This window comes from Salvia hispanica, chromosome 5, assembly GCF_029641045.1.
Source record: "Salvia hispanica isolate PSC_SH4W2 chromosome 5, Shi_PSC_v1, whole genome shotgun sequence".
Classification (NCBI taxonomy): domain Eukaryota; kingdom Viridiplantae; phylum Streptophyta; class Magnoliopsida; order Lamiales; family Lamiaceae; genus Salvia; species Salvia hispanica.
Window position 1 is genome coordinate 3194739 of NC_142696.1, and position 70832 is coordinate 3265570.

The 70832-nt window shown below is 35.8% G+C and overlaps 7 protein-coding genes across 9 annotated transcripts in view; 3 read left to right on the forward strand and 4 right to left on the reverse strand.

The window, feature by feature from the left end:
- Nucleotides 1-2955: 2955 nt before the first annotated feature.
- On the reverse strand, nt 2956-4264 carry LOC125190983 (NAC transcription factor 56-like). The gene is made up of 3 exons (XM_048088425.2): nt 4064-4264; nt 3629-3936; nt 2956-3554 (listed from the first exon to the last, which is right to left on the reverse strand). Exons 1-3 carry the CDS (start codon nt 4245-4247, stop codon nt 3216-3218), a joined length of 831 nt encoding a protein of 276 aa, XP_047944382.1. The 5' UTR covers nt 4248-4264; the 3' UTR covers nt 2956-3215.
- Nucleotides 4265-7162: 2898 nt separating this feature from the next.
- On the reverse strand, nt 7163-8069 carry LOC125190005 (putative 2' cyclic ADP-D-ribose synthase BdTIR). Its single transcript, XM_048087206.2, has 2 exons — nt 7543-8069; nt 7163-7462 (listed from the first exon to the last, which is right to left on the reverse strand). The coding sequence occupies exons 1-2, from the start codon at nt 8025-8027 to the stop codon at nt 7351-7353; spliced, it is 597 nt and encodes a 198-aa protein (XP_047943163.1). The 5' UTR covers nt 8028-8069; the 3' UTR covers nt 7163-7350.
- Nucleotides 8070-17644: 9575 nt separating this feature from the next.
- Nucleotides 17645-22094, forward strand: LOC125188700 (COP1-interacting protein 7-like). Its single transcript, XM_048085706.2, has 9 exons — nt 17645-17912; nt 18004-18180; nt 18507-18625; nt 18821-18870; nt 18951-19000; nt 19083-19235; nt 19542-19765; nt 19862-21486; nt 21564-22094. The coding sequence occupies exons 1-9, from the start codon at nt 17854-17856 to the stop codon at nt 21747-21749; spliced, it is 2643 nt and encodes an 880-aa protein (XP_047941663.1). The 5' UTR covers nt 17645-17853; the 3' UTR covers nt 21750-22094.
- An 877-nt stretch (nt 22095-22971) lies between these two features.
- LOC125198690 (uncharacterized) lies at nt 22972-26479 on the forward strand. Its single transcript, XM_089058429.1, has 9 exons — nt 22972-23373; nt 23658-23855; nt 23927-24013; nt 24109-24232; nt 24315-25368; nt 25449-25614; nt 25680-25844; nt 25914-26066; nt 26152-26479. The coding sequence occupies exons 1-9, from the start codon at nt 23119-23121 to the stop codon at nt 26323-26325; spliced, it is 2376 nt and encodes a 791-aa protein (XP_088914555.1). The 5' UTR covers nt 22972-23118; the 3' UTR covers nt 26326-26479.
- Nucleotides 26480-35550: 9071 nt separating this feature from the next.
- On the forward strand, nt 35551-53171 carry LOC125188579 (protein MOR1-like). Of its 3 annotated transcripts, none has more exons than XM_089058790.1 (54): nt 35551-35888; nt 36058-36163; nt 36266-36389; nt 37620-37699; nt 37790-37967; nt 38057-38121; nt 38574-38656; nt 39022-39107; nt 39198-39311; nt 39432-39551; nt 39877-39979; nt 40502-40638; nt 40984-41049; nt 41133-41250; nt 41343-41380; nt 41674-41745; nt 41868-41975; nt 42096-42201; nt 43214-43326; nt 43425-43512; nt 43722-43822; nt 44369-44476; nt 44598-44703; nt 44838-44917; nt 44995-45141; nt 45230-45305; nt 45390-45514; nt 45725-45835; nt 45918-46067; nt 46154-46228; nt 46314-46395; nt 46503-46624; nt 46694-46795; nt 46918-46992; nt 47310-47405; nt 47485-47586; nt 47905-48006; nt 48171-48353; nt 48456-48567; nt 48954-49030; nt 49110-49189; nt 49791-49853; nt 49943-50066; nt 50372-50494; nt 50583-50660; nt 50785-50943; nt 51036-51194; nt 51354-51451; nt 51575-51731; nt 51827-51943; nt 52050-52145; nt 52248-52319; nt 52383-52680; nt 52763-53171. In XM_089058790.1, the coding sequence occupies exons 1-54, from the start codon at nt 35729-35731 to the stop codon at nt 52990-52992; spliced, it is 6051 nt and encodes a 2016-aa protein (XP_088914916.1). In that variant the 5' UTR covers nt 35551-35728; the 3' UTR covers nt 52993-53171. The 3 variants fall into 3 exon arrangements, with proteins under 3 accessions (XP_088914916.1, XP_088914918.1, XP_088914917.1); XM_089058791.1 differs by having other exon boundaries at nt 35877-35978; XM_089058792.1 differs by lacking the exon at nt 52763-53171 and having other exon boundaries at nt 52248-52308; nt 52383-52597.
- A 731-nt stretch (nt 53172-53902) lies between these two features.
- LOC125187490 (uncharacterized) lies at nt 53903-54963 on the reverse strand. The gene has a single exon (XM_048084087.2). It carries the CDS (start codon nt 54857-54859, stop codon nt 54131-54133), a length of 729 nt encoding a protein of 242 aa, XP_047940044.1. The 5' UTR covers nt 54860-54963; the 3' UTR covers nt 53903-54130.
- Nucleotides 54964-65089: 10126 nt separating this feature from the next.
- LOC125190001 (uncharacterized) overlaps nt 65090-70832 on the reverse strand; it is a 6051-nt gene continuing 308 nt past the window's right edge. Inside the window, exons 1-18 of the mRNA XM_089057845.1 lie at nt 70794-70832; nt 70019-70135; nt 69772-69897; nt 69622-69684; nt 68751-68858; nt 68205-68282; nt 67972-68064; nt 67728-67814; nt 67217-67318; nt 66980-67099; nt 66826-66888; nt 66558-66709; nt 66361-66442; nt 66203-66261; nt 66071-66116; nt 65720-65811; nt 65568-65637; nt 65090-65480 (exon numbers count right to left, since the gene is read on the reverse strand). The exon at nt 70794-70832 is cut by the window's right edge and continues 308 nt beyond it. Coding sequence (XP_088913971.1) covers nt 65409-65480; nt 65568-65637; nt 65720-65811; nt 66071-66116; nt 66203-66261; nt 66361-66442; nt 66558-66709; nt 66826-66888; nt 66980-67099; nt 67217-67318; nt 67728-67814; nt 67972-68064; nt 68205-68282; nt 68751-68858; nt 69622-69684; nt 69772-69897; nt 70019-70135; nt 70794-70832 — 1569 coding nt within the window. The 3' untranslated portion in view covers nt 65090-65408. The remainder of the gene's footprint in view (nt 65481-65567; nt 65638-65719; nt 65812-66070; nt 66117-66202; nt 66262-66360; nt 66443-66557; nt 66710-66825; nt 66889-66979; nt 67100-67216; nt 67319-67727; nt 67815-67971; nt 68065-68204; nt 68283-68750; nt 68859-69621; nt 69685-69771; nt 69898-70018; nt 70136-70793) is intronic.

Here is a 70832-nt window from a genome sequence, read left to right on the forward strand (position 1 = left end):
ATATTGGGCCTATAAACCTTTAGTTTCATATTATAGGGTCAAGCCCGCATTTGAAAAATGGTAATCACGTCACGTGTAATAGACTTTTGTTCGTGTTATACTACTATTCACTGAATCAATATGCTGATAAATCCGTAGATATGTATGCAATATTTTATAATTCGGGAATAGAAACTCACAGAAATTGCAATCCATCTAGAAAAATATTTTTTCTCATAAAATTGGAGTCAGTTGGCCATGTGTAGTAACAGAGATGTGGATGCTTGTTATAAGTTACTAGTACTACTACTATCTTTTTTTTCTATAAAAAAAAGTTAGAAATTTTTATAAAGAAAGGGTTTAGATCAAATTATTATAAAAATGCATATCATTTTGTATTCCAAATCAAAACGAAATATTTTATTATATCCAAGTATATACACTTAGGGCATGATTGGTAGAGGGTAGAATCCCATAAAAGGCTGGAAAATGCACTGTGCGAGTTCCTTCTCCAATGTTTGGTAGCTTTTGATTTTTTTAGACGACCCGGTAAAAAAATGTCGGATCTTTCAGGAATTGAGATTAGTTTCAGAGATTGAGGCATTTCACTATCAGAGATAATTCATGGTATAAGTTTTTCTCCGCTTCTCCGATAGGATTTGGATCATTATACCAAATTTGCCCTCTCACTTTTCCACATCTACCAGCATATACCCACGACAATCCGACCAGGAGGAGGAGGCACTCATTCGGGGCGACGAATTCAAAATGGACAGATCCATATGAGGGCAGCGAAATCAACTCGGCAAAAGGGGTTTAGCACGGCAGAGCACGTCTTGCATCGGAGCGGCGCGTAGGGGAGGATTTGCAAATCCATGTGGGGGCGGATCGACTGGATTGAGGCTGCGATTGGGATCACGCACTTGGACGCCTCCGCCTTTGATCGCGGCCAATTCAGGCACGTCATCCGGACTCCCTCGATTCCCTCTGGTTCGGTTTGAGCTAGCTCCGGCGCGGCCATTGATGAAGCAATTGGGGTGCTGTTAGGTTGGGGAATGCAAGATCGGAGGGGATTCCGGTGGTTAAGGGAAATTGGGGGTTTTCTGGATGAGGGTTTTTGCAGTTGGGAGGACCCAAAGGCGATAGAGAAGGGGGCGAAGAGAGGGAGGAGAGGCAGAGAAGGGGGATGAAGGAGGGGGGGGTGTAAAGGGAGGGAGTGAGAGGCAGAGAAGGGGGGCAAGGGAGAAAGGACGACGGAGGGCAAGGGAGTCATTTCTCTTGAAAAAGGAAGGCCATATATGGCATCACAATGTTTAATTTTAGTATCCAGTATAATGACTTAGGGCTACCAAACAATAGATTAAGCCAAAAACGATTGCTACCAAACGTCATTAAAAACAAGATTAACTATCTAAAATTCTTGTAAATCAGTTATATGAGAAATTGATAAAAGCCCTAAATTGCTACCAATCATGCCCTTAAAACTAGAGGTGTCAATAAATTCGAAGGAGTGGATTATACGAAATATTAGCTCTGAAGTTTTGATGGGCAGTGGAGTAAGGTGGCGGACGGTGTTTGGAATAGGTTGTTGGCAGTTGTGGAAGAGAAGATGTAACTTTATTTTTAAAGGAGATAGGGAAAGCCCGATTGGAACTATCAGTAAGATCATTAATTTGGTTAAGATAGTGGAGTCAGCTAGGATAATGGATAATTTGGATGCGGCAGTGGCTAAATTGCCTGTTATGGTCAGTTGGAGACCTCCAAATATAGATTTTCTTAAGTTAAATACAGATGCATTTTTGAAAGGGGGAGCTGGACTTGCTTTTGGGGGAGGTCTTATCCGTGATGAGCTAGGAGCATGGAGGGCTGGGTTTGTAGCTAATGTTGGGGTTTGTTCAATTTTGACGGAAGAGATTTGGTGTCTCTTCCATGGAGTCCAGTTGGCAAAAAATTTGGGCATTCGGAAGCTAGTAGTGGAAAGTGATAGTGCTGTTGGAGTTGCCATGATTATGGGACATTTTGAGATAACTGTTAACTGCCAGAATATTGTGCAGAGGTTGCGTGACTTATTACAAGATTTTGAGTCGGTGGTAGTTCAACATGTGCATAGAGAAGGCAATTTTGCTGCAGACTTCCTCTCCCATTATGCGTATAGCGCTCATAAAGGAGTTTATGTTCTTGATGGCCCTCCACCGGGAATGAATGTTTGGCTACTACATGATAGATTAGGTGTTTCTTATTTGCGATAGTTTTTTCAGTTTTCTGGGATGTTCCCAGCTTTCTTTACCAAAAAAAAAAAACTGGAGGCGTCAATCAAGCCAATGCCACGGATTTTGGGCCAGCCTACTCGAATTGCATGTTAATCTAGCGTAGGCTAATCAGAATAAAATTTTATTGGATTAGAAATTATAACTCTAACTGTTAATCTAGAATCAGAATAAAATTTTATTGGATTAGAAATTATAACTCTAACTGTTAATCTAGCGTAGGCTAATCAGAATAAAATTTTATTGGATTAGAAATTATAACTCTGACACTCAACATTAGGTTTCAAACTAACCCAACATAATAATCGAGCTGCATTAAGATTCCTAATTGAGCTACTATATATATGTTGTGAATCTAGTCTGATTGTTCTAAAAGATTATTATCAGAATAAATGTAAACCTTTGTATTCAAACTATTAAAGTAAGCCTAAGGGCTAAAGTCGAGGCCCAATTACACCCCTCCATTACGATTTACGTATACGCAACAAATAGATTAGTAAAGGAATGGGCAACGCCACCTTTTACCCACATCCTCACAAAAGTGGCCTAAATTCTAATTTAATTAGCATCATAACAATACGCTATCTTCACTAATTATGACAATATTCGATAAGCTTTTCCATTTCGGTCATGACTAATTACTAATTACATTAATCCAGCTAAACCACGTTTCCTTTTCACACACTTTTGAATAGTGAATACCATAAACAATTTGAATGAATGGATGGTTTAATTTAGAAACATTGGTAATTCGATGCCTTCAATTTGCAATTAAAGTGATAACACAAAATCTCACGGATCTTTTCAGATAACAATTTTATCACGCACTGAATGAATGTGATTCAAATTCAATGTTTCTAAAATATCAAGAGAAACAATAAATAATTACTATAACATAGTATAGTAATTTAACATGCCCAAAAAATGCTCATATACATAAACGTTACCGGAAATGAACATTGATTCGATTTATTGAAATCGTGAGGGGGGGAGTTGGTATGATTGCTGCAATGCGGCATCATCCTCATCAACGGAACTTTGTTGGAATATTGTTTGTGGATATTGCTGATTCAGCAGCGAAATATATGAAATATTTCGTGGATCACTCGAGCTGCTGCTAGCGTTGTTCAAGGTGTCGTCGTGCACTTGCCACTCCTTTGCTGGAAACATCATCGGGCTTCCATGGAAGAAATTCGAAAAATCAGAGGGTTTTTCCTGGACTGGTAGCGGTGAGTGCAGCATGCCGTCTTCCGCAGACGAAGCCGGCCCGTTCTTCTTAAAAATCCGGCATAGAACCCAATCATCCAGCTACATGTCACATTCACATTCAATTCATGACTTTATTATAATCAGTAATTCTATTTAATAATTTAATTACCCACCCGCGAAGAGGATTTTTTAGAGAGATTTATCCCCGGCGGTTTAGCGGCGGTGGAATTATCTCCGACGAGGCGGTATTCGTGCATGATCCAATTAGTTTTGACGCCCTTGGGCGGTTTGCCGCCGTAGAAAACCAAGGCCTTCTTCACGCCGATCTTCTGTGTGCCGTTATCGGTGAGGATCGGCTTGTCAGTGCCGGTGGCTTTCCAGTATCCTGACGTGGCCGCTCGATTCGGACGCTCGCCGTTGGGGTACTTTCTCTCTCTAGGGCTGAAGAAGTACCATTCCTGATCACCGAAGCTTGCTTTACCTGAAATATTAAACATAATCGATGAATTTGTATTTGAATTTGATTCGGAATGGATTGAATTGTGTGATGAACTGCTCGGATTCAGATACGAAATCGATGATCGGGGAGGAGAGGGAGGGGTTGTTACTTGGGAGTTCCCAGGGGTCATATTTGTAGAGATCGACCTCGGCGATGATCGCGGCGGGGAGAGGGGCGTCGGCGGCCTTCTTCTTGAGGTAGTAAACCAGGAGCTCTTCGTCGGTGGGGTGGAAGCGGAAGCCCGGTGGCATCTGCGGGTGGTGGTTGCCGCCGCTGGAGCTGGTGCCCTCCATGGATCGTAGAGTAAATTCAATTTTTGGGGGAAAATGGTTAATTTAAGTGTGAGAGGGAACCTGGGAGCGGGATTGGGTGGAGCTATGGAGCAGGTGCTTGGTGTAGATTGGCCACTGAGGAGTTGACACGTGTAGGTGGGGGGGGACCACATCTGTGGACATTTGATTCTTATTTCGGCGGTTATAGGCGGAGGCGGAGGCGTTGGCCGCGCCGCAATACTGCCGCGGTAGGAATGTTGTGGCGGTTTCATGTCTACATCTATGACGATAATCTCATTCCACAATAAGCAAATTTCTTTACACTAATTATTATTATTATTATTAAATTAATTTGTTTGAGTAGGTGTCATCTTTATTTGATTTTTTCTATTTCTATTGGAATACCATCTTTAAAAATTAATGAAACTTGGTTAATAAATATGGGAACTTGACCATCATGACAAACTATTGAATACGATACAAATGCTGATATGTAGATACACTGAATTCAACAAGTCGATATTATTAAATGAATGAACTTTTACATGCCATTATTAGATGATTATCAAAGCCATGTAGAAAGTTACTCGCTCCGTCCCTCTTTAACAGTCTCATTGACTTTTCTGTCATCTTTTTGTGAAAATGATAAAAAATACTTAAAGTGGAGAAATGGTACTCTATATTATTCTCTCTCTTACTTTACCATTTCTCCACTTTAAGTATTTTTTATCATTTTCACAAAAAGAGGACAGAAAAGTCAATGAGACTGTTAAAGCGGGACGGAGGGAGTATTACAACTTCTTAACCTTTTTTTATTTAAAATGAAACTTTAAGTGATCAATAAGAAGAAGAAGGGGGGCTACATGTATATATGGTCTACTCAAAATTAAACCATGCATTTATATAATTGCAAGAACATATTTAGGAAACATTTTTTAAAAATAATTTACATTGGTGAATATATTTATGTGTGAAAGAGATAATAGGCATTAGCCAAACAAATTGATGCTGTGTAGCTTTCGCATATGGGTTTGTTTGCTCTGATTTAGAATTGTGGTGAATGTATTTGTGCCCTAAAAGGGATATAGTCCAACATTTTCCTAATTTACTGTCCAACAAATCGCTCTTTTATGTCAAAACTGCATCTGCCATTGCCCTAAATTCTTAATCAAATTTCTCATTTTGTGATTAATTCCTAAATGCCAGATCACACACTTATCATCTACTTGCATAAATAACATGTATTCATTAAATAGATAATTATAACTATAGCAAAACAACAGAAAACCATAAATGTAAATGCGATTTTATGTTTGCTTTCGCTTTTATTTTCTATTCAAAATTATGTAAATGCAACTTTGTTTTCTAAATTATCCCACAAACGTTATGAAATTAATTTAAATTTAATTAAAGGATTGTTTATTGCGGATTGAGATGTTGTTTTATTTAATGTGTTGGTGAAAAAATTAATAAATAAATAAATAAAGAACGTGTTTAGGCCACTTCAAATTTCCAAATTAGGGCGATTCAGATTCCACTTTATTAATAGAAGCAATTTGATTGTTTTTCGGATTCATTCGATTTAGGGTGGAACCACCGGAATGTTGTGTCTCTACTTTTATTGATCTAAGGCAATTGGGGGAATTCTGTTAATTAATCTATATTAATTGAAGAGATTTAGAATTAATGATATATAGTTTGGGCTGAATTAATTACATTAGCTGAATTTTTATTATATGGGTCACGGGCCACGGCCTACCAATCCCACTCCTTTCTCACTCAAAAAATATGAATAAACATGATGAGTTAGAGTTTGTTTTTGTGTTAAATCTTATAAACTATACACTAATTCTCTCAGATGCTAACTAAATATCAAAATATTGTTAGTGTAATGAATCTTTTCGATGTAGCAAAATCATATTTGCAAATAATGAGAAAAATGTTAGAATGATTTTGCTCACTGAAGTTTATCAATTATATATATACAGTGTTAAGATATGGATGTTGAAGGTTTGAGATGGCTGATAGAGTTCTTTTAGTTGGAGTATTACATAAGAACTTTATTCATGTTTATCTTGTAGATTATTGCCATTTTATTAGGAGTCTTATTATGATTTATCTTTAGGATTTGATTTTGTTAGGAATTTTGGCTATTTAACTCCCTCAGTTGAGAGGGAATGAGTCCAAACAAGCACTCACTTTGTTGCGAGGTAGATGTTGGCATGGAATTTTAGGAGATACTATTGTTATGTGTGTTAAAATATATATTAATGTGAGGAAATTTTTTTACCAACATTTAAATAGTACTCCACTGATTGAGTCAGACTACCAATCCAAGGAGATTTAAATTGGCCTCATCTTAAGAGTCCTGTCTAAATAAATCAGAACAATTTGATTAAAGTTTTTAAGAAATATTAATCAATAACACCATCGTGGTTATTAATAATGAATTACCATTCAAATTCAGATTACATGTATAATATATATATGATGAAGTCAACATAGATTTCCTTTTATGCATGACATGCTTCAATCTTAAAGAGTCGTTTTCTATATTCGATCGAAATTTATCAAGACTTTTCCTATGTACTAATAGTACGAGAGACCAACTATATGTTAATCGGTGACTTAGTTACGTATATTGAAAAGAACATGTTTATTAATGTTACTACCAAGATATGTAGTGATTTCAGAAGAATTAAAAATAGAAGAGAAATGTAATGACCCAATTATCTTTGTCATCCAACATTAAAATCTTATCTCTCTCACTTATTTGAAAGTTGTTACATCCCATGACACGTAGTGCTACTAATTAAGAGTATAAGGGTTTGGAATTTTGGATCATGGTCGCAATTGAACAATTGGTATTACAAGAAGTGAAATTTCAATACAAATAATCAATGAATCACAAACACAAAATGATTACAACTTACTGCATTTACAGTCAACTTTATTTGCAGAAAAAATGAACAATGAACGAATGTGTTAGGAAGCCCTCCAAATAAACCTCATTAAAAAAGAGGCAATATGAAGGACTCGTTGCTCCTCACAAAGAATTTAATTAAAGAATTCAAATTATTAATTTCACCAGCACCATTAATCTTTTCAAATCACCCAAGATTAATTAGTTCAATTCAAGTTTTTTTTTCTGCCTCTTAATTTCCTCCTCTTCCTCCAATTCGATCAAGTTCTCGATCACCACATCCGTCGCCTGAGCAAAAAACTCCGGCCAATCCCTGCACATATATATTTAAATGTTTTCCAATTAATATGCAGTCGACGATCCTAACAATAAAAAATATTGGAGTGCACTTACCCTCGCAAGGTGTCAAAAGTTAACCCGACGGTGTTTTTGGCCTCCTCGAGGGCGGCGCGGAAGCGCATTATTTCCTCGGGCGGGAGGGAGCCGTCGTCCTTGACGCGGAGCTCGGAGGGCTTGACGTCGCAGAAGACGGGGATGATCCGCTTGCCGAGCTGGGTCATGAGGCTGAGCTCGTGGAGGCAGAAGTAGGAGTCGCAGTACATGGGCGAGAAGACGGCGATCCCGAGCTTGCACTCCCGGATGGCGGCGTCGATGTGGTCGAAGAGGCGGTCCCCGGGCTTCATGTTCTTGCTGTCCAGGAAGGGGCGGAGGCCGATGCTGCGGAGGTGGTGGTACAGCAGCCCCGCCACGTTGCGCTTCGTGTCCACGCCGCGGTGGTTGATGAACACGTCGCACGGTGGGGCCCGCTGCTGCCGGAGGACCCGGTGCCGGCTGTGGTGGCCGATGCTGCTCATCAGGGCGGAGGCTGGACGTTGCATGTTTGGAAAATTGGGGTTTTGTAGTTTAGCTGTTTTTTTTTGTGTGTGAGTAATGAAAAGGGATATGAGATGTTGTAGTGAATTAATTGTGGGGTATTGATTGATGAGGTTTATATAGATAGGGGGTGGCATTGATTTGTATTGGTGGTTTGATTTTGAATGGGAGAAAAATGTGGAGAAAAATGTCTACTAATCCGAATATTGGACTGTTTGATTGAAAAATAGGTAGTGGGTTCGAGATTTTGACAAGAGGAAAAAAAGAGTAAAAGGGTTGAACGAATTGACTCTTTTAGGCTGGTCTTTATGGTTTAGCTTTACCAAGGATGTGTAATCCTTCAAATACGCTTATTCCATTTTTTATTCATTTTCATTAAGGGAAAACAATTTAAAGTGTGCTTATTTATTTTCAATTTGGAACTATTGAAAAGCGTCCTAAAATACTAGTGGTACTATTATTTTCGTGCTATTCAAAACAAACTAAATGGATTTTATATTTAGTTCTTTTATGAAGTAAGAATATCACGTATACCGTATAATACGCTTCATACAAGTTCTTGGGTGAACGATTTTGAAATTTATCCTGACGAAAAATGCCCGATCAGATTATTTTTTTCATTTAGCTCATAAAAAATTTAAACAAAAAATTAGTATAAATTTATTAAGTTTTTTAGTACTACTATAAGTTTTACCTTAAAACTAACTATCTCTTAAATCGTATACAGAGTACTATTATATATGTAGAGAACTGATATGTCGTCTATCACTGTTAACATTTTTCGTAAACACTGCTTATTTTTATTGAATCAATGATTTTCGGTGTCAATTTTTGCTATAGTTGGAATCGTGATAGCAGTTGCGATTCTCCTTGTCGAAAAAACGATTAACCGCTAATTCAGTTATAGATCGGATCGATTGTTTCGATCAACATTAACATTAATGACATATTCGGTATGTTAACCCCCCCACCCACATATCATATAAATTGCGGCTATGATCAACAAATTTCCAAATTAAATAAAGATCAAAAGCTGAATATGACATGTTCTCCTTTTAACTTTACGAAACGAAATCAATTGATAGAATTGGGTAATTTTAAAGTGTAGATGATCATATTCACAATTTCTTTGTTATAAGAGAAAAATAAAGTAAAAATTACTAAATAATCTAATATATAGTTACCGACTTACCGTACATATTCACAAAATGCTTAATTAGGAAAGCGATATACTGAACTAGAATTTGGGCAAAACAAAAGACGGTCTAGTTTTTTGTCACAATAAAACAAAATAATTAAGAGAACTAAAATTCACACAAGGAATACGAGAAAGAGACGGTAGTACAGCTCCAAATGTAATAGATTTTCAAAGTAATTTCGCCTTCAAAGAATAAAATATTTAGTAGTATTAAAATGTGCAGTTGACTGTTTCCAATATGAAGATCGTCGTTGGCTTCTATTCAGAGATTCATGGAAATGCGATTTCCTAATTAGGTTTGAACTAAACCCCATCGGACAAAGACTTCTAAAATGTTTGCTTGTCAAATAAATCAAGAACACAAGAATTTTATAAGGTTCGATTTGTCGGGAAAGAAAATATAAAAATTTTGGTGATCATGCAATTTTTAATTCATTAATTATTCATTATTAGAGATTCATGAGTATTTTAATTAGAGTTTAGTAACTGAAGTAATTAATACAATTAAATTTATCAATTCCGAGTTAAAGAATTGATTCATCCATGTATGCATAAAATAGGCAAATTTTGCCGATGAATTTTGTATTATATTAATACAACTATACATATGTATATAGCTACTTTTCTAGTTTGAAATTCAACTTAATTTGAGGAAAATAAAGGACAATGTAATTTTGTAGGAAAATGTAGGAGGACTTGAGAGGTCAATCGTATGAATATAATATAGTCGCTCTCGCACGAACAACTCAAGTTACTTTCACTTGTGAATTGTGATTAATCCAATCAGTCATTTTCTTTAACCCCACACTTGTTTGTCTTTTAAATTCTACCACATTAATTCGTTCTTCAAGTTGCATATTGTAAAGCAATATTGGTCTTAATTCTTAATTGTGGGCCAACTCACAATTACAGCAAAAGCTCCAAATTCAAATATACGAGAGTTAATTATGGTAGGAAATTTTGATTCATTTATTTCATTTACTTTTTCAAAATAATATCTTGAAATGTGGTTGATAGCTAAAATCAAAACTCCATTAATTTCACATATAGCTAGAATAGACACTGAATTTCACTGTGATACCGATCTTGAAAAACTCAATAGTTTCAAACTCTCATATCACTTGCTAGAACATACATTTGTTATATGCATGTATACACCCACCTCCCTCATTGGTAGTCCATTTTGATTTCGACACGTGTTTTAAAAATATAAAAAAAAGTGTGTTAAAAAGTTAGTGGAACGTGAGTACTAAATTTATATGAAGTGGAGTATTATTTTATAATAAAATGTGAATATAATGAGTTACTGGAATGTAGAGCCTACTTATTATTTATGGCAAAAAAAGTAAATGTGAATAATTAATGGGTGATGAACGAAAATAACAAAAGTTGACAATTAATGAATGGGGTGCATGGGGAAGGAGGGAGTATCTAATAGCATGGAATCAAGTAACTAGTTCACCCGTTAATATATTTTTTTCAATGTGATATACTCCATAGTATAGTACTTTGTCCGTCCACCATTAGAAGTTTCATTTGAGTCCGACATAGATTTTAAAAATATGGAGAAAAGTAAAAGGAAAAAGGTAGTGGAAAGTGATACCCATTTTGTATACTCCCTCCGTCCCACAAGTATGCATTCTTTTCTTTTAGTCCGTCCCATAAAAGTATGCACTCTTTCCTTTAATTACATATAATTCTTTTGATCTCTCTTTTATTTTACTAATTGTGCATTAAAACTCCTGCCTAATCAAAAGTGTATAAGTGACTAGAATAGGTTAGTGGAGAGTGAGATCTACCTACCATTTATTGGTGAAAGTGACGTTGTAATAGTAATATACTACTAAAGTTTTGTGGACGTATAGATTTAGATAAATATTATCTCCGACACTTGGCCAATAAATAGATAGTCGATCACTTTCAAATTATCAGATGGATTATAGTAGTAATACGATTGTTATAAAGTGTTAAAAGGTGGCAGTCAAATGCGTTTATGTACGGTTAATTAAACATATAGTAGTAAGAATTTAAAGAGAAATTATAGACTATGACATGAATTCAAGATTCAGTAACATGCTTTCGACCGTACGATTAAGACATACGCGGATATAAAGTTATAAACTTCAACCAATTAAGTCGTTTTTATCTCTCGTCTTTAGTGGTCTTATTCTCTGTTTTTCATTCCATTTGTAATTATCACTTATTCAAAATTTTCCTTGTCTGTTCTCCACGGTTTATTATGTTTGTAAAAGTTAAGTTCCCACTTCCATTGCCAAGCCTAAAATAATGAAGAACAAAAAGGAAAGAAATTTCCCATTTTGAATTTTCGTCACGCTGAGTAGACTGCATCAATATTGATCTGGTCCTCGTAGATTTTATTAATGCTGCACAAGATAAAATTGTGTTTGGGGATAATTTTCTTGTTATAATTTGTCGTCTAATCAGCCGTGAAATACATAAACTATTGAACATAAAAAGTGATGTATTGGATAGCTAGGAATTAGGATCGTTCTCGTTAATTTACATAGATTTTTACATTATTCCATGAAGTTTATTTGGTGGTAGCATTGGAATTTGGACCAATTCAGCTGTTCTTAGCCGCCCACAACATTCAATTCATTTATTTGAATGTAAAACGTGCATGAAATCCAAACTCAAGATACTTAACTCATAAACTCAATATAAATCTTCTATTTATAAACTCTACCACAGTTTCCAATTACTAATTATGTACATCTATATTTACACAAGAGGTATGGAAATATAAACTCTCCTGGAGCCTTTTATTTGTTTGATTTGATTAATATATACTTCTACCCAATGAATTATTATCGTGACTCAGGAACAAGGATACAATTGTACCCAAAGACTAACGTTTTAACTTTTAATGTTGAATTTAGGAGTACTTTCAATATTAATCGGGCCAATCCATTCGGGTTTTAGCTAACTCGCTTGGATTGTTGGGCTATTCAAGTATAAGCCATTGTGGTTATAATTTTTTGAATTATAAACTTTCAATCCTAAACCAAAACTTTCGAGCTTTGGGCTAACCCGTAACCCGTCGTGCCAATTGAACTCGAAAATAATTTATTTTTTGTAACTAACATATATTTATTGATTATTTTATATTTTTGTATTAAACAATTACATATTAAAATAAGTGTTATTTCAACTCGAAAAGAGAGAGGAAAATACTTATATTTGTTGTTTTTAAAATAATTATCATTTTAAAAAAAAAATTATATGGTAAGTGTAAAAATAAAATAGAATAAACATTAAATAATGAATCAAAATATTTTTAAGTAGATTTGGAAAATAATTATTAGACTAATTTTTAAAATTTTGGAAAAATTAAATAATGAAAATTATCTCATTCCGGGCCAACCCTATGGGCTTGGCCGCTTGGGTTAATTTTGGTCCAACCCTATCGGGTTGGGGCGTTTAAGGTTATTCGGATTGTGATTTTTGGATTATAAACTTTGCAATTCTAACCCTACAAAATTGTTGGACTATTTGACTCAATCCGTAAGTTTCGAATTGAACTGACATTCCTATTATATAATTGTAGTTGGTCTGGTGGTGAAAGTTTGATTTTTCTTCGGGCAGCTTTATAAGCGTCGCATATTTTATGTTTTAATTTGTGTACTAACTCTTTAGTAGTAATTTGATTTATGGCTATATTATTTATATGTATATTATTTTTATCTCGATGATATTCTTAATTTATATGTATTTAATTTGATAATTATATTCTGCTTAGTAGTCATTATATCTTTTATCTTAATTATATGCCTAATTCTTTGGTAGTTTTTTTTGTTTTGATTGGTATTTATTTTATTTTATTTATCTTTTTTATATTCCTTATATTTTGATAATTATATTCGTAATGCTTTATAGTAGCCATTTTATTGTTTTGAATTTGTGGTTATATTATAATCATTTTTTACACACGAACTGTTAGTATTTTATATTTAAAAATGTGTTACTTTAAAATTGACAATGTTGTTAGATAATATCTTTAACTTTATGTTATGCAATTATTTGTTATATAACTCAGTACCCCAAATCTTCCTAGATATAAGCTAAGAGCGTCTCCAATGGCGGATGTCGCGGTAGGACGTCGCTGACGTCCGCCGTAGTGAACGGGAAGGGCGCCCGCGCCCGTCTCATATGTCCGTCCCATGGCCTCGCTCGTCACCCTCACGTCCGACCGGACGTCCGCCACTGTGGCGACGGTCGGACGTCCGAGTTTTTAAATATTTTTTATTTTATTTTATTTTTAAAAAAAAACTCTATAAATAGGACTAATTGAACTTCATTTCATTCACACCACTTGTGTTGACAAGTTTCTCTCTCTAAATCTACAAATTTCATTTCTACTACAATGGAGTACAATAGGAACTCCCCCACCACGAGCGGAGGAAACACACTCACGATTCCCACCGGAACGGAGGGAAACTTTGCGGGGATGAATCCCCAAATGTTCTACAATATGTACCAGTGGATGAGTCAGATGGGTGGGATGATGCCAGGGGCAGCGGGGATGGGCGGTATGCCGCCAAATATGGCGGGGATGGGTGGGATGATGCCAGGGGCAGCGGGGATGGGCGGTATGCCACCAAATAGGGCGGGAGTGGATGGGATGATGCCCGGGGCAGTGAGGATGGGCGGTACGCCGCCAAATATGGCGGTGGGTGGGTCGATGCAGCACAGGAGCCCGAGGACGCCTAGGGAATCTGTCTATCGCCCATATATAGATATATAGATTTGTTGGTCGATGATTCCCCTGGTACTGTTTCGGAGACTCAGTACGCCGGCATCGAGACTTTCTCTTTTGAGGAGCTGAGAGCGGAGTTGGGGCTATCGCCAATCCATGAGACTCCCGATGAGGCGGAGCCTGCTGCAAGAGGCAGGAGCAAAGGCAAGGGCAAGGCCAGAGGCGGGGTAGGGGCAAGGGCAAAGTCCCGAGCTCTTCCTCGCACACGGGAGCAGAGGAGGAGGAGGGTGAGGATGAGCCAGAGGGAGGACGATCTGGACCGTGTGGGAAAATGCCGCGCTTGCGAAGGCCTGGATCGGTGTAGTAGAGGATCCCTATGTCGGGCCGAATCAGTATGTTGACCGATTGTGGCTTCGCATTAGTGAGGCCTACCTCATATGCAAACCGTCTGGGGCGAAGCCTCGCACTTCCGAGCAATGCCGGAAACAGTGGCTTCGGTTGAGGCCTAAGCTCAGTCGTTTTGCCGCCCTCTACCAAAACAACATGCGCATGGCAACCAGCGGCATGTCTGAGGATGATGTGAAGAAATGAGTCATGGCTCAGTACCCCGACAAAGAATTGAAGTTCAAAGAGTTTGACCAATGGGAGGCCTTTCTCGTGGTCAGGGAATCGCAAAAGTTTTGTGCGGGTGTCGACTCGAGTTGGAAGCGGACGAAGATCAACTCTTCCTGTGAGTACAGCAGCAGTGCCGGTTCGCACGAGCTCCCCGAAGCCGGGGAAGTGGCCCTGCTATCACGATCAGACTCTCGCCGTCGTCGTCGCCCGATGGGGCAAAAGGCTGCGCAGCGGATGGCAAGGGGAAGCGGCAGCGGCAGCGGGTCCTGCGAGGTCGAATCGGAGGCCCCAGAAGGCCCAGTTAACGACCGTCTCGCCCGCGCGCAGCTAACGAAGACCCTGATGCAGAGCACGAGTAAGTGGTTTAGCACTCACGATCCTGTGTACAAAAGGTTGTGCAAGGATGTGGTCGATGCATGTCGGTGCGATTTAGGAATGCCACCCATTGATGATTATGGCGTCGAGATTGGGGGCGGGGACGTCGGAGGCGGCAGCGGTACGGGCGACGGGGACGAGGACGAGGAGGAGTGAGAGCCGAGGGTTGCATTTCTCGACTTTTTATGATTATGTAATTTTTAGGTATTATGTAATTTTTTTTAATTGTGTAATTTTTTTAAGTATTATGTAATTTTTTTAACGAAGTATTCGAATTTTCCCGTATTCCATGTTGACATTTTAATTCCGTAAATTTTAAGTCCGTAAATTGAATAATTGCGGGAAGTCCTAGTGGGAGTGCATGGGAAGTCCTAATGATGTGGCAGTAAAATGGGAAGGGCTAGTGATGACGTGGCAGGAAGTTTTTGTGAGAAGTTCTAGTGGAAGGGGCGCCACCGGAGACGCTCTAATTTTGATGAGTGGTGACTTATTGCTGTAAATATTGACGAGATATACTATCTATATCTTTATAGTAAAAAATGGAATTTCAAAAGTTGTCAAGTATACTTGTAACACAAACTTCAGTAACATCTGAAAAGAAGTGATGATTGAACAATGAACTTATATCCCTCTTTATTTTGGTTCCTCTCTTCCTTTCCAAGCAAGTAAAAAATGTAGTTGTAAAATATTATTGATGTCAAACTTGTTGCCTTTTTTTCTCTTCAATTTTTCCATCAGTGAAAAATGCCATAAGAATGGGGGAAGAGTTTCAATGAAAATTAGCTAGTGGAAACGATGAGGCAATTTTCTCGCAATCTAATAATACTCCATGTATAGTGCATTTTACGCAACATTCAAATACATCGACTAAATCGTAGTCTCACCAATTTTCTGAATGATTAAATTAATAAAATTGCTAGGTTGACCGTTTCCTTCATGCTTTTTGTTTTAATTAAGAAGCTACTATCCATTTCTTGTTTTTTTATTGTAAATTTTAAAAAGAATATTGAAAAACCATGTGCAAGCTGGAATCAACATTGTGTAGGCCACGACGGTGCAATAAGACAAGCTTTCGTTTAATAAAATGCCCACTCTCTAAACTTTTTTCATTAATATTAATAATTTAAAATTGATACTGTATAATCAGTACACTTATTTTGTTGGGTTGGCTCTAAATTTCAATTTTTGAGAAAAGATAAATGATATTGAAATATTAACGTAACATTATTATCTATTAATTACTTACTATAATTAAAAAAAAAAAGAGGACTTTTCATATTCCAAATCTAGAATGTAGAATCACTCTCTTCATGTTTGATTAATGAAATGCTGATCTCTATTTTTAAAAAAAACCTAATCACTCTTTTATTGAATGTGTGATGTTTTCCAAAACCATAAAAAGAACAATATTTTCCCAAAAACAAGATCGATCATGATGGTCTAACCAAAATTAGCCTTCACTTCTAACTACCATTTAGCTGTTTATAATTAATTAATTATACCGAACAACACTATAACAAATTTCGTATTAATTAATTTCGTTAATGTACAAACAAGTTGCTTTGTGAACTACCTCCTGTTCCAAACTAAATCGAAAATCGAAAATGAAAATAGAAACAATGTCCAAATCATATCTTAAAAAGAATTAAAAGAGGGACATAAAGTCAAAAAACTATGATTTCCAAAAATATTAAATGTCATATCAATAATGACAAGCCAACCAACTTGTTTAAGTAGGAAAGAAAATATCCAGCAAATTTATTCGGCAACTTAGTAAATTTAATTTTCACGGCCTCATGATAAATAATGAAATCATATTTTTCAAAGATGTATTAACAAAATGAATAAGTGTAGTACATTCATTGAATCATTAATCATGGTTTAGAAACATTTAGACTATTCAAAATGGTGAAACTATAAAAGAATAATACTAGTAATAAGTACTTATTAAAAGAAAGAAGATACCAAACCTATACGCTTGACCCATAGTATTATTTAATTGCTATAATTATTTTTAAATTCCACTACTAATCATGTCATCTTTCATGCTATGTACGTACCACCTAATTATAACCCTATTGGACAACTGGTTAATGATCAGATATTATAATATCCACAGATAAATTGAATATTTTTGTATCCATTACCAATTTATGATCAATGTTCTAAAAAGAGAACAATTTTAACTCAAGTAAACAATACTCCCTCCGTCCTAGTCTCCTAGATAATTTGAGACACTTTATCCAGCATGGGTTTTAAGAAATCTAATAGAAAATAAATTTAAAAAGTTGGTGGGATATGGGTCCTACTTTTAAAGTATTAATTTTATAATAAAATATGAGTAGGAATAAGTTACTGGAATATGAGGTCCACTATCAAAAATAGTAAAAGTGAAGTGAGACAAATTATATGGGACGGACGAAAATGGAATATTGGGACGAATTATCTGGGACGGAGGGAGTAATTATGTAATTACGGAGTATTGTTTTTATTTTATTTTATTTTCCTATTGTAGAAAATGCACTTATATATACAAATTTAGTAAAAATATTTTGGAAGTGGGCAAAGAATAAATATTTGAGCAGTAATTGCAAAATAATGGAGGGAAGGTGGGGACATATGCTTGTGGGCCCAACTTCCAAATATCACCTAATCTACTCACAGAAAATTTTCCATTCACTCAACCATCTTTTATTCTCTCTCTCTCTCACACACACACACACACACACACACACACACACACACACACAAGAGTTCTCACACTTTGGCATGTGCACTGCTCCATCACTTCTTGCTGGATCTCTCTAATGTCCAGTTAAGATTTCAAAAAAAGATTTTTGAATGTCACGTTCAAGAACATGAGCTTGCAGTTCAATACACCCCAACTTTAGAGCTCAATCTCTCTCTCTCCTCACTCTGTGGGAGCATGGATTCCAACACCATCCTCGATCATGCTCTCTTCCAACTAACCCCAACAAGAACAAGGTAAAATTCTCTCACTCTCTACTCAATTCTGGCCAATTAGATGTTACTAATTAGAAATTCGGTTGTGTGGGTTCGTTGGATTGGAAAAAAGATGCGATCTTGTTGTGTTTTCCGGGAAGAAGAGCGAGAAATTGGCATCTGGGCTTTTGGAACCCTTCGTTGCTCACTTGAAATATGCGAAGGATCAGATTCCAAAAGGGGGTTATTCGATAACTCTTCGCCCCCCACGCGATGATGCCTCGTGGTTCACTAAGGCCACGTTTCAAAGGTAATTTTGTACTAATAATTGAGCTTAGAAATGTATTTGGATTAGCATTTTGGTGTGAAATTGATGAGAATTGTAGCATTATTGACACACTTATTTCTTCCATATTGCTTGATCCGTGTACTGTTTTGCTGTGGAATCTTTATGAACTTGTCTTGGCGATTAGATATACAATTACTGATAATCTTGGAGGTATATCCATATAAGAGTGTGCCGTTGAGAGAGAATAAATATTTGGATATACATTGTACGTTGGTGAAGTTTTAAATTTACAGCTATGGATCAAAGATGATGTTTTTCTCATTATTTTTACCAATTTGTAACTGCAGATTTGTACGTTTTGTGAGCACGCCCGAGATTCTTGAGAGAATTGTACATATAGAGCGAGAAATTTTGCAGATTGATAGTTCAACTCAATCTAATGAAAATCCTACGGCGGACGAGGAAGGTATATAGGCATACCCTATTAATGAGAATGTCATATGTAGTAGGGACATATATAGTGGATTTTGTCTCTTAGACTATACTTGGTAGTATATGATTTATCTCTCCAGTTAACATACATGATATATTGAAAATGTTGATAAGTTTAGAGTATGTAAATCAACTCCTAGTTTACTTATCAAACACATTGTGTTATTAGGGAACATATCAGCAGATGGAAACCTGAAGAAATCAACTAATTCTTCTAAGGTATTTAAACTTAAACTTAGAGGTAGATGTTCATTTTTAAAGTGTTCACCCAACTCAATTTGTTTATCGTGGCTGTTTAGTTATCCTCCGAAGAAGAAGATCATGGGGCTGAACTGAGAGAACACTCTAGGTAGTTGATTCTCACTCATGAAACTCTGTGGATTACACTTGTAGCTCCAGAAACTAAGTCGTTTACTTGTTCTTCTGAGAAGGGCTCGTCTTCAACGTCTTATGGATACTCGAAAAGCATTACTTCTGAAAGAGCAAGCCATGGCTTATGTCCGTGCAGTTGTGGCTGGATATGAAATGGAGGACATTGATGATCTTATATGCTTTGCTGATACATTTGGAGCCTCACGGCTAAGGTAACAACTGCTACTTCTTCCCTGTTTCTGCATTAGTAAGCAATGAACAAACATTATCTCACCTTTGCTTAATTATTTGATTCGGTATGCCCAGAATCTTCATACATCATTTAGTGAGGTAGCCATAAGTAACAACTGATACAATGTTGATTGGGTCATGCAATGTTAATGTCGTATCAACCTTTCCAGTTATAATTGATAGAATTTAAGTGGGGAAAACAACTAGTGCTACTATTTTCTAGTACTAATTTTAATGGCTTCATAAAGATCTTTCTGTACCTTAGTAATCAATTTATTCTCTTGTAGGGAGGCATGCACCGATTTCAAGGAGCTATACAATAGGAAACATTCAGATGATCGATGGATGGATGAATTAGCAGCAGTGCAAGCATCAGCTATGACTGACCTCCCATATCTGGCAACGTCTGGAGTTATGCTCACAGGTGAAAATTTCCAGGGCAATGGATTCTCTGTGCCACTTGAGAGAACCGGCTCCTCCGACCCTCTATCTGACACAGATAAGAGCAAAGGTATGTTTTGCATTGCTGTGAGGATGTTGGGTCTGGGGTATGACTCCTCGTGCATAGAGTTTAGCGCATCTAATCTATGAGTTTGCTCGGTTGCAGAAAATGGTTCTACTGGACAGAATATGCAACATGTGCCATGGATGAATCAGATTCCTCCATATATGTACAACTTTCAAGGCCCAATGCAGCAAATGCCAGCGTACCAAGGTTATCCTTACCCAGGCATGCCGCAATATTATCCAGGGAATATGGGATGGCCATCTCCAGGTGGCCCTAATTCAATGAAGAATCATAGATCATCTCGGAGGAAGGAGAAATCTTTTAATGCAAATGATGCAGATAACTCTGAGGAAGATGAAAGTACTGCTTCTGGTGATTCAGATGCTGGGACTGACTCAAATGAGGAACAAGAACAAGATAAGAAGCCTTCGTCAAGGGGGCTGAAGCAGGGGAAGAAGAACAAGAAGAAATCTTCCAAAACGGTTGTTATCCGTAACATAAACTACATAACTTCCCAGAGGCGCAATGGAGAAGATAATGAGTACTCTGAAGAGTCTTCGGGAGAAGCACTGTCACTTGATGATGTCTCCATCAGAAAAGGGGTTGATGATGCAATTGCATCGCTAGAGAAACATGCCCACCCTAAAGCACGTAAAAGCAGAGGAAAACACGAACTTGAGAACGATGCTGATGTTTCTGAAGGAGGGAAGTCTGCTGATCCTTGGGGTGCTTTTCAGAATCTTCTCCTTAGTAATGAAGACTCGAAGCCCAGTGAAACAATGAATCATCACGCTAGAGATCCCATGGATGAACAATTTATGATGAACAGTTCCAATGGTGGTGGTCTTTCACACAACACTAGCGATTCATTTCACTTGGAATCTGAGAAAGTAAAGAGACAGCCTTCAACTAGTGATGATTCTGTTCTTGTGATTCATAGAGAGGGAAAGAATGGTGGCAACACTCACACTATGGATTTTGCAAATGGTGAAGAAATGCGAACGGCTATGAAGAAAACTGTTTCTGAAAATGAGAATGCATTGTTTACACAACAATCCAGAGGATCAGGAACCACACTGGGAGCTTTACAAGACTTCTCCTCAGAATCAACCACTATTAGGAACAGAAGAGAGGAAGACTGGTTCATTGTCAACTCACAAACACAAAGGCAATCAGAATTTGTCAATCATGACTCCCTCTCCTACGCAAGCGACATGGTCAAGAAAGAAGCAGAGAGAGGAGCTTCTGTGGTTGATGATTCCTTCATCATAGAGTCAAGATCAAGAGTTGACGATCAGTATGTCTCTAACTGGAGAACAGACATCATCATGGATGGTGAGATGGACATCACCCCCCAGATAGAAAACGGAAATCCAGCCATTTCTAGCTCTGCTGAGCCTGATGATCTCTGTATGATGCTTGTAAGGGAGTCACAAGAATCTGGTGCATCCTGGACACCGGACATGGATTATGAAGTCGAAATATCTTACAACGAAGCTGATAAAAAATCTTCCCTTGCCAAGCTGAATGGTGAAGCTGCAGAGGAAGTTGTTGCCAATGGTAAACAAGCCAATGGCAAGAAAAATGCAGGTCCGACAGCTAAGATTCCCGGGAGATCTCGTGTTTTGGGGGGATCTCCCGCTGGAAAACCAGATCCTTATTCCAAAACTAAGAAGATATCTTCAGCAAGTAGGCTACTGACTCAAAAGAGCAAGCTGCAGAGGGTATAGTCATTACATATTTGCATAAAGATCAACTTCTTTATCCTACTTTTTTGCCTGATGCTTATGATCTCATACAGGAAGAAGAGGAGCGCAAGAGATTGGAAGATGCGGTGATCCAACGCCAGAAGAGAATCGCTGAAAGGTCAGCTATCAGTGGTTCGTCTTCTGCAGCATCCAAGAAACCTCCTGTTGGAAGCAAATCAGCTCCTCCTAAGCTCGACAGGATCAGATCTTCGTGTGCAGCCCGTGCTCCAAAAAGTTAAGTCAGCCTAAAACTCACCGCAATCTGATTCTGCGATCATCGTGAAGACCTACATATGAAAATACAATCTATCTGAGCAAAGCGGAGTAGACTTTTTCCGGGTTGGAGAGCTGTGCTTGATCATTGTGGCTTCCACTCTGGTTGAGCTTCGCTGTTGTTGTATAGCCTTGGTTCTTTGCATATGCCATTTTTTGAGATCGTATATTCAATTTATTTATTTTCCTTTTAGTGTGTATCTGCAATAAATAAATGGATTATATACGTGTGTCACCACACACTGAAGTTGACTGCTGGAGATTTCAAACTTATTCTGAGGTTTGTTTATATACATACTCGTTCAAATACAGTTTCCATATGTCATGTATTTATTGGAATATTGGTGATTTTTTTTCCTATTTTTGTTTGAGTGTCAAAAACTCTGAATATTTCAAAGCTTGGATTCTTCCACCTTTGTAGTTTTTAGAAATCTTGACTTTCTTATTCAATTAAGTTTAAAATTTGTTGGTTCTTTAACTTACAAAATTAAAGTACTTTCATTCGAAGTATGTTCAAACTTGATTTTTATACTTAGGAAATTTCAATAAATTTACATAGCAATTCAATACTCCCTCCGTCCATGAATAAGAGTCCGGTTTTTCCATTTTAATCCGTTCGCGAATAGGAATCTCTGTTCATTTTTACTATAAATGGTATTAAGGTCTCACGTTCCACTAACTCATTTCACTCACATTTCATTTAAAACTAATATACGCAAGTGGGATTCACTAACTTTTTTCCGTTCACTCCGGTGTCGCCAAGAAATGCGACTCCTGATGGCGGACGGAAGGAGTATCAATTTTTCTCATTCCATGTATTTAACGTAATTGAAAACAAAAAATGTAGTACTACTTAGTTTCTACTCCCTCCGTCTCAGATAATTCGGGTCACTTTGACCAGGCACGGGTTTTAAGAATTGTAATGAAAAGTGGGTAGAAAAAGTCAGTGGAATGTGAGTCCTATCTTTATATATTAGTTTTATAATAAAAATGATAAAAATGAAATGAGACAAATTATGTGGGACGGACCGAAATGGAAAATTGGGATGAATAATCTGGGACGGAGGGAGTAATTATGAAAAGATAAATTAGACAGCAAATTAGTAGGGCCCTTGAACCGCGAAAAAAACGGTAATTCGCGGCATTGGTCTTAAAAAAAAAAGGTAAATGAGAATCTGGAGGGTTTGGCCCCAATTTCTCCCCCGGTAAGAGAAATCAGAAGGGAGAAGAACAAAGTTGTCCACTGGGGATTCATTCATCAACAAGTGACAAACGACATTGGGATGCACGTTGTCAAATTATTTATATTTTTGGATTAAATCAAAATTTGTCTTAATGTTCCCTGCAAGAATATTGATCATTTCTTTATTTATAGTTTATTCAAATAAATATTCTTTCGAACAATTCACAGAGTTTTTGTCAAACCATGGGGGGCTGGCGAATGTCTTTAATTTTTTAATCAATAGTAGGCATGAATTTAGGGAGTTTTTTGAGAGCTCTATAAAAGTTCTCATTGTTGTTTCCATCTCAGCTGGTGCATTTTTTGGTGTTGCACTTTTCCTGTTCTGTAAGAAGCCTTCTACATTTCAGGTACTGTTTTTCCAATTTTCCCAAATCTTTTTTACAATTCTTGTTTTTTTTTTTGCTACTTATTTATTGCAAGGTGATGTTTCAGCACTGATTGTGATCTTTTTTGTAATTCAGAAGAAATCATGATTATGATTAAGATATAATCTCCTTTCACATGTGTTAGTTGAGAGTTCAATGCTGTTTATTGACTTGTGGTTCTGAAATGACACTAGCAAATAAATGTGATACTAATATAGGAAAAGGGAATATGGTTCTTACATGGAAATTTGTGGTGAAAATGGCAGAAAAGTGGGATTGAGACCAAAAAAATTCCAAGCATTATTACATCTAGGAATGTCAATGTCATGAATGTTCCAATGGTTAGTAGTCCACGTGGAGTGGCTGGCAGTTTGGGTTTCATGACAGAGATTAGGGACAAAATTGGCTGCTTCAGAGACTTGCTTGATTTCTCACCTTGCGCTGGCTCTGCTACTCTGCTTGAGGTGACTAATCTTCTTGTTGATCTTTGGTTGGTTGAACTTGGAATTCATGTTGTTGCTTTGTCTTTCCTCAGCTGTTAGTGTTGACCCTTCATGATATATTCCAACGGTATCCTGAGATCAAACCGGCCTCAGAATTTCAGGACGCGGACATTCATAAGGTTACCTTACTTAACTATTCAAGCTCATGGAGTTCCCTATGTCTTTACTGTTAGAGAAAGTAAAGTGTAATTTGGCTGTGTTGATTGTGGGGCAGGCTCTGAAAGTCTTCTGTAATACTCTGCAATCGCTTGGAGATCTGTGGACAACGGAGAAGTGGATGGTCCGATGCAGATATGATTCCTCAATGAAATTGCAACACTCTGAGTTAGAGCACATCTGTATGTTGTATGTTGGCCTCAAGTAGCATGTGATCAATCTGTTCAAGTGGATAAAATGTTTCTTGCTTTTGTCACTTTGTAGCTGTGTTGATGCTCGAAGACGTCATTAAGCTAGCACGGGGGAGGCTGTGTGATGAGATGGATGATGTAGATGACGACGATAATATGAGTGACTACAGCCCTGCAGGAAATGCATTTTCAAAGGTGTTGTCTGCCTCTTATTTTGATAACAGATCATCGTATTGTGGATCTCCGATGACTCCTACTTCGATCCTTCAAGGAGCGTGGAACTCTCCAACTTGCTCGGAGAAGGGGGCGTCGTATTCACCCCATGATCTCATGTCGGCTAGAGGTGGGAAACTAAGCCCCATGGACATGAAGCGCCTCTCATTCCATATGATTCCTCATGTAATTGCTATTTCCCAAGATCCTAAAAACATAAATAATTTGGAGAAGGAACAGAGAGAGCATCATGATATCAATAAGGATGATGTGGTGGGAGGAATGGAAATGATTGATGTTGTTATTCATGATTCTCAAAATGATGGTACAAGGATTTCTTCTCTTGTAAGAAGACATGGAAGAAACTTGATTGGTGTTGGTGGAAATCAGACAACTCCACACATGATGGTGAGGCCTTGTTTGCAAACACTTCTTGAGTTGCCTATTCCACCACCACTCATGACACCGAGCAATTCGACAGTCGCACCCCCTCCACCACCGCCATTGCCTCCGCCACTCAGTAGTACACCAATCAGGTTGCCAGTGGCACCCCCTCCACCTCCACCTCCACCTCCTCCACTCACGATGACCGCATCAAAGGGATACGAACCAGCTATTCCACCGCCTCCTCCTCCACCCATGGGTGCATCAAACAGGCAGCCACCATTGGCACCAACATTAAACAGATCAGCTCCACCACCCCCTCCCGGGCCTGCCTGCCTTAGTCCAAAGAAATCAACAACCAAATTGAAGAGGTCTTCACACATGGGAAATCTGTATCGAACTCTCAAAGGCAAAGTAGAAGGATTGGCTTCATATGGAAAATCAGCAGGGCGAAAGGCTAAAGTCGGAGGAGGAACCTCCAATGGAGGGAAACAAGGAATGGCCGATGCATTGGCAGAGATGACGAAAAGGTATTCGCCAAAATATATGATAATCATCTCTTTCAAAAGTCTTGAGACATGAATTCATCCTGAAACACAATTTCCCTCAGGTCAGCATATTTCATACAAATTGAAGAAGATGTCAAGAATTATGAGGCAGTGATAAAGGAGTTGAAAACTTCCATCGGGTCCTTCCAGCCATCCGACATGGCCGAGCTCATCAAATTCCACAAACACGTAGAATCTCACCTCGAAAAGCTTACAGATGAAACTCAGGTTTGATCATCAATTCATTCATCAAGAATCATACTATAGTTTCACTGAGTGATAATACATAACAGGTGCTAGCAAGATTTGAGGATTTCCCAAGCAAGAAACTGGAAGCTATAAGGATGTCAGCAACTCTGTATCTAAAGTTAGATGCAATCGTAACCACTCTGCGCAACTGGCAAATAGTCGCACCTGCTGGCAAACTCCTCGACAAAGCTGAAGCTTACTTCAACAAGGTAAGTCTCATCACTGCCAATTAACCAACACCCCTTTTCCATTTCACTAATTATCTTTGCCACATCCAGATCAAGGTAGAACTTGATGCACTAGAGCGGACTAAAGACGAAGAGCTGAAGAGATTCCAAGCTCAGAAAATCAATTTTGATTTCGGAATCCTAGTACGCATCAAAGAAATGATGGTTGATTTTTCTTCTAGCTGCATGGAGCTGGCTCTTAAGGTCAGTTATTATTTTCCAACACAAACTCATAAGTTCATATTCTATAAACTAATAAACTTATAATGTAGTCATGTGACTGATGCAGGAGAAGAAAGAAGCAATAAAAGAACACAATAGTGGTGGGAAGAGTGTATCATCAAAGATCCTATGGAGGGCCTTCCAGTTTGCATTTCGTGTCTACACATTCGCCGGTGGACACGACGACCGCGCCGACAAGCTCACAAGGGAAGTGGCACATGAAATTGAGAGCCATAACTAATCAAAGACTACGCAGGAGACCATCCCAATGTTCGTTTTGTCACATAAAAAGCCAATCCCCACTCCCCAAAAACAAACACTATATGTAAATATAGATGTTTGAGACGATATTTATTGAACTTGTTGGCATTTCCAAGTGTATATGGTTCAGTAAATTATTTCGTTTTAACAGCAAAGGTTGTGTGTCTATGTGTGGAGCATTAAGCTAGACTGATCACCATCATTTTAGAGCGCATTTTATTTAAGTCATGCGTTTTGCATATATATATGGTTGTTGCATGTTGATGTGTGATGTGGTGTGAAGAATTTCTGGCTTCTCTTTAACCGTATGATGGAATCGAATGGTGGAATGGAATGTGATTTCTACTTTCATTCTATTCATTTGCTTGGTGTGATGGAATGAATGAGTGAATGGATGAAAATGCAAAGGAAATCCAAGGAAATTGACATTTCATTCATATCTTCATTCTATTCCAACCTCCATTCCATTCCATCATACCAAGCATGCCCTTAAAAAATTTAGTAATTCCTGTTAGGTAACAAAACTAGCTTGTTGTGCTATGGTGTGAAAGAATAAAATGCTCAATAGCCAAATTATATACATTCAATAATTATATTTTCAAATTGTTCTAATTAATTTCTTGACTGCTGTATGTTTAGGCACAAGTTTTATTAAAATCAACTAATTAAGTGATTTATTAATCTTTAATGCATATATAACATTTTAGTTTTGTATGGATTTTTAGTTAATTCAACTAATTAAGTGATTTTGAAATCATATTTACCTATATTCTAAGTCACTTGTCCATTTTCTAAGTCATAACAATCGTACTCTCTCCAATTCCTAAATATAAAATCTTTGAAAACGACACGGCTTTTTTTATGCAAAATCAACAAGACAAGAGATAGAAAGAAAAAAAAGGGAAAATAAAAGAGAGAAAGAGAAAAAAAAATAGTGCAATTATTATTAATGGATTGTGGAATTCATTCCCTAAAATGTAAAGTTTTTATTTTTAGGAAATGAACCAAAAAAGAGAAAAGTGTTTTTATTTTTAGGAAAAGACTATTACATTGTTTGTTGTTGTATCCATACTTTTTTACGAGTAGTGATTTAGAGACATAATGTCTCTAAGCCATAATACCCTTATGTCACTTTTTCCATAATCTTATTTAAATATGTACTAATATACCCTTATTTTAGATAAAAGGAAATAACTACTATTTTTATTAAGGAAGGAAAGCTAATCAAATTAACTATCTATAACTAATTACATGGTAAGTACTATTAATTAAGATTCACATTTTTTAGTCAAAATTTTAACCAATTCTCAACTATTTTCGCTACCTGATGAGTATTTATATATAATTATTTTATTATTAAATAATTCATAAATTCTAAACAACTAAATTTAATTTATAAAAATAAAAAGTAAATTATAATTATAATAGTCATTGTCATCTAATATTTTATTATCAAATAATTATAAAATTTGTAAGTTATAAAAAATACTTGATGTCTAATATTAAATAAATTAAAATGATATTAAATAGTAATATTTAAATTTTATGTTATATAAATGACTATATATATTTAGTGTTATCATTCAACAAAAAATAGTTATTCAAATCAAATTATTTTATTGGTTGTAAATAATCATTTAAACTATAAGTTATGGAAATAACTACATGTATTTGCACTCAATTTCCTAGTGTTATTATTCAACGAAATAATAAATTTGCATTCAAATTTCTTAGTGTTATCATTTAAAAGCTATTAAATTTTTAAGTTGTATAAATACCCACATGTATATATCAAGATATATGTTACTATTGTTTTCCAAAATAAAGAAGATTAGATTCCATAATTTTAGGAATTGTTTAAAATAAAAATAATTGATGAGACTTCTATTCACATTTTAATTCATTTTAGTGTACTACTATTATATATCAACTACTAATTGATGTTAAAATTTAAGAATATAAACAATCACACGTTTTAAAAAATTTATTTTCAATCACACGTTTTAAAAAATTTAAAAATAAGTGATTGATTGATTTAGTTGTGGAATTTAGGTAAAAAATTAATAATTTGAAGTAACTAAAATTTTGGAATGCAAAAGAATTAAAATTAAAATTATAAAAAATTTTAAATCAAAACCGTGAACTCAACTAATATTAGTACTATCATATATATCAAAATTTAGTTGTTTGCATGATATAGTGAATCGAGCAAAGAATTATAATATTTTATACTATGAAAAAAGAGAATAACTCAAATAGTAAATATATGAGTTAAGAACATGTGATTATTTTCTTATAGATGTTCGATTATAGCATTCTAAATATTAAGAATTAAATAAATTAAATTTTGAACGTAAAGAATTAAAATCATATCCAAAAACTCGATCAGTATGATTATTATATACTATGTATCAAATTTTAATTTATTGCATAATATAGTAAATGATCTTATAACTCTAATAATTTATAAAGAAAAAGAGAAAACATTAACTCTATATTTTTATAATATTAAATAGATTAATTAAAAATACGTGATTTTTTTTATTAAGTATGTGATTATTTTTATTGAAACGGTACAATTCAAAATAGTATACCCAATTAGTATTAACACATATAGTAGTGAATTGATTTAAGAACTCTAATGTTTTATTAAGAAAAATAGAAAATATAATTCACATGTCTTTAACATATTAAAGAGATGAGTTTAGAACGTGTAAACATTTTTTGATTAAGGCTCGAATTTAATGTTCCAAATCTTAAGAATATAATGAAAATAAAAAATTAATATTAATATTACTAAATTTTTTTAAAATCAAAATATTAAACTCAATTAGTATTAATACATTATATATCAAATTTTAATGCATACCATGTTATCGTGAATTGAGCTAAAAGCTTTAATACTCCTTATAAAGAATCTTCTAAATAAAAAAGTTATAAAATTAAATTTATCAATATTAAAAATTACAGTTTAATTATAAAATAATTATTTTTGGCCATAGTAAATCTAATTCTTTACTATTTATAAAATAAGATAACAAATTTTAATACTTTGTAGAGCTAATTATTTTATTAAATTATGTAAATTAAAATTTGTAAAAATTAATTTGATAAGAAATCTGTTATATGGTTCATTTTCTAATAAAATATATTATTATTTCATAGGTAAATAAATGTACACTAAATATATAGATTCGATGAAATATAATATTTTATTATTTTAAATATGTGTCCTTAAATAAATGCAATAAGATATAAAAAAAACTGCCATCATAAATATGAGGATTGCATGCTAATAAAATTGTAATCGCATAATTAGTGTCAATGTCCTTAAATAAGTATATTTAATTAATACTTTAATATAAAGGGTAAAAAAGTAAATAAATATAACATGAATTTAAATAAAAATCTAAAACAATCTAAAATGACTATTTTAACCTCAATATTGCATTATGGCTTGGAGACATTATGTCTCTAAAACATTTTTCCTTTTTTATATACACAAAATGGCATTAAATACACATTGAGGGTGTTCGGTTAGCAAAATTGTATTTCAGGATTAAATATGTTGTGTGCTTGGTTCACAGGATACAATATCACAACTCAATTCTAAATGAATAATTATGGAATAATTAGTCATAGCTAATTCCCTATGACTAAAATAATCTCACAATTTAATCTAGATTATATCTTAGTATGGAGTATTATTTTACTATGAAAACCGAACACCACTATTATGTATAAAAAAGAAAGTCGAGTATTGCCTGAGCCCAAAAGTCGAGTTTGAATCTCCTATGATGCGGCCCTTAAATTTATATTCACCCGATCATTAAAAAAAAGTTAGAGTATTGCATGTGATTCAAGTGGTTATTCATCTTTTGACTCAACTATTTTTTAAGTATTTAATTCGACATGTGACTAGAATTAAACCGGAAAATAATGATATTATTAGATTTGGGTTTGTATTGCACTCGTTGGTTAAGCAAACTTTAATTGGACCATTTTCGAACCAAGACATAGGTCCATCAAAAATCTAAGTGTAACCCTAGTTACACTATATTCAAACCAATTTTAAGGTAAATTTCATATTATTAAATAATAATTTTTTTTAAATCATTTGCGATAAACTCAAACTTAAATAAGAAATACTTCATAGTTCATATCCACTTACTTTCTACACTTACAAAATCTCAAAAAATGATTTAATTTATTTTCGTATAAACTAAAAATAGATAAATTTTGATTTAAAACTTAAAATGAGATAAGTTTTGGAGTACTTGTTACATACCAAACAAGGGAACTTATACAGTTGTGTGGGACATTTAATTCGTAACAATCGACTCCCCTTAAGGACCAACGTCCTCATTGGTCACGACTGGTTCTTTATCGGACCACCATTCCGAGTTCTCACTGGTCACAATGAGTTATTTGGCCAACCACAACTTTTGGATTCTCAATGAAAGCACCAATGTTACGTACTAAACAAGAGAATTCATTCCCAAAAGACTATTATATTAGAATAGAAAACTCATTTAGTCTATAAACTCTATGTTGGTTGCTTTTATGGTTAATGTGGGCAGTGAGTAACATTATCATTTGAGCATTCTCCTACAATATTTTAGATTTTGAATTGTCATGGGAGATTGTATAATATTAGAGCATCTCCGATGACGCCATTCCTACTAGGACTTCCCACAAAAATTTTCTGCCACATCATCACTAGGACTTCTCATTCTACTATCACATCACTAGGACTTCCCCAGCACTAGGACTTCCCACTAGGACTTCCCGCAATAAAATAAAATTCACAATTATTTAATTTACGGAATTAAAATAATACGGGAAAATTCGAATACTTCATTAAAAAAAATTACATAATACTTAAAAAAAATTACATAATACTTAAAAATTACATAATCATAAAAAGTCGAGAAATACAACCCTCGGCTCTCACTCCTCCTCGTCCTCGTCCCCGTCGCCCGTGCCGCTGCCGCCTCCGACGTCCCCGCCCCCAATCTCGACGCCATTATCATCAATGGGTGGCATTCCTAAATCGCGCCGACATGCGTCGATCACATCCTTGCACATCCTTTTGTACACAGGATCATGAGTGCTAAACCACCTATGCATGTTCTGACTCAGGGTCTTCGTTAGCTGTGCGCGGGCGAGACGGTCGTACTCATCTGGGGGCTTCAGGGGCCTCCGATTGGACCTCGAAGGACCCGCTGCGGCTGCCGCTTCCCCTCGCCATCCGCTGCGCAGCTTTTTGCCCCATCGGGCGACGACGACGGCGAGAGTCTGATCGTGGTAGCGGGGACACATCCTCGGCTTTGGGGAGCTCGTGCAAACCAGCACTGCTGCTATATTCACCGGAAGAGTTGATCTTCGTCCGCTTCCAGCCCGAGTCGACACCCGCACAAAACTTTTGCGAACTCCTGACCACGAGAAAGGCCTTTCATTGGTCAAACTCTTTGAACTTTAATTCTTTGTCGGGGTACTGGGACAAGGCCCGGTTCTTCACATCCTCCTCAGACATACCGCTGGTTGCCATGCGCAGGTTATTTTGGTAGAGGCCGGCAAAACGACTAAGCTTGGGCCTCAACCGATCCCACTGTTTCCGGCATTGCTCGGGAGTGCGAGGCTTCGTCCCAGCCGGTTTGAGTGTGAGGTAAGCCTCACTAATGCGATGCCACAATCGGTCAATATACTGGTTCGCCCTGACATAGGGATCTTCGACTACACCGACTCAGGCCTTCGCAAGCGCGACATTTTTCCACACGGTCCAGATTAACCTCTTCCCCCGCTCCTCCTCCTCTGCCCCCGTTTGCGAGGAAGAGCCCGGGGGTTTGCCCTTGCCCCTTCCCCCGCCCCTGGCCTTGCCCTTGCCTTTGCCCCTGCCCCTTGCAGCAGGCTCCGCCTCATCGGGAGTCTCACGGATCTGCGATAGCCCCAACTCCTCAAAAGAGAAAGTTTTGATGTCGGCGTATTGAGTCTCCGGAATAGTATTAGGGGAATCGTCGGACAACATGTGACATCCATAATCAGAAACATGTATCATATTTGCATATTTGTGCATTTTATTATGTTTTGCACATTTTATTGTCCTTTGAATTAATGGACATCACCTGGGATATCAATTTTTCTATTTTGTTTCTGGGAAATTAATATAGCTATAAATAATAGTATGTAAATTATAAGTTGTTCTCACCATGAAGTAGTCAATTTTGATTTCATGCTTGCATTAGAAATGCATATATGTACTAGTTACTTTGGAATTTGGACATTCCATACACGTACATGTCTAATACATATTTGTATTTCATTAAAATTATGGGTGCATGCAGTGATTTATTTTAGTACACATTGATTTTTATTGTTTTTATATTTATTGAGAGTTATACATTAATACAAATTGGATAAAGTAAAACTAGCACACGTGTTCCCTTATAGTTACAATAGTTGTCATCTTAAAATTCATCAAACAACAACAAGTGTCATCTAATTAGATAAAGTAAAACTAGATAACTCAATTTTGATTTCATGCTTGCATTAGAAATGCATATATGTACTAGTTACTTTGAAATTTGGATATTCCATACACGTACATGTCTAATACATATATTTGTATTTCATTATACATATATTTGTATTTCATTAAAATTATGGGTGCATGCAGTGATTTATTTTAGTACACATTGATTTTTATTGTTTTTATATTTATTGAGAGTTATACATTAATACAAATTGGATAAAGTAAAACTAGCACACATGTTACCTTATAGTTACAATAGTTGTCATCTTAAAATTCATCAAACAACAAGTGTCATCTAATTAGATAAAGTAAAACTAGATAACTTCTATTTATTTTTAAATTTCTCAAATTAGTAAGTCGGCAAATAACAGAGACATTTTCATACTTCTACTATATATATTCTATAGGAATACATTGGGAAAAACTTAGAAGAAAAATAGAGGGAGGACATACAAATATAAGAAAGGATCACAGCTTTTAAATTAGGAGTCAGAATGATCACGACTTCGGTAAAAATATCCGTCATAATTAGGTGTGTATAAATCACATTTTTAATTTTATATATATTATGTAATGGATTGCTATAGGTTAAAATGGAGTGAATATTTGAACTACACCTGAAATAGTTATATGTTATTTGATAGTGATAGTGTAATATGATGTGGGTATGTGAATAGTGCAATGGATATGTCAGTGATGCAATTGATATATTTTATATGACATTAGAATTACTTGAATCATTGGATTAAAGAGAATATGTGACAGTCTTGCCCTGGGTTCTACGGGTCATATTAAATGATAATGGACCCACTAACAAAAGAAAATGTGCAAAGATGGGCCTTCATAGAAAGGTCAAATCAAAGAGGGGCTTTCGTGGAAAGGTCAAATAATTGAAAGGAACCTTCGGGTCGTATACAATGGAAATCCCGGGCAGATATCAGGCTTGATCTGTCACATAATAATGAAAAGAACGGAGAGGCATATGCATATGAAGATTAAATTGTTTATGATATTTATTACTTCCGGTGATATATGTTGGTGAATGACTGTGTTTGATATTTGTATGCGGAATTAAAGGTAAGGTTTATATACACTGAGTTGTGGCTCATATAAACCATTAATATTTTTCAGGAATAAGATATCAATGATGCGTGGGTTGATGTGAGTTACAGTTATTATAAGGGTCGGCGGTTGATGCATTTTGACAACTTCTCTTCCTCATCATTTTTGCATAAATTTATACTCCCTCCGTCCCATGCTACTCGCACTTTTCATTTTAGGCCGTAAATTTAGGATTGATTTTTTTGTGTAATTAAATTAGAATTTTAAGTATAATGAGGCGTCACTTAATAAAGGACCTCTTAACTTAAACTAACATATGAATTAAATGCATTAATTCTTACTTCAACTATAAATAATGTAAGGAGTTTGTGACGTGCCGAAAAGTAAAAGTGCAAGTAACATGGGACGGAGGGAGTAGTATATAGAGGGGTGAGAGGGTCTCACTGCTTTTCAGAATGTTTTGAAATATGTAACTGATATAATATGTGGATTTTATGTAGTTGACACGCGGATTGTTTATTCTAAATTTTGATTTTTATTTATAGTAAGGGCATACGTCATAAGGGTTCGGGTGTGACACAACAAATCTATATATGGGCGATAGACAGATTCCATAGGCGTCCTCGGGCTCCTGTGCTGCATCGTCCCACTCATCCCCGGCGTCATACTCCCCATCCCCGCCACATTTGGCGGCATACTCCCCATCCCCGCTGCCCCAGACATCATCCCACCCACCCCCGCCATATTTGGCGGTATACTCCCCATCCCCGCTGCCCCGGGCATCATCCCACCCACCCCCACCATATTTGGCGTCATACCGCCCATCCCGGCTGCCCGGGCATCATTTCATCCATCTGACTCATCCAATTGTACATATTGTAGAACATTTGAGGAGTAATCCCTGCCATCCCCGCCATTTGGGGATTCATTCCTTCAAAGTTTCCCTCCGTTTCGGTGGGAAATGTGGGTGTGTTTCCTCCGCTCGTGGTGGGGGAGTTCCTATTGTACTCTATTTTAGTAGAAATGAAACTTGTAGGTTTAAAGAGAGAAACTTGTTAACACAAGTGGTGTGAATGAAATGAAGTTCAAGAAGCCCTATTTATAGAGTGTTTAAAAAAAAATAAAAAAAAAATTAACTTTTTGTCGGACGTCGCGGACGTCCTGTCGAACTTTCGCGACGTCCGCCGTTGGAGATGCTGTTAATAACTACAAATACTATATTATAATCATTTATATTGTATTAATTTTTGAAATGAACCAACTCACCGAATATTCTTACAACGCAGGTGGAACCATATCTGTCTGCGTCATCTCCGGCACACCTGCATAGAGAATTAACAACTACTATTATCTCCACCTTAATTACACTCCTAATAATTTGAATTCAAATATATTTTCAAAACTAGTGTGGACCTATAGTATGCTATGATCCCACTCGCTTTCACGCACTTTCATGTAGGGACAGGATTCGCTCGGTGTTGCCACGCGCTCAGTATTAAATACGAAACGTAAAACATAAAATTAGTCCTCACTCCACTTTTTTTATTTTTTATTTTTTTTAATTTGAATTTGAATGTGAGAGATAAAGATATAGTGGATTTGTCGTACGCACCCACCCCACTCACCCCACCCTCACTCACACTCACTCATCCCTCCAATTCGAAACTCGCCGGCACTCGGCTGAGTGGTAATTTAAGCGCCGGAGATTCCAACACAGAAATTGCGACGACGGCGCTCTTAGCCACTGCATTCGAAGAGGTATTGTATTCATCGTCGGTAAATATAGAAAATGTCGGAGGATGAGAAGTTGTTGAAGGAGGCGAAGAAGTTGCCGTGGGAGGATCGGCTGGCGCACAAGAACTGGAAAGTGCGGAATGACGCAAATATCGATTTGGCGGCCGTTTGCGACGCTATCACAGATCCCAAGGACCCGCGCCTTCGTGAATTTGGTGAGGATTTGTTTGTTTCTCCACATAGATCTAGTTTGTTTTGCGCTTGTTTGATCGGGCGAAGGAGACGGCGAACGCGGAAGTGTTAATGTGGGTGGGATCATGGTGGTTTGAAATACTACAGCTATATCCTCTTCTTTTTATCCTAATCCTGGCGTTTTTGCGTTAGGCCCTTTTTTCAGGAAAGCGGTGGCTGATTCCAATGCGCCGGTGCAGGAGAAGGCTCTCGATGCCCTCATTGCGTTTTTGAAAGCTGCAGATGCTGATGCTGGAAGGTGAATTGCTTGTTTTTTCTTGGATTTTATCGTTGAATTCACTGAATTTATTCGAATATTTGATACCACCATTGAGCCGTTATGGTTATATCTCCGTTGCAGATACGCGAAAGAGGTATGCGATGCAATCGTGGCAAAATGTCTAACCGGAAGGCCTAAAACAGTGGAGAAGGCACAGATGGCATTTATGCTTTGGGTAGAGTTGGAGGCTGTTGAAGCTTTCCTGGTACTTGTTAAATCAATAATCTGTTTCTCGAGTGACATAATTTTTTCTTCTATTCTGCTTATGTAGCTATAGACAACTAAGATTTATTAATATTTAATTATATTTTCTATGGTATTAATGAAATTTAGTCCAAGTAATTGGGCCAATATTCTTCCATCTTCGGGCCTCTTGAGTTGGACCAATGCAAGGCTCGATCAGGCGTGTTTCAATAGATAGAGTCTGAACTTGTACCCATATATTTTAATCCATCGATTTTGTATCCAATTTAGTGTTCATTTTATTAAATATGAATATTTTAGTTACATTAGCAATGCCAAAATATGTACTATATGAAACTTAGATGAACAGTTGGTTAATCGTTCCCATTGCATGCCACCTTTGTCTGTTTAGGTATGTAGATATCAAATTGATAGTATTACTTTACCGGAGGAATGGAGCTAAAAATAAGGCTAAGATATAATGGTTGGTAGCTCAGAGATAAGGATATCATTCATCTTTACGTAGCTAATTCTACAAATATTACAATCTTTGATGCAAGCAACCGCACCAAGAAATAGGTCTTTGTCAGCCATTGAACATGAGAAATATTAGACCCCTTGTTTTTCTGCCTATATCACGTGCTTTGCATGGTTTCTGATAACCTCAACCACTCGTCTAGCTTGATAACTGCCTTAGCACACTAATAATGTTATTTGATGCGTCTACACTGAATTTAGATGGGAAGTTGTCATTGTATATTCCCTAATTGGTAAAGCAATGTCTACTTTGTAGGATGCCATGGAGAAAGCCACATTGTATATTCCCATTGCATGTCACCTTTGTCTGTTTAGGTGTGTAGATATCAAACTGATAGTATTACTATACCGGAGGAATGGAGCTAAAAATTAGGCTAAGATATATTGGTTGGTAGCTCAGAGATAAAGATATCATTCATCTTTACGTAGCTAATTCTAGTATTCTACAAATATTATAATCTTTGGTGCAAGCAACTGCACCAAGAACTAGGTCTTTGTCAGCCATTGAACATGAGAAATATTAGACCTCTTGTTTTTCTGCCTAGATCACTTGCTTTGCATGGTTTCTGATATCCTCAACTACTCGTCTAGCTTGATATTCTTGATAACTGCCTTAGCACACTAATATTGTTATTTGATGCGTCTACACTGAATTTAGATGGGGGAAGTTGTCATTGTACGTTCCCTAATTGGTAAAGCAATGTCTACTTTGTAGGATGCCATGGAGAAAGCTATTAAAAATAAAGTTGCCAAAGCTGTTGTACCTGCAATTGATGTTATGTTTCAGGCATTAAGGTAGGGGTTAGTCTATTTTTCTTGTTATTTCTCAACAATTACCTCCAATCCTCCTGCATTACCTTGGCGTTTGCGTGGATATTGTATCAGTGAATTTGGATCAAAGATAATACCACCAAAAAGAATTTTGAAGATGCTTCCTGAACTTTTTGATCATCAAGATCAGAATGTTCGCGCTTCTTCTAAAGGGCTTACACTAGAACTTTGTCGTTGGATAGGAAAGGATCCTGTCAAGTCAATATTGTTTGAAAAGATGCGAGATACAATGGTATTCCTATTTCAGATTTGTGTTATATTCTTCTTTCCTACATATCTGTTTTTTATATCATTTTCCTCTCTTGTTATCTTATAATTAAGAAAAAAGAGTTGGAGGCCGAGCTTGGTAATGTCAGTGGAACTGCAAAACCAACCCGCAAAATCAGGTGACCCTCTCTCTCTCTCCCACAATTTGACAGAGATATTGGTACTCTCTTGTTCTCCTATCGTGTATGTTTGTTTGTTCTTCTTTTAATTAGTATGTAGATCTTCCCTTTTTAAGAATGTTACTTTGCATAGTTTGGTGATCACTCTGGCTGCAGCTTTTGAGAGCATTTGCATAGCAGTATGTAGATGATAGTATTTGATAGTAATTGTTGTAAGTTTTATCTGTTTGAGATCTATGCTGGTGCTTCTCTCTTAGTTTTACGGTCTGATTCTATGTGACACTATGTTCTTCTCGTCTTGTGCTTCAATTTTTTATATCTGCCGCTCCTCTCTGGTTTTTGTATATTTGTTGTTTGACAGATGAAGCTCTTAGTGTCTGTTTAAATGCGACTACTGTAAAATGATTTTTCTTATGATCGGGATACTTATATTTCGCATTTCTATCTGTCAGGTCTGAGCAGGACAAGGAGCCCGAACCAGAATCTGTTTCTGAGGCTGTGGGTTCTGCACCCACTGAAGAAAGTGTAGCTGATGGTATGTGTGTACTCTGAAGTCATTTTTTTTATTTGCTCAATATTTCTGGCCAATATTGTAAAGTCCCCACCTAGCCTGGGATCGGGGCATTCCATGGCTGCCTGACTTGTCCTGAACCTGCCCACCGCTGGACTGACCTGATCCTTGATTAGGCTGTAGGGAGCCTACATCCCACATGGGCCACAGTTTATGTGCTATGAGGTCCTTGACATGTCAAGTTGCATCTTTTGCAAAACTGTTTCTTGGCCAACCACCTAAATCTTAATAAATCAAAGCTGGCATTGGAAATGAATACTGCTATTATACCTACCTTGGTGGCTTAGTTGTATGGTTGTCTTTAGTAGTCTAAGATACTTCCCTATCAGTTCCTCAGGAGATAGATGAGTATGAGCTTGTTGATCCAGTTGATATATTGATGCCTTTGGAGAAGTCTGGATTTTGGGAAGGGGTGGTAAGTGGCCTGTCATAACTATATAACAAATATTCAAATTATTATTATTGTAGCTTCCTGTTTATATTTTTTTTGTATTAATATTTTCAGAAAGCTTCAAAATGGTCTGAGAGGAAAGAGGCCGTTGCTGAACTAACCAAACTTGCATCCACCAAAAAGATTGCTCCTGGCGATTTTTCTGAAGTTTGTCGAACATTAAAGAAGGTATGATGGTTTTTCTTGACCACAAATCAATCAAGATTTTTCTAGAGGTTTGTAGAATATTTGGCTTGATATCTAGCTTAAGTAATTGTTGTTGCCTTCATAACATTTTGAAATGTGCAGCTTATCACAGATGTAAACATTGCCGTTGCAGTTGAAGCTATCCAAGCACTGGGAAACCTTGCCAGGGGTCTGAGAACCCATTTTTCAGCCAGTTGTCGCTTCGTATTGCCTGTACTTCTGGTTAGTCCAGAGTACTGTGTTGTATTTTTTTTCTTATTAAATTACTGTTGCAATAATACCCCTCAAATATGATAATAGATGTGTTATTACTTATGAGAAGTTATTTGACCTTTTCTTTCTAGGGGTTGGTATGTAAATTTTAATGATCTCATCCTTGTGTTTTGTGATTCTGTCTCTGGTCCAATTTAAACTGAGTCACAAGTTCTGAGGGCTGAGAGTTAATAACATCAAATCTATGTGATATAACTCCTTTTAAGCTTGTAATTGCAGCTGTAATTTTTGATTAATTTCTAACATGAGCTTGAACTTTGCTGCTGATGTGCAGGAGAAATTGAAGGAGAAGAAGCCTACTTCAACGGAGGCCCTTACCCAAACTCTTCAGGCGATGCACAAATCCGGATGCTTGAGCCTAACTGACACCGTTGAAGGCATGATCTATATTTATTTTCGTTTCTGAAGTGTTGTTTCAACCTCTGCATCACACCCTTTCATGGCTTAGAAGACATCATGTTTCTTTTCTAACTTTTCCCTTGCTCAATTTTTGTTGCCTTTTATTTGTTTTCATGCTTTATGCTGTTCTCTCCGCATTATGTTGGCTTTCAGTATTTAGGACGTTTAATTCATTGCATTGAAATACTGCAACCATTGCCATTAAGGAGTCTTTGCTGCATTATGGCGCACATGCTAACTGAATGCAGTGTTCTTGGGAATTGGAATTACTGGTTTTGAGTTGCATCAGGGTATAGGTTTATTTTATGATAGTTACACTCAATTGCTTTAAAATATTTTCCAGATTTACTACAAAATCACTTAATTTGGTTGTTTGAACTGACTGATTATATGCATGGCTGCTCAAGCTACAAAAGAAGATGTGTTGTCTTTATTTGGGTGTATAATGAGAAAGGTCTTTCTACGAGTTTGAATCCTACTAATAACTAGCTTTCCTGCAGATATAAAGGTGGCAGTGAAAAACAAAGTTCCTCTTGTAAGGTCATTGACTTTGGGCTGGGTTACATTCTGTATCGAAACTAGTAACAAAGCTGCTATACTTAAGGTTCACAAGGAGTATGTTCCCATATGCATGGAGGTTAGTTAGTAGCTCAATGGAGCTTAAATTTGATTCTAATCCTTTTTCAATCATTCACTTCGTTCACACCTGAAAATGAATAAACAAGAATGCGTAGAAGTGAGAATGCCATTGTTCGAATTGAATAGTTTGGGTGTAAAAAAACTTCAGATTAGTAACACAGAAACATGTCAGAGATGAGTTACTGTGAATAAAATTAACTTTTTCCCCTCCTCGATTTTGTGTAGTTATATGTACATTGTTTCAAGACTACTTTGACTATTCAAACAGTTCAATTTGTCATTGTATTATCTTTGGCATTAGCAACTTTGTTAAGCAATAAATGGGCCTTTATGAATTCTGCAGTCCCTTAATGATGGAACACCTGAAGTGAGGGATGCAGCTTTCTCAGCTTTGGCAGCTATAGCTAAGGTAGTTATTTCATGATTTTCCATCTTCATCTCACTATCTTTTAATGTGCCAATTTAGTCATTTTTATATTTCTATTTTATTAGATGGTTGGTATGAGACCTTTGGAGAAGTCTTTGGAAAAGCTGGATGATGTCAGAAAAAAGAAGTTATCTGAAATGATTGGGGGGTCGACAGCGGAGCCTTCTACTCTCACAAACTCAGGTTTGAATCTGTTTATGCACTGGATAATTTGAATTAGTAGTTTTGATGTCTGTTAGAATATTTTTTAACATGTGTCATTACAATACTCTCAGGTGTGGTTCAATCTTCTGCAGGAGTTTTGACCACAGGGGTACAATTTCTACTTAACTTAGATTTTCTTATTATGAATGAGCTCATTGGTAGTATGATTTGGCTATAATCTGAAACAACGAGATCGTGAAATTTAAAATCAGTTTCTATAATCTTCTGACATACAAGTGAGATGAAATTGATTGGTTCCTTAACCTGTGATTCCATAAACACTCTTCACCTTCTCCTAAAATTATTGCTGAATGTAAATTGTGCCAGATTTGCACTGTCTATGAGGCATGTTGTGGACTGCTTTTATGTTGATCACATTCTACTATGTATTGCTTTGTGCAGGCCTCTGAATCGTCATTTGTTAGAAGATCAGCAGCCAGCATGCTTAGTGGAAAGAAGCCTATAACTGCAGCTGTAAGTACAATTTAAAATGTTATTACATGAGATTCAAGATATTTTAGCTACTTCACATACACATATGGTTACTCGCTGTCGTCTCTCCCAACTTTCTTTGTTGTATGCTTATCTTTTCTTAGCCAGCTGCCACTAAGAAAGCCACGTCTGGAAAATCTGGTACCAACAAGAAGGGTGACGCAGGAGGACAAACAAAAGTTTCTAAGCCTGTGGAGCATGAAGATGTCGAGGTCGGAGCTGATATTTTCTTTTTTCCCTCTACCTGTTGTGCGATGGCTAAGTTCATTATTAGGGACAGTGGGATACCAAGATGGATTTTTATTGATTAACTGATCCAGTTTTCTTTACAGCCAACAGAAATGAGTTTGGAAGAGATTGAGAGCAGATTAGGATCCCTTATTCAAGCAGAGACAATTACTCAATTAAAGAGTGCTGTGTGGAAAGAGCGGCTTGAAGGTTAGAGTTCAAATTACTGCTTGACTGTATTTGTGACAGAAGCTTAATCAGGTCATACTTAGATGAGTTTTCACCCTTAAATAATGATATTTCATAGTGCTTTCATTGTTTCCCAGATTTTTGGGTGTAAACCTATCTCTCAACTGTATGATTTGCTGCTCACAAAAACTATGATAGTATTTGCTGGCTTGACTGAGATTTTGGCATCTTCTTTATCATTTAGTATGCATAGAAAAACAACTCTTGACCTGTGCGTCTGTTCTTGGAATCTTAGGCAATGGTGTAGAAAATTGAGAGTCAGATATACAATTTCTAAAGCAGTAGGTGTCTTAATTTGTAACTAACAGATTCCTTGAGATCTTGGTTGGACATAATGACTATAATGTCTTTACACAAGCAATGTGTTCCATGCCAGTTGGTGTCTTATGATTATTTCAGAGTGATCATTTTTCAATGTAAAATTTTCATTCTTCTGTTTTTCTTGAGGAATTTATTATGGTTAGATGATATGCTCTTGTGGAAGAAATTGCTAGTTTTGCAATGCGTGGCCTCCTTTTCTGAATATATATAGGGTTAGCAACTTTAGTATGGTATTATTGTGTTGTGCCTTAGTTATTCTCTATCCCTTGTTTGAATGGGATACATTTTTCATGACTATTTCAAGTTAAATTGTATCTGAGGTGTAGATGAATCCTCATATCCTGCCTTTTTGTTTTCAATTTCCTGATATTCTGTGGCAGTGTTGCATCATCTGGTGAGTATATATTGCTCCTGTATTTGTTCTTCTTTTCTAGCAATGGCAGATAATGCTAATCATTAATATATTATAATTTACATGCAATCCTTGGTAGTTTGATGTTAGAGTATTACACTGGTTGAGAAGCTTTTCTGTGAGTTGCACGGACAAATGAACTCTTTTTCGCATCCTATAAATCAGTCTGCCTGTTCAAAACTTACTACTGATAAAATGCTTACTACCATTTTTAATTTGCAATACTTTTTTTTGTTTCAGCCATCGTGTCGTTTAAAGAGCAGGTTGAATCACTAACAGATGTTGATCCATCTGTTGAGGTGTTGATCCGCTTACTTTGTGTTATTCCTGGCTGGAATGAGAAAAATGTTCAGGTCTTGCATTTAGATATTTACAATTTTAGTCTTAACTTATTTGATGCAACTGACTACTTGGGCTACTAAACTCAACCTAAGCATTGTCCTTTGAGCAGGTCCAGCAACAAGTTATTGATATTGTCACCTACATTGCTGCGACAGCATCAAAGTTTCCTAAAAAGTGCGTTGTGCTCTGCCTTTCAGGTAAGAAACTTCTATAGTTTGATGCAATCAGATCAGAATCATGTATCTTTTAGAATTTCCTTGATTGACTAAGTAGTCAGTCTCTTGCAGCTTGTAACTCTTACAGTTACATGCAATTCTGGGGTGCAAAATGCCCATAGTTCTCTGATGTTTATTGAATTATAATGACCCTTGGCATTTTCTTACGTATGCAAGTTTGTACTTGATAGGTATTACTGAAAGAGTTGCCGACATAAAGACTCGTGCTCAGGCCATGAAGTGTCTTTCCACTTTTTGTGAGGCTGTAGGTCCTGGTTTTATATTTGAGAGGGTAATGCCTATTTCCTGTGTATTTATTTATGGATGAGTAATATTAGCCCCCGGTTTAGAAGGAGTTTTAAGCCTTGGGGTGTTTTCAATGGCCCTGTGAGGCGTAAATCATAGAATCACATGAGAATTATAACTGATATAATTAAACAAATAAAAACAACGCAAATACATAAAAGTCCATTAAAATCATAAGTTCATAACTACTTTAAAGTCTTAACCCCAAATTAGAGTCTTAAGCATTAGGATTTAAAATCAAATATAAGTTCTTGGTTGGGATTTCAGGCCTTGGTATCTGTGATGGTGTGCCAATATTGCAATGATTGGATCAGTTTGGTTTGGACAGTTAGTTTTTCAGACCTGATGATGGAAATGGTTGCAACCATACTTGTCATACATATCAATTCGCCATGTGGAAATTCTAATGATATAACGTAGATGTAGATTTTGAGGGTAATGGTGTAATCCTGAATGGTTCAATTTAATAAAGGTAATTTGTTGTATTGATGAAACATGTTTGAATTGATTATTTCTCATGTGGCTCTTTCAGATGTATAAAATTATGAAGGAACACAAGAATCCGAAGGTTCTTAGTGAAGGCCTGTTGTGGATGGTTTCTGCAGTGGACGACTTTGGCACATCTCATATTAAGCTGAAGGTGCTGAAAACTTCTTTTTTAAGAATCTCTCATATCTTTATGATTTGGTTTCATCAGAAATAACATCTTGAATATGATTTGATATGTAATGGTTTTAACATGCGTCATATTTGTTTTGCAGGATTTAATTGACTTCTGCAAGGACATAGGATTGCAATCTAGTGCAGCTGCAACTAGAAATGCTACAGTTAAATTAATCGGCGTCCTTCATAAGTTTGTTGGTCCAGGTGATACATTTTGTATACTCATCTTTCACAGCGTGGGGTGTGTTAGTGTAGGTTCAGAGGTGTTTTATTATACCATGTTACCATAATAGTGTGATATTAAGAGGAATCAATCATTATTTTTACTCTCCCTGAAGATATAAAGGGGTTTCTGTCTGATGTTAAACCTGCTCTACTGAGTACCCTTGATGCTGAGTATGAAAAAAATCCACACGAGGTAATTCTTTTTGGTTTTTGATTTTCATTTTTTCCTATGATAAGTTTGTTCTTCACTTCTAATATTACTAATTACAGGCATCTGCAGTTCCGAAGAAGGTGGTTAAAGTAACTGATTCTACCTCATCTGCGGTGGCTGGTGGCATGGATGGTCTTCCACGTGAAGATATCAGTGAAAAGATCACCCCCACTTTGTTAAAAGGCTTAGAGAGTTCTGATTGGAAGGTTTTGTAATGTGGATGTTTGTAAATCATTGAAATATGTGAATGATTTAAGAGGGCATGTCGTCAATCTGACTTTATGTTCTGTCTAGGTCCGCTTGGAATCTATTGAAAGTATAACCACATTACTGGAAGAGGCGAACAAACGTATTCTGCCTGCTGGAACTGGTATGTTCAGTGGCAAATTTGAGTAACTTTTCAACTTCTGTATACATATCTATATAATATGCCAACTTATCTTTCTTGCTTCAGGAGATCTATTTGGAGCTCTGAAAGGGCGTTTACATGACAGTAACAAAAATTTGATTATTGCCACTTTGTCAACAATTGGTGCTCTTGCGTCTGCAATGGGACAGCCAGTTGAGAAGTCAAGCAAGGTACTCTCTTACACAACTTGTTCTAGGTTTATTAAGATTCACTTGCTTCAACCAAATATGCTTTATGATCCCAATTTAATAATGTTCAGGATCATTTAGCTAATCTCGAATCCTAAAAATCCATATAGTTGTATAATTATTGAAACTCTTCTGTCATATCACATAGTTCCTGTGATGGCTTGATCATTTAAATGAATGTGGCTCATGCAGGGAATTCTTTTGGATGTCTTGAAATGTCTTGGTGACAACAAAAAGCATATGCGTGAGTGCACATTGAGTACCTTAGATGCTTGGCTTGGAGCTGCTCATCTCGATAAGATGGTCTGTAGTCAATTTTGGAAAATTGTTTTTTCTACATACGTTTTTGAGTATCGTTGACCTCATGTTTCGTTTCTGTCTTCAGCTACCATATATTACAGCTGTTCTCACGGATGCTAAAGTAGGTGCAGAAGGGCGCAAAGATCTTTTTGATTGGCTGTCTAGACAACTTGCTGGATTGGCCGAGTTCCCTGATGCTATACAGCTCCTCAAACCCACTTCATCTGCTATGACGGTATTTCTTTCGGCAAAGTGGTTATTTCCTGGGTTGCTGCCTGTGTCTTCTTAATGTCTCAGGATATTTCTTGGTTACCTTTCCAGGATAAATCAGCAGATGTTCGTAAGGCTGCTGAAGCATGCTTTAATGAAATATTGAGGGTTTGTGGACAAGAACTGGTATGAACATTGAATGCCCAACATTTCTATTTCTTGATCAAGGTTTACTAACTCTTTCAGCCTCTTCATAACTCTCTTTTTATAGGTTTCCAAAAACTTGAGAGATATACAAGGATCTGCTTTAGCTATAATTGGTGAACGATTGAAGCCGTATGGAGCTTTTCAAGGTATTATATTACTTTATATTCATCCATCTCCCACTAAAAGAAATGCTGTTTTTTCCACTTATCCATGTCCTTATATTTATTGTTTTGGTTCCGCATATCCATTGCAGATAATTATGAATCTGGGAGATCTGTTTCGTTAAGCATGGCATCCAAAAACAGCTCAAAGGTTGGAAAGCCCAATGGTCATGGTGACCGCACATCTCGACATGGAAGCCGAAATGCATCTTCAGTATGTTTTCTATGGTTAAGTCTTCCTCTTGAAAGAAAGTATTCAATAATTGACATCCTGTTTCTATAGAGAGCTGTACCTACCAAGGGATCCAGGCAAGATTCCATCGTGTCTGTTCAGGACATAAACATCCAGTCACAAGCCTTGATCTGTCTGAAGGATTCAAACAAGGTACGCTTTTATTTTTTGGAAGCTACAAATTGTAGTTAGTTTGGTAACTGCAGGCTGCAGTATAACAGTTCTGCATATTTCTGCAAACAGAGTATGTTATAAATTTGGTGATATCCTTGCAGGATGACAGGGAAAGAATTATTGTTCGCAGATTCAAATTCGAAGAATTGCGTATAGAGCAAATTCAAGATCTCGAGGTTTCTGTTCTGTTTGAAGATTTCTTTGTTAATTTTGTGCTCTTCAGACTTGTGTTTCATCTCTTTAAGTGTACAGTAAAGTGTCTGCTGTTATTGGTTCATATAATTTGTGGGGTAGCATTTTCATATCTTAACAGAAGGGCATCACACAACTTTTTAGAACTTTTGTCTGCTTTGGGTTTGGGTAGTTGCTAAATGACCATAAGTGTTGATTTGTTTAGGCATCTGTGTGGCTTATGTAAATTATTGCATGTGATGATAAGTTACATTGTTAATAGATGTTAGTAATTGATTTTGCTTGTTTCAACTTTCAATAGAATGATGTCATGAAATACTTCCGAGAGGATCTGCACTGGAGGCTTTTAAGTTCTGACTTCAAAAAGCAAGTTGATGGCATCGAGATGTTGCAGAAGGTTCTTTAAATTTAAATTATAGTTTGTATGTGAAACTTGAATTTTCTCTTTTAACCTTCTGTTTATTTATGGTGTATAGGCTCTTCCATCTATGGGAAGGGAGGTGATTGAAGTCTTAGATATACTCTTGAAGTGGTTTGTGTTGAGGTTCTGTGAATCCAATACATCATGCTTATTAAAGGTAAATAGACTTGTATCAATTTGTCTGTTTATTTTTTACTTTGTCAGCTTGCCTGTGTGTTTGATTGCTTGTCCATCTGAATTTATCAAATGAATTTTTTTATGAAAAAGAAATGAGTGGTAGGGGTTTGCAACCCAACAGTTATTTGTTTATTTGGACTAGTGGAAATACTAAAATTACAATTGGAATGATTGAGTATTGATTCTCTAAACTCTAGCTCTCTAATGATGCTACAATAAATATTTAGGTCTTGATAATTCTTAGCTATCATAATTTTTACTATCTGGATCCTTCCTGATCTTCTGTAACTTTGATAAGGTTCTGGAATTTCTTCCCGAGCTTTTGGATATGCTGAGAAATGAGGGTTACACAATGACTGAAGCAGAGGCTACCATCTTTCTCCCTTGCTTGGTTGAGAAGGTAACTGCTGTTTTAACTATCTATGTGATATGCTTTTCTTAGTTCTGGGAGTAATCATTTTTAAGTCTATGGAAAATGATTTGGTTGGATTGGATTGGATTGATTTTATTTTTTAAACGTAATATCTCAACCAGTTTTCAATGTCTTATTTTCGTGCACTGCAGTCTGGACATAATATTGAAAAAGTTCGAGAAAAAATGCGGGAACTTATGAAGCAAGTCATCCAAACATATTCTGCTGCAAAAACATTTCCTTATATATTGGAGGGTTTGCGTTCTAGGAACAACAGAACAAGGATTGAGTGTGCTGACCATGTTGGATTCTTATTGGATAACTATGGAGCTGAGGTAACCAGTTACCAGCAACCTTTTTTATCCTTCATTGCATTCACTCTAGTATTTTTGTGTTTTTGGTGTGCTATATATCTTTCCTTGTGTTCCTTTTGGCAGATAATTGGGCAGTTAAAATCCTTGCAAATTGTCGCTAGTTTAACTGCTGAACGAGATGGCGACACCCGCAAAGCTGCACTGAATACTTTGGCAATAGGATATAAGATTCTTGGTGAGTTTATAACTTACTACATATGTTGGTAGATTGCATTTCAGTGGAAAATAATACTCCCTCCGTCCATGAGAAGTGTGAACATTTGGTTCGGCACGTGTTTTAATGCATAGTTGGAAAAGTAAGAGAGACATAGAAAGAAAAAGTTTTTAAAGTATTGTTAGTGGAGTCCCACCTCATTACAAAGAAAGGACTTTCCAAACTTAGAAAGTTTATACTCTTCATGGACGGATTAAAAAGGAAAGAGTTAATACTTTTCAGGGACAGAGGGAGTACTAGTATTGAAAAAGGACTTCACTTAGTAATGTAAAAAATAAGTGAATCTACAGTTACTATTCTTGTTTTAATCATCGCCATCGATCCTGATAATTCTGCAAATAATATAGGTGATGATATTTGGAGATATGTTGGGAAGCTTACTGAAGCACAAAGAAGTATGTTAGATGATAGATTTAAATGGAAGGTTAGTACATGGAGGTTTGCGTCTAGTTTTCATTTGGTTCTTCCACTAAAACAGTTGTTGTACTCTTGTGAATCGTCAGGCACGAGAGATGGAGAAGAGGAAGGAAGGCAGGCCAGGGGAAGCTAGGGCCGCCCTAAGACGCTCAGTGCGGGACAATGCGTATGAATTTATTACACAGTTGCATTATGTTTTCTCAGCTAAAGAAGCCTGTTCCCTGAACATCTATCTTTCAACCAGTTCCTAGCTCAACCTGTCTGGAAGTCAATTTTGTATACACTTGATAATTACATGCTGTTTTAGTTTATCAACACCATTAAGTAGGAATATCAACATATTTGGATATAACTTTTATTACTAGCTTGAGTCCTAGTTTAATCCATGCATGCATAATGATTTTATTCACTCAAAGGCTCATTTTCAGAGGAGGTCTCATTTCCATCTAAAATTTATGTTAGTGGTTAGAACTTTGAGCCTAGTAATCTTGTTACAGTAAAGTTGATGAACAGCTTATACAGGTTGATATTGCTAATATATGTGCATACTCTAGAGTGTACATGGAAAAGGTGATTAAAAGGAATATCTTTGGATGACAAATCTGTTCCAAGTTTTTTTTTTCTGTTGTGGCAGGTCATTTCGTGGTAATTAATTAAACTGTCGCTTTATTTTATATATGTTTTCATAACTTTGAAGGGAAAGATCATATATGACTTCATTGTTCCTCTTCTTTTCAGTTCTGGTAATTAGTTTTTAATGCCCACAGGTCTGACCCAGCAGAGCAAAGTGGGGAAGTATCAAGATCTATGAGCATCCCAACTTTCAATCGGTACTCAATTTTCCTTGAACTAATTATGTCTTAATATATTATGGATGGGTTTGGTTTCAACTAATGTATGTTGTTAATTGTCCTCTTAGGGAGAACTATGGTCTTCCTGAAATCCACACAGATAGACTACCAATGCCACAGGCTTATTCTGGTGTTGGCCCCACAGACTGGAATGAAGCTTTGAAAATCATAGAATATGGTTCTCCTGAACAGGTATAATTAAATACCTATTTATGAAGAGTTTTTGGATTATAAGTCTAGATGCGGTTATCACTGTCTAGTCTTGTCTAGAATTGCTTAGAGAAATGCTTTTTTGCTTAGACTTTGGATAACCTTACTTTCAAAAATTGCATTAACAGTTTACTTGTCATTCAATGTCTTTTTTTTTCTTCTTCTTCTTCAATATTTTTCTAGCTGGCAATGTCTCTATTATTGTTTTTTAGTAAGATGTAAATCTTGTGTTCTGTTAGGCGATGTGTGCTATCTCTTGAGGAACTTATAGTTGTTTTTTCCTGCAGGCTGTTGAAGGGATGAAAGTTGTGTGCCATGAATTGGCACAAGCAACTGCTGACCCTGAGGGAAGCACAATGGATGACATAGTCAAAGATGCTGATAGACTTGTTTCATGCTTGGCTAATAAGGCAATTATTCTTTTATTTCCTAATTTCCTTGACATCGTCTTAGGTATTTTTTTCTGGAGAACCTCACAATTGTTATTCGTTATAGCAGGTTGCTAAGACTTTTGACTTTAGTCTCACTGGTGCCTCTTCAAGATCTTGTAAATATGTCCTGAACACTTTGATGCAGGTAGGAGTTTACTCTTCTTGACCAAGCAAAGCAGAACGACCTTTTAATTGATTAGGTGTCATATCATTATTTTGATTATTTGGGTGTCAATTGAAGTCCGAAATTATTACTGCTTTTGTTGCAGACCTTTCAGAACAAGAGGCTTGCTTATGCAGTCAAGGAAAGTACACTTGATGGTCTTATTACGGAACTGCTGCTATGGCTTTTGGATGATAGGGTTCCACAGATGGATGATGGAAGTCAACTTTTGAGAGCTTTGAATGTGCTGATGTTAAAGATTCTGGTAACTTTTGATGTGAAATTTATGAGGAAATCATGATTAGTTGTGTTTTAATCTTCTTGAGATTTCTCTGTGTGGCCGGATTGCACATTCAGGATAATGCAGAGCGTACTTCATCATTTGATGTGCTTATACATCTCTTACGACCTCTGGATCCATCAAGATGGCCGTCTCCAGCAACAAACGAGTCTCTTGCAATTAGAAACCAGAAATTCTCTGATCTGGTTGTTAAATGTTTGATCAAGCTCACAAAGGTAGTGTATCTTAATTTGTACATTACTGATGTTTGGTATTTCATCTGTAAACCTTCTCATCTCTGTTCTTAAAACTACTTCCCTTACTGTGTGTAGTTCAAGTGCCTTCTCCTGTGTAAAGCCTAATTACTTGACATCTTCAATATTTATGTGAAACAGGTTCTGCAAAATACCATATATGATGTAGATCTTGATCGTATCCTTCAGAGTATCCATGTATATCTGCAAGAATTAGGAATGGATGAGATACGTAAGAGGTACAGAAAAATGTAACAGTATCGATCAAAATTTAAAATCTTGTTACATGTGGCTGGGTTCCACTTTATTGTGGTTTGGAACAACAATTCACACTAACTATTTTTCCTTATAAATTGTTGAAGAGCTGGAGCTGATGACAAACCACTTCGAATGGTTAAAACTGTTCTCCACGAGCTTGTTAAACTACGTGGAACAGCCATAAAAGGCCATCTCTCCATGGTGCCAATAGACATGCAACCACAACCTATCATTCTTGCCTATATTGATCTAAATCTTCAGGTGTTTATGGTGTATGCTATTGCTTAATGACATGATTATTTACATTGGTTATTTGCTCACTCATTCACTATCATGCTATCGACAAAATTGAGCAGACACTGGCAGCTGCAAGAATGCTGACACCATCTGGCCCTGTTGGGCAAACTCACTGGAGTGACTCGACTGCCAACAACGCTGCACCAGCTGCACACTCTGCAGATGCTCAGTTGAAGGTACAGCCGTGTCTTTTGTTGGTGATCAATTTTCTTTTTTAACCTTTGCTTTTCACCCCATGCTGCCTCCAATTTTTAATCCTCCACTTGATGTTTGCTATAACAGCAAGAACTGGCTGCAATATTTAAGAAAATTGGTGACAAGCAGACTTGCTCAATTGGTCTTTATGAACTTTATCGCATAACGCAATTGTATCCTCAGGTATTCATGTATAGCATTGTAAATGGCTTGATATTTGCTGTATTTCTATTTGTCATTGATCATTTGTATTATTTTATGATAAATTTTATTTTCTTTTCCCAGGTTGATATTTTTGCTCAGTTGCAAAATGCTAGTGAGGCATTTCGAACATACATTAGAGATGGTTTGGCCCAGGTTTGCTTCAAATGTGCAATTTGTTGTTCTTTTTATGCGTGCTTACGTTTATATTTTTGGCAGATGGAGAAGAATGCAGCCGCAGGAAGGACTCCCTCGAGTGTACCTCTATCCACTCCTCCTCCAGCAGTGCTTAACCTTTCTCCAAGATATGGCTCTCTGTCTCCTGTAAATGCAGACCCATTAAATGACTCGAGAAACCCGAATGCAGGCAGTGAACCCACTAATTTTTCTTTACCGCCATCTTTTGCTGAAGATGATCATCGGCTTGTTAATGCCGTCTCCCAGAAAGTGTCTTATGATCCATCTGGCTTACCTCAAAACTTCGGGGAGTCGAGAAATGACAGATTACCGTCTGGTGGTTAGTTAAATGCTTCAATTTTATCTGTTGCTATTTTTGAGAGAACCTATATTCGGACCTTATACTTTACTTGAAACTGCAGTGTCAAATGGAACCCTAGATGCAATTAGGGAAAGGATGAAAAGCATCCAGTTAGCAGCTGGCGGAGTGAATCCAGAATCAAGAAGCCGGCCGTTGATACAAGTGAACGGGAATGGTGATGAAGCTCACGGCAGTATGCAGGGCGGAATACTGCCTATGGACGAGAAAGCGTTATCGGGGCTTCAGGCACGCATGGAAAGGTTAAAGAGTGGCTCATTTGATTCCATGTAGGATAGAAACAATGACTTTGTTATTGCGGTATAGTATCCCATTTGTAAATGCAGAGCGTGTAAATAACTACTGTAAGACACTTCCATAGTATTAAAATTATGCATATTTGAAGTTGCAGGAGCTCAGAGCAACGTCATGTAACTTTTTTTTCTAATTCAAGATCATTCATCGAGAGAACATCTCCCTTGTGTTGCAACTTGTGCTAGCCCAATTATACTGATGATGTAGTTCAATGAATCACTCTGGTCCAATTCTCAAGAAGTACAATTCATAAAATGACTAGTAGCAATGTTCGTGCAACCAATTTTTTTTATTGAAAAATACTAGCTATTGGGACAACTTACTAACATTATATGTATTTGGGAACATAATCAAATGTAAATTCTACATATTGTATAAAAATGTCAACACATTGTCCACGGTTACATATTAAAAACTACTCTAGCTCATTTTTTTGTTTTAAAATTTTTCTATGTGGAAATATGGTGTCCGAAACTTTACTTAACCTCTTTTTACTTTACTTAATACTAGTTCTATTAACTCAAGTTTCAATTGTGTGTTACTCCCTAGTTACCTCATTATAAATTCCTACAAATCTCTAAACGAGCAGAAATTAAAAATCCCTTGAGTAGTGGGGTGAATGAATGAATCGGTATTTGTGAATAATTGAGGAGTGAGAAGGGCCCCAGGAACATGAATAAATGGTAGTAGCAACAAGACAGAACAAAATCCAGACTGAAATGGCGAACATATATCTACACAAAGATACATATCCACAAGAATCTTCCATCACATATCTAGTCACCCCACCTCGCTGTAGCAGGTCCCATCTCCCTCTCTCTCTCTCTCTCCAACAATCCAACATTATTTGACATGAAATTCATTCTTCTTCGAAAGTGAAATAGTAGTATAACAAACAAACCCAATTCGACACATTAATTAAATAAGTGTTGTACGTACCTCCGAAGCTGATACTAAAAAGGACAGCTTCCACAAACTATATGACATGATAGTTACAAATTTGACACAAACGGAATTCACACCAATCTCTTAAAATTAATTAAGCTATTAATCATTCCTCCACGTCTAAAATGGATCAAACCACCATAACATTCAAATTAATCCCCAAATCAGAATTTTAGGGTTTGATGGCTGGTTTGTCTTCTTCAATATCATCATCCCACGACAAACTCAGATCAGCCGATGTCAACGCATCGATGTCGTTCCAGCTCCAATAATTCGGCAAATCCATCTCCCACGCAGCATTCACGGTGGTGATTGTCGACTCCTCCATCGAATCGAGATTTCCGGCGAAGTGATGATCAAATGCATTATTCGCGTCGAAGCTCGAGGAGAATTGGAATTCGGAGGCTGGAATAATCGGAGCGGCGCTGAAAGGGGGAGGAGTTTTGTCGATACCTTTCGAATTCGACGACGTCGTTTCACGCAGCAGCAGCGGCGACGAGGAGGAGGAGGAGGAGGAGCGGCCGATCAATGCGTGGTAGAGGATGTTTGACATGTTTTTCTGCGCGGTCGAGGGCGGGGATTTGGCGGGTTTGGAAACCCTGGGGCGTTTGTTTTTGCGGGCGGCGCCGACGAGGATGTTGCGGAGGGTGCCGCCTTTGGTCCAGTGGCGCTTGCAGGATTTGCAGAAATGGCGTGGCTGAGACTTGTTGTAGTTGTTGTAGTAGCAGAATTTGGTGTTGGTGGAGGCGCACCTCGGGCACTTCAACGCCTCCGATTGAGGCGGCTGCTGCTGCCGCCGGCTTGGCGGCGGTTTCGACGTCTCCGCCGCCGCTGACTGCAGGAAGGTTTGGCCCCAATCCAGAGTTTGATCGCCCGAAACCTGTTTGCTGCTCAATCCCATGCCAGAATTCGATCAAACAAAACAGATAACAGAATCAAAATTTGTGAAGAGAGAGAGGAATTTAGAGGAAGGTGGTATGGTTTAAGTGTTATGGTTGTGTTTAGCTCATCACTGTCCATATATATGCATCTATCTGTAAATTAATAGTAATAATAATAACAAAAATAATATTAAAATAGGAGTGAAATTGAGTCATCAAATGTGAGTCTATTACTAAAAATTGTAAAAATGAAGCGAGATAATGAATAAGAGACGGACCAAAATGAAAAAGTGGGACATATAATAGAGCCGGATTAAATAATAAGGGATCTGTTTAAGAATCATAAAATTTAGGCAAATTCTAGTATTTATCATGAATTTCAAAGTGTTTTAAAAACTATAAACTTTTGAAACCGTGCAGTTTTCCCAATCCGATCTAAATAGATTTTTTTAGTCAGATTTTAGTCAAACATAGCTAACCGTGAAATCTATGTAGCTAAGTTTAAATTTTACATGAAACAGTGTCGTTCAATGTCCTAATTCTTAAATTCGACGTTAAATAATATGTGCACAATAAAATATGTCGAATTTGAATTTTATGATCTTTAAAACTGATATTTATAATAATAATAATAAATTAAAGAAAATCATAATCACACAAGTTTGTGCGGTCCAGAGATCAATGGGTGTTAATTGGAATGGTGTGTGTGGGGTGCATCCTTTGTTGTCACTTTTATAAAATAATAATGCTACAATTGGGCTCCCAAAACCAAAACACATACACACACCGCGCATGTGGATGTATATGTCGCCATCATGCATGTACGGCATGCATACATGCACCATCACCATGCATGCGAGTACTATTAATGACCATAAAGTTAAACCCTAGATAGATAGTTTCTTCATCCCTAAGTCATCACTCTATATAATACTCCATGTATGTGTATATAATATGGATCAATGATCATTCTCATCTTCAAACATTCCACTCTCCATATATATATGTATGAATACTACTATTATGAAGCAGGGTTCAATTAATAATATATGAGTGGTGTGGAATAATATTCCTTGTCGTTTCATGGGTTTATATGTTTGGTCGGTCTGAAATGTGATCTTATGTCCCCTGCCAATTTGCACGTTGGTGGAAATCCTATTGTGGCTCAAAGTACTATCAAGGTTGTCAAAGTAGTACTAGAGATTGAAAATTAAGTTGTAAGTAAATATGATGGCGTTAAATTAAAGTAATTAAAACAACCAGTTGTCAGCATGTGGTTGCTCGTGGGGAAGAGAGGAATAATAAACCCTATTTTGGAGGTTGTTTGAAGAGATTGTGATCACTCAATGGGCCACTCTTGCCTTAAATTTATGCATGTTATCACATGCACAATCTTCTCATTACATTAGGTGTGAATTATGATGCTATATGTCACCCCATTTTTGTGATGGAGATGCAATTACTATCTCACTAGGTTGGGTCTACAATATGCATTGACGATATGCATAAATATTTTCATTCTAATATTTGGCACCAATATATACTCCATATATAAATAAATCATCTTTCATAATTTTATCAATTTCGCTTGTTGTCTTTATAAATCATACTAAATGTCATGGGAAGTGAGGATTCTAATGAATATGTATGAATACTTCACATATGTAATCCTTAAATTAATTATGGTATACAATATACTCTCCTTTTATCTTGAGTTATGTACTATCTTAGCTCATATGGTGATTTTTAATTAATGTTGTAGCCAAATGTTACTGTGTAACTTTCTACATCAAACTGCCTCATCGAAAATAGATTTCTATGTAGTCCAGAAATGTGGGGACCCAACCCTCTGGTAGGGACGATAGCAAAATTAGCGTACGAAACTCATAAGCCAATTTAATATCATCCAAATTCAATTGCTTGTTGATCACATTGAGCTCGTTTAAATGTTTCTGCATATCGTATATAAGAGTGTGTTTACATATTAAAAAAAGTTTTCATTTGAACTATACTATACTCTCTCAATCTCACTAAATGATGGAGTATGTATTCTAATCCTAAATTAATGACACATTTCCCGTTTTTTTTTAGCAAAATTAACTCTTATTTTCTGTTATGTAGGAGTATTTCATTTCCTACTTTGTTCTTAATTGTCTTTTTATTTAACTCAGTGAAGTTTTCTTTCTTAATTTCTTTGCAAAAATTAAATGCATTGTTAAAGTTTATTTGGAGAGATTATGTACTATTATTCTATCTATCGCAGCGAAGATTATTGATTTTCCTCTTTGATTTGTTCTATGAAAAGTCGATCCATTTCTAAAAGAGTCATGATAAACAACTAAATTTTATACAACCAAAATAAGATAATATTAATAATTTAGTGTATTAATTATATATTAAAATCATAAATATAGTAAGTGGATAAGTTAAATTAGCCTTTAACCTCATTTTTTATTTTTATATTTGAATTTTCTTTCTATTATTTTTAAAATTTGAATTAAAGTATGCATTAATTACATTTATTGTTCCAAAAAATAAAAAAATTATACATAAATCATAAATATATGACCATAATATTATATATTTTCCATGTACTATATATGCATCCATATATTTTAATTAAATGCATAAATAAACATATTTTCTTCCAAATAAATTAATTTTTGATTGTACAAAATTTGCTCACGTACATTTATTTTTTCTAAAAACCTTATATAGTCTAAATAAATTAGTTTTCATTTTAGATTGTAGTTGAAGAGACGTTGGTGAAATGAAATGAACGCAAATTGTGGAAAGTCATGTCGTAGTAACAGATTGATGAAATTATATAACTGTAATAGTGGAAGTGGTCTAGTAGAAGTGAGAGATGGATTTGTAGAGTCGGCATTGTAGTCGTCAAAAGAATGATGATCCATCTGCCACCTTATGATGATGTGATGCTCAATTCCACACCACTCATGTCTCTATCTTATACTAGGATCAATTATTGCACTATTATAGTAGTAATAGGGTATGTTAATTTGTTTTATTCGACTAATAAACGTTAATCCATCCTACCCATAAAAATACTCCTACCCATAAAAATTAAAAATTTGGAGATAATATTTTAACGTAAAATTGATAAAGTGAGAGAATTTTATAAAGAAAAACTAATTGAAGTATTGTTAGTGGAGAACGGAACCATCCAACTTATGAGAGATAAAAAGACTTGCCAAAAACAGAAATGAACTATTTTTGTGGAACGAACTAAAATAGAAAATGAAGACTACTTTTAAGGGACGGATGGAGTATATAAATACTGGATACTACATGTTTTAATGTACAATTAATACAATAAGAGAGAGATAGAAATAAAAAATTATTGAAGTATTGTTAAGTGTAATATGACTCACCTCGTTAGATAGAAGAAAAACCCAAAATAGAAGTGAATTATTTTTATGTGACGAATCAAAATGAAAAGACTATTTATTTTTATAGAATGAAAAAAGTTTATCATAATATATAATTTTATTTTTATTATAAATTAAATAAATTTTATAGTAGAATGAATATAAGTAGAAATATTAGAAATTTAGATTATAGAGAGGATCCAAACCGCTCACATTATAGCTTTTAAAAGCTTGAAATCGTTTGGGGCCAAAACAAGGGATAAAGTCCAAAAGTCTACAAATTCTTGTCGCTAGATCACTTATTTTGACATAAGATGAGTTAATTTCTAGTAGATCACTTATTTATTGACATAAGATGAGTTTCTTTTACTTGGTCGTTAAATGAGCTAACATTTCATGTGGAGTACTAGATAGATAAATGGTACTTTCTCGGTCCGTGAGTAGGAGTCCTATTTTTTCATTTATCTGTATGTGAATAGAGATGTCGGCTCATTATTATTATAAATGATAAGAGGTCTCGTATTATATTCAAATCACATATTATTTAAAACTAATATATACATGTGAGATCACATTTTATTAGCTTAGTTTCTTCCATCCACTTTTCTTAATATTTTTTAATATTCATATAAAAAAGAAATGAGACTCTTAGTGATGGACGGAGAGAGCACTCACATAAATTATTTGGATTTAATTAATATTCCCTAATATACTTGTGCTTGCATGCGGACATGATATATAAAAGCTTGTATTTATAAACAGTAATCATGACTATAATAATAAAATATAAGAATCACCTATCCAGATTAAATTCTTAATAAAGTAGATCATACTATATTTAGGTGGAAAAAAACCATCCACATATAATTCATTTAAGAATATAATTCCTCTATCCGTTGTCGTTTCTGCGCTGCAATACGGAATATAAATCAAATTTTACTTGGAACTGCAATGTGGAGTAAAATTGTGAGTGTAAGACATTTTCTAAAAAAAAGATGAAAATTGGATATACAAAATAAACTATAATCAACCATTCATTATCACGACATCAAACATTGCACAAGGTATACGATTAATTTGTTATAACATGTAATTTGTTTTAGTTTTGAACACCTCGGGATATATAATTGGACTATCGCCATGTTCTTAAAATATCATGAATAATATGGACAATATCGATTAAATCAAGAACTATCGAGATACTACAAAATATCTTATGGGTCCATTTCTGGTTCTAGGCGTCGATGTGACTTGCCATATAATTACATATTGTAATTAAACTTTAAAATTTATCTGGTTGAAACGGCATTATATTGAGCAATATTACATGAAAAAAACATTTGTTCATACACTGCATCTCTTTAAATTATTTTAGAATTTATTATATTTAATTCTATACATCCTAGAATTTATTATATTTAATTCTATACATCCGTCCAAAAAAAATGATCTTGTTCTTTTTTTATTTTGGATTGTTCACCAAAAATAATATTTATAATAGTAAAGCATATTTTTCACAATAATATTTTAATCATTCTTTTCTTTATCTCTCTTATTTTACTAATTTTATAAAATGACTATTTTTTCAGACAGACATAGTAATATATTTTCTATAAGTATAACCTTACAAAAACATAGATTGCTACATTAATAAGAAATACTATTAATCACAGTTATATAATTATATTACTCGAATCTAAATTACATAAATAAAACTGAAAATAAGACAACAAAATCAAGAGAAATATTTCAATTAAAAACTCTGTAGTACATATTCCCAATAAAAACTAAAAATATTTAAGTTAGCATAAATATTGCATATAAATACAGTATACAAAATATTGTTTTTTATACACTTAGTTAAATATCCACAATTTAACTTTGTGTTTTTCGTACTATTATCTATAAATTGTTTGTATGGTCTATTTCTTTGTTGCGATTGACAGATTTTATTTTAATTTTGATGAATGTAATTTGCAATTTCGGTAATTTGAACCCATATTGTACAATGTGTATCTCACTGAAAATAAAATGATGATAAAATTCACATTAAGGGTTAATTTAGCACAGAATAGTTAATTTACATGACTAGGGACTGATTGGGATAATGGTTGGAATGGATGGATAGGGACTTATACTAAACTTAAACCTTAATTATTAAGAATGATGAGAAAACCCTACGTACTCTTATTCTCCTAATTAAATCTATTCTTAATTTACTAAATCATGATTACCGAACTGTTCAAATCAATGTCGCAAAGACGTATTAAGTTGAGTCAACCACGTGTTTTCATAATTCGGAGGAACTTTTTTAATTAATTATCAACTGTTCATTGTATGTAGATCTTTTTATTTATTTATGTATGTACTAAAAAATTGGAGTTGTTACAATTAGGATTTTATGACTGCACGTGTAATTGTACAGCTAGCAAGTTTGCATCGAATTAATTGTTTAATACTAATGCGCGTGTGTATAAATAATATCACAAACATATATTCCATTGTTGGGTGGGCATCCATCAACTTGATTTTACATCAGTAAAGATAGAATTAGGAGTCGCATTTTTTTCTCTTGTATTTTTGGGAGGGGATTATGACTTTATTTTTGGGGTCATATTCCACCACGGTTAATTTCAAGGAGTATATTTTTGTTGGTACAAAATTTGAGCTTTTCCTGTATATGAGCAAAGATTACGTATATTTGAATGCATATATATATGGGTATAAGATCTAATCTTAAAGTGCACTATGTGTTTATGTTGTATTGTAACCTCCAAAAATTACACTTTTAAGTACTGGTAATACATAATAACATTATATATTTGATAACTTTGTGCTAGGTTCTAATCTAAGTAATCTTCTTTTATAATTCTAAACATAGTTTAACTTATGTTGATCGAATAAATATTTTAGTGGATACTACTATAGATTAGTATAAATAAATTAAAGACAAATTTCTACTCAATCCCTCTATTAATTAAAGCTCCATTTGGTACAATAAATTAGAATTGAATTGCAATTGGAATTGGAATCCCATAAAATTGAATTGGGAGGAATTGAATTAGAATTCAATTCCAAATTTTACGTTTGGTAAAATGAATAATTGAGATGAAATTGAATTTGAAGAATTTATGCACAGACATATACGCAAAATACACACTCACACACACTTTGCACAAAATACACATATTATACACACATACTCACAAAATACACACAGTTCACACACTACACACTTTACACACACTACACACGTTACATACACATTATACACAAAATACATACACTACACACATTATACACAAAATACATGCATTTCACACACTACACAAAAGACAAACACTACACGCAATACACACACACTACACGCAATACATACAAATTATAAACAAAATAAACAAAATACACACACTACACAAAAAATACATGCATTCCACACACTACACAAAAGACACACACTGCACACTGTTGGGTATCGGTGGCCCATACCCAAACTCCACATTAGTATGATATTGTCCGCTTTTGGCAAAGCCCTCACGGTTTTGCTCTTGGGGTACTCCCCAAAAATTTATATGCTTGCAATCCTTATTCATTCTCCAATGTGGGATTGTTTGTCTTCACACACACACTACACACACATTACTCACAAAATACACATACTACACAAATTTTACAAAAAATACACACACTGCACACACACACACTATTCACAAACTGAAATTTCAAATTTGATTCAGTTTTTCAGTTTTTTGGTCCGAGCAGTTTAAACTTTGACAAATTTCAGTTTTTTGATTCGGTCCGGATTGAAAAATAAATTAAAAAGTAAAAAAAAAAAAACCAAAAATGGATGCTTGAAATGTGTGTAATGTGTGAAGTGTGTAAAATATGTGTAGTGTGTGAAGTGTTTGTAGTGTGTAAAGTGCATGTAGTGTGTGAAATGTGTATAGTGAATACAATGTGTGTGGTGTATGTACTGTGTGTAGTGTGTGAAGTGCGTGGAGTGATTGAAGTGTGTGTAGTGTGAAATGTGTGTAGTGTGTGTATGAAGTGTTCATGTGTTGTGGATATATAGACTATAGTGAAGCTATCTAATATGAAATTCAAATTTTGGAATTGAAAGATTTAGAATTGCTATTCAATTCTGAATCCAAATATTTTTGTGATACCAAAGATTCGATTTGAAATTGAAGGCTTCAATTTCAATTCTACACCTCCAATTTCATAGTACTCCCTTCGTTCCGTATTAATAGAAGCATTTCTTTTCGGCACGAAATTTAAGAATAATGTGTTAAATGAATGGTGAATAAAATAAGAGAGATGGAGAGATGATAAAGTAAAATAAAAAGTTACCACTTTTTACCAAAAATAGAAATGATTCAATTATTTTAAACTTTCTAAAATAAAATAATGACTCTATTAACCTAGAACCTGGAACGGAGTGAGTAATAAATGAAGTCTAATGACTTTTAATTGCAACCCCTTAACTTCTATCTCTGTGAAATTGTGAACCAATACACTTAATTATACTCTAATTATTCTTTGACTTTTAATTGTAACTCCTTAACTTCTCTCTCTGTGAAATTGTGAACCAAATACACTTAATTATACTCTAATTAGTGAGTAATAAATGAAGTCTAATGACTTTTAATTGCAACCCCTTAACTTCTATCTCTGTGAAATTGTGAACCAATACACTTAATTATACTCTAATTATTCTTTGACTTTTAATTGTAACTCCTTAACTTCTCTCTCTGTGAAATTGTGAACCAAATACACTTAATTATACTCTAATTATTCTTTTATTTATATTCATCCTCAAAACAAATGAGAGGCTTTCAATTGTGGGGGGTAGGGATTCAATACCTATGGACTATGTTTACAACTGAGGTATTAAACGCGGGCTATAAATTGCATTAACCTTCCGCAGATTCCCAACTATATCTACTCACTACCTATGGCGAAAGATTAACTGAAATTTTGAATCACAAGTTCAATTGTTTATGCAAGCTAGAAAGAAAAATGACTATTCTAAGGGGACCAAGAAAGTAAATCCTTTCATCCATTGTACCCACCATTAAAGATGAGGTGTGCGTCTAATGCTAACCTAAAAATCAATGGAAGAGACCACACATGCCATGTGACCACAATCATAAAGAAAAACTATCCAACAAAATGGACCACAACATGCTATGTAGTGCAAAATAACATTACAAAATGTATAGAGAGAAAGAGTAATTTAAATCAAGTACTCCATGTAAATTGTGATGAAAAGACAGAAATGAAAAAAATGAGATATATATGCAATGAAAATGGGCTTGAAGAGACAAGGCGACATCAGCCTAAGATCAAGCTCATATCACCCTACTTTCGGCCTTTTGTGAATTACTCTTCTAATATTTTCCACCCACAATCATATGAAATTGTGAGTCATGCTAAATTTAGGAGCATGATGATGGCTGATGATCATCAAAATTATAGTTTCCGTTTTTGGTAAAATTACAAGTATAAAGCAAAAGTTACCATACAATTATGTCCATCATCGTTCAATGAAACAAAAATGTTAATCAATGTAGCACCACTTAATCAGAAGCTGGATCTTACTGAACATTAGATGGACCTATTGTTTCTTTCCCCTTAACATTTTAAAGAAACTATGATTGGACTTAATGAATTGACTTATACATATATAACAAATAATTAGCCCATTTATTAGAGATGGGAAACTACCTTCTTGATACTAAATCCAAATATAAAATTTCCTTCTCCATATATAGGTCCACCGCCACATGCATCCCATCAAAAAGATGATATACTATTTCTTCTGATAGATGTAAAGGGTATTCGTCAGCACCTTAAAATAATTTATGAATTTGTTAGAGGCTTATTTGCTCTCAAGAATAACTTGGCAAATAATTTACTTTCCAAAATTAAGCATATCAAATTATCAATACATCCTCCTTTTTTTCAAAATTTTACGAGTACAAAAACATCTCTACAACTTATAAGCGGTAATCTCCACATGGTTTAAGTGAGGATTTAGGGAAAAAATAAATAAAAAATAAAGTATGAAAGAAAATTTGGAATATAATTCTATACCTAAACCCATACACCCCTTTGTTGTTCGATATGCAAGATTGTATCTCAAGATTAAATGTTTACTAGATTGAATCTCACAAGTTAATCTTACATGGACAGTCGTGAAATAATTAGTCATAGCCAACCCCCTCCAACTAAATTAGTCTCACAACTTAATCCTAAATTATATCTTGGTACTCCCTCCATCCCATGTTAAATTTAATTAGAATTTTAAGTATAATGAGACATCACTTAATAAAAGAGCTCTTAACTTAAACTATAAATAGTGTAAGGAATTTGTGACGAGCTGAAAAGCAACAGTGCAAATAACATGGGACAGAGGGAGTATATTTTATATAGGGAATCAAACACAACCAAGGTGTATTACTAGTATAATTTCACCCCGTTCAGTTATGTCTCACTTATTACTAACCTAGTACTAGTAAATTTTTTAGGATAATATACACCACGAACAAGAAAGAACACAACCAAAGTGTATTATAGTATAATTTCACCCCGTTCCGTTATGTCTCACTTATTACTAACCTAGTACTAGTAAATTTTTTAGGATAATATACACCACAAAAAAGAAAAAACATACAATATCATTTACATGGCATATATGCTTCTGAAAAAAATATTTCGACTGGTTTCTTATAGATATGATTACTAGGTTAAATTTGATATTCTACTATACAATATTACTGATTTACTACTGGTCTTATTAATAAATTATTATAAACATATTTCAACAGAGCAAGAGACATGCTGCCGGCCATTAGCATGTATGCAGTCAATCAATCAATCCATCATTGCCAAAATATCAACATAGTAATCTGCACTGGGCTTCTTCAACCTTCACGAGCAACTATGAAACTTAAACAGGTGTGTGTGTGTGTGTGAGAGAGAGAGAGATCAGGCATTTTTCATCTTATAACAGAGTCACAGATGTTGAAGCAAAATTGATACAGTAGGAACAGAGCCAAAAATGTGGCCCTGGTCAGGTGAGGACAACAGTTGAACCCGTAGCACGTCCTAAGCATACGTACCCCAACAACTACATTCAAACCTGTCCACGGAATCTCCAGCAACAAAGTTGCAGCAATTAAAACTTGAAATCCTTCTTCTTTGATTGTTTCTCCTTCTCCTGCATCTTTCGCTTCCGCTTGTTCGCATTCTGCAACAATCTCAAAAAATGTCACATCTTCCTTAACATTACACAATAACTGAACTTATTAATAATGGCATCATTCACTGTGTGTACCTCAGCGACCATATCACTGAAATCCTCCTTCTGTGTACGCAACTTCTCTTCTTCTCTGGCTTCCTCATACCTAGGAAAGACGAGGCAGTACAGGAGTAGAGGTTATCTTACATGCGATAAAAAGGGAAAAAATATAAATGTCTGCTACGTACTTGGCTTGTAAAACGTTCTCCATCCCATCCAACTCCTCTGGTGCTAGTGTGACATCCACCTTATCTGATTTCTGACCTTTTAGCAAATCAACCTGACATGATGAAGAATGTAAAAGAGATGTGAGAAGGGAAGTCATATTGACACAATAAATTCAATTTAGTGTTTAATCCAAATAACATCTGAAATGTTCCTTCTCTATGTCAAGCTAACATGATACAATAGTATACCTCACCAGCCAACCACAAGAAAGATACATAAAATGACTTCAAGATTCATAAAAAGTTAAACTTCAATTTCAATATGTACATACATGTCCTTTATATGTATAGGACAAGATGAAAACTACTTACCCTCTTTGCACCAGTTTTGTCCTGTGTTCCAGTGTTAATGACATACCTGTATCAAACATAATTGAAAACAAAAAATTAGAATTCAGAATGGAACAAAATATCTAAAATGTGAAGTTTGTGATGTTGACATACGTGTGGCCAGGTGCAAGCAGCGTTCCTGGTGCAATCTTCTCTTCTTTTTCTTCAAGCACCTTCACACAAAACAAAAGAACAAGTTAATACAACTAGAAACGTTGAAATAAAAAATGGTAACAATTCCATAAAGAAAAAAAAAAGAAAAAAATAATTACTTGGTAGAGAGGCCTATCAGGTTCCTTCCTCTGCTGTTTCCGAAGATCAATAACGTCAGGGGTTTCAACGCCAGTAGGAGTGCTGTAACCATCCACCAGATAATCAGTTAGAGCAACTCACAAAGATATATACACCAGTCCCTAGTGTATAGTACTATCAAAAATATCAACGTAAAAGAGCATAGCATGTCTTTAACCTTGAAAGGCTGTCAACAGACTGAATGCCATCTTCAAGTTCCTCTTCTGCCATCTGTTCCTCCTCTTCTTCTTCCTCTTCCTCTTCCTCTTCTTCCTCTTCCTCCTCCTCCTCCAAGTCACCCCAGTGCTTACTCTTATCAATAGGTTCTTCCTGAAAATCAGTGGGTATAAATGACATGGAGGTAAATTTATAATAAAATGCATCCCTTATAAAGTGGGAAGCATTTCATGAAAACAGTTATAATGTGGAGTACTATGTAACTTTACCTCATAATTGGGCTGATCTTGGTGCACAAAGCCGAAAACATCTCCATAGAGGGGGCGCCCATACTAGTTCATAAAAAAACATATACAAATCTATGAGGGAGAGTCATCGATGACACTCAAGGTAAAACCAGAAAGTATATTAAGGTTAACTCACTTCATCAACAGGTGGTTTTCCCCATTCTCCATGTCCATAACCAAATTTAGCTCCAGCAGGAATAGGTGCATTAAGCCCAGGGATTTTTAGATGAGGATAGGAAGGTGGAGGACCATATCTCTGCATGACAAATGAAAGTACTAATTGCAACTCGTCTCTTTTATGAGAAAGTGACACATTTAGAAATTAGCTTTGTGAATGAAAAAATAAACCGGATGAACTAAGCAAAATAATAACCTGCATATTGATGAGCCAAGGTGGAGGAGCACCATCAGGCATACCTAGAGCCTCTTTTAACTCACGTGATAATGTCCCTGGTTTCATTTCTCGCAGTTTTACCTGAGAGCATCCAAAGAAAGGTTGTTTAGGTCTCTATTTTATCAATTGTGACTGTTTAAAAATGTTAACTTTCAGGACAATCAATTATAAATAATGATGACTGAAGAATTAAAGGCCACAGCCAAACCCTTCATATCTGATAACACAGGAAATAGAAACGAAAACAATCAAGCAGTCAATATGATAGTATCAGATTACACATTGATCCAGAAACAACAATACATGAGATAAGAACTGAGCAGGTTATGCTAAAAATTAAACAGTAAAAGACAGACTGCTGATCACCTGGTAGGCTAGCTGTTACAGTTCTTTTAAGAAAGGGAAGAAGAAAGCAACAAATAAACCTAGTTTAACACTATAAAATGACAAAAAAAGCAAACTGAAAAAATATCTCTGATGATCTTCATACCTCAAATTCCTTCCCCTCATAATACAAGTCACCGTGATATGTTAATTTCGGCTTAGTCTGATGTTTGAAGAAGGCATCATGAAGAACCTACACACGTTTAAACAGGAAGTTGACTGTCAAGAAAGGTGATGCAAAGCCATAAAAAGAAAATCTAGCAAATGAAACAATCCATACATGATACACCCTCCAATATGTGCAATTAGAACCAGATATGTAGGAACAAAAACTTAGGATACTTAAATACCTGATAATCAATGTCCATCTTTCCCATTTTAGGCTGCATTCTCTCGCGTTGCTTTTGTTTTAACTTCTTGCTATCCTCCTTTTCAATGTAAGCCTGTCAAATATGATGCAGTGGAGATTAGATAAGAATCATACAAAATCATCATTAATCATTTAAATATGTCATAAGAGTTGCACAATTAAAGATATTAACGAGGATGATATGCATAAGAACAGAAGGGAAACAAGTCTCACTTGTCTAATTTTCTCAATTCCTGTGGCAGCAATGAAATCAGGAAGTTGAAAAGGCTGCTTTTCAATACCTCTCTTTCCCTGAAAAGCAGTCATCAAAGAAGTTGTGAACTAGTTGATACAAATAAAACCAAAAAAGAATCCCCAGTAAATTCCTAGCATAGTGATATCCAGAATTTAAATTTTATTTCTGATAAGGTTGTTTTTTAAGGGCACATTAGGAAGGGTTATGGTATGGCCAACACCCAACCCAAGCTAGCCAGTATGATAAACATATTTCATACAAGGTTTCCCCTGCAAACACCTACATGCCAAGGCTCCACAAGTTCCACTGCAGCTCCCCTGCAAGAATGGTATATACATATAAGACAAATTTCATTGGCTTATCGCCCATCACAGTCTCCCCTAACCCCCATTAATTAATTGAACCAGCCATAATGCCTCTGATAAATATGTTACATGACATCTAACAATGAAAGCAGTACTCATTACTTATTAGTAAAGAAAGGCATACTTATCCCACCATGCAACTCAGATATAACGATTCACCTGTAAAAACTTCCTTTTCTGGCACCAGTGTCGTGGCACTGCAACAGTGTTTCGGTACGACTTTAAATACACCAACAGTTTTGGATCTGATGAAGTTGCATCCCATACCTAGAATGAAAGAAAAGTAAGTGTTTGAATTACTAGTTGTTGTGCAGTTGTTACGACTTCAAATATTCCAAAGTGGACTCAAAAGCAGTTGTTGTTCAGCACCCTAACACATAATCTAATCCTAGAAAAAGCAGGAATGCACCAATCCTTTAAGAACTTCCCTCTTTGTTCAAAACTATCAGGTGAGTAACTTCTCCTGAGATGGCTCAGTTATTCTCAGGCAAGGGGAATTTGAGAAAATCCATTAAGACCGACCGAAATAAACCCTCTTAACAAGAATATCATATATGTTGCATCGACAGACATGAAGGACTGTGTGATACATAATGCCAACATAATAATACTGGTCTTGAATTGGGAAAGGTGGGGCATAATGTGACATAATCCTTATTAACTTTATATAAGACAGCCTATGATCATGCATTTAAAGAGTTGATGTATGAAAAAATAGACAACGACAAAAGTAGTTCTCCATCATCATTTGAATTAGCAACAATGTTGGGTAAAGTTCACAGTAAGTACTAAGTAGCAGTTCCACTTCAACAACAAGCTGGTGTCATAGACGTGATGCAGAAATAATGATATTTTCAGACTACAGAGCATAGTTATAAGTTCATTATCAACACGTAACAACTCTCATAAAACTAGCATATCAAAGCTTGCATCATAAAACGAGCATGTCAAGGCTGGTATGAAGGAAGAAATAGGTGGAAGCAAGATCAAAACAGTTTAACAAAATACATTTAAAAAATTCAGTTTCGACCTCAACAACATCCGGTCTTGTACAAATCTGCTTCAATTCAGCAATCTTCATTCGGCGTTGAAGCTGCAAGAGAACAAGATTACATAAGCATTATAAGGTTGCTGTGATGGATAAGATCAAACACCAAAACCATGTCTCTTAGAGGAGAACCTTTTTCTTTTTATTAGAGATTCCCTTTTCTTTTTGCTGAGTATCCTGTTCTTCTTCTTCTGAATCTGAGTCTGCCTTTTTCTTTAACGTTGTATCAGGGGCAGTCTCATCAATTTTATCATTCTCCTGAAGAAACAAGAATGGAAGTACAGATCAGGCATATGCTCCAACAAAAACAAATTAGCAACAAGAAAGGGGCAACATAACAAAGGAACAAAATTTGATATCAAATGAACCATATTCTTACCTCCGCAATCGCATTGTCCAAGAAATTAAATTTCTGAAAAATCTTCCTGAATTCATCATCAACGCCATCCAATTCAGCTTTTTCTGGTACATATTCAACTTCTACTAGTTCCAAATCCTGATGATTACACAAGAACGAGGAAACGGAGGTTAGGTCTATTTTAATGAGCTAAGAATCCGCTACAATGCTAATATCAGAAACCCTGCCGCTACTTAATTCATATAATTGTCAACCATCCAATACTAACACATTGAAACTAAAAATGCTCTATGGCAATAGAATTGCTCAAGTGAGGGCAAATAATGGAGAAGATACTAAAGTGCAACAAGTTGAAGAAACACTTCCATTACTAGTAACAGTTGCACATTCCAAAGTTATATAAATAAAGCCGCGTGAACCACTAGTCACGAACTGGCCAGCTTCCACATATTCCATATCTAGGACACCCGGTCTTTACTTTGAGATCCTACGGAAACAAGCTATGAACTACAACTTTTTTCTCACTTTGCACGAGTATGAATCATTCATTAGTCATTACTATATGCATCATTCGCTTAGCATTTGCAACAGCATCAAGTGATTTTTTCAAAACAGTAGCACATTATATAGGATTCAACGGTCCAAACAGTTCCATTCATATAGCTTCAGCATACCAAAACCTAAACTATGCAGATGTAAAACCAAACCGACGAACACTCTCCATTTCTACACCAGCTAACCATCATTTCCCCTAACTCGAGCCCTTCTAAACACACCGCTCGATAAACTTGAGTACCTTTAGAGGATCGGAGTTCTCTTTAGAACTGTCATGCGC

Bases quoted from the DNA above. Each gene is read 5' to 3' on its own strand.
- LOC125188700 (XM_048085706.2), top strand. From the start codon at position 17,854: ATGGATTCCAACACCATCCTCGATCATGCTCTCTTCCAACTAACCCCA. The intron at 17,913-18,003 runs GTAAAATTCTCT...ATTGGAAAAAAG, and splicing joins CTAACCCCAACAAGAACAAG to ATGCGATCTTGTTGTGTTTT. The intron at 18,181-18,506 runs GTAATTTTGTAC...TTGTAACTGCAG, and splicing joins ACTAAGGCCACGTTTCAAAG to ATTTGTACGTTTTGTGAGCA.
- LOC125190005 (XM_048087206.2), bottom strand. From the start codon at position 8,027: ATGCAACGTCCAGCCTCCGCCCTGATGAGCAGCATCGGCCACCACAGC. The intron at 7,463-7,542 runs GTAAGTGCACTC...ATATATGTGCAG, and splicing joins ACTTTTGACACCTTGCGAGG to GGATTGGCCGGAGTTTTTTG.
- LOC125187490 (XM_048084087.2), bottom strand. From the start codon at position 54,859: ATGGGATTGAGCAGCAAACAGGTTTCGGGCGATCAAACTCTGGATTGG.
- LOC125190983 (XM_048088425.2), bottom strand. From the start codon at position 4,247: ATGGAGGGCACCAGCTCCAGCGGCGGCAACCACCACCCGCAGATGCCA. The intron at 3,937-4,063 runs GTAACAACCCCT...TTAATATTTCAG, and splicing joins TGACCCCTGGGAACTCCCAA to GTAAAGCAAGCTTCGGTGAT. The intron at 3,555-3,628 runs GTGGGTAATTAA...TGTGACATGTAG, and splicing joins CTAAAAAATCCTCTTCGCGG to CTGGATGATTGGGTTCTATG.
- LOC125188579 (XM_089058790.1), top strand. From the start codon at position 35,729: ATGTCGGAGGATGAGAAGTTGTTGAAGGAGGCGAAGAAGTTGCCGTGG. The intron at 42,202-43,213 runs GTTAGAGTTCAA...TTTTTGTTTCAG, and splicing joins GTGGAAAGAGCGGCTTGAAG to CCATCGTGTCGTTTAAAGAG. The intron at 45,836-45,917 runs GTCTGTAGTCAA...TTCTGTCTTCAG, and splicing joins CTGCTCATCTCGATAAGATG to CTACCATATATTACAGCTGT.
- LOC125198690 (XM_089058429.1), top strand. From the start codon at position 23,119: ATGTTCCCTGCAAGAATATTGATCATTTCTTTATTTATAGTTTATTCA. The intron at 23,856-23,926 runs GTGACTAATCTT...GTCTTTCCTCAG, and splicing joins GCTCTGCTACTCTGCTTGAG to CTGTTAGTGTTGACCCTTCA. The intron at 24,014-24,108 runs GTTACCTTACTT...ATTGTGGGGCAG, and splicing joins AGGACGCGGACATTCATAAG to GCTCTGAAAGTCTTCTGTAA.